Source organism: Mixophyes fleayi, chromosome 12 (genome assembly GCF_038048845.1).
Source record: "Mixophyes fleayi isolate aMixFle1 chromosome 12, aMixFle1.hap1, whole genome shotgun sequence".
Lineage (NCBI taxonomy): Eukaryota > Metazoa > Chordata > Amphibia > Anura > Limnodynastidae > Mixophyes > Mixophyes fleayi.
Genome location: NC_134413.1, coordinates 20,301,472 through 20,373,560, shown reverse-complemented (window position 1 = coordinate 20,373,560; position 72,089 = coordinate 20,301,472). Strand labels below are relative to the sequence as shown.

Below are 72,089 nucleotides of genomic sequence, written 5' to 3'. Positions count from 1 at the left end.
AGCACAATACATAAGACCTGAAAGCACCATTGTGGTGTGACGAAAATAAATGTGTAGACTGACAGCATTTTTATGAGAAAGCAAATAGATTAAAGAAGTAAAAAACTGCACATTCCTAAGTGAACAAATATTTGCAGACATGGTCCCACTCCACTTATGCAGGACATGAGCTTTTAAGTTCTACCTTCTAAACTGAAGGAGACTGATCAACACCCAAGAAGTATGTGAAATAGCCTTTATTCACCTAAAAACAACAAGTTGGTCCAAAGTGCTGCTCTAAAGCAATTATGTATTGCAAATGGATCATATGACCTTCAAATTTCTGCTCCCCCCATTGTGCAGTACTTGCCAACATTCCAAAACAGTTTCCAGGGTTGATTGGCTTTTAATCTGTTTACGGGAACACTGCAGACACGGGACTTAATACCTGCCAAACATGACATCATATACTCATCTTCAACACGTAATAATTAACGCATCTGGACAGATACAAATGAACACATCCAACAACTAAAGCAGAGTGGTACCAGGAAAAAGAATGCGCCTGGCAAGACTGTATATTATGCTACATATTCATTCACCTTGTAATCACCCTGTATTCATTGTGGAATAACTGAATGTGCTGAATATTGAGGTATGCTCAGTAGGTCAAGAATTTGGGTGTTTAATATTCAGTCTTTGACTGTCTAAGGGTTTGAATGTATTGTTTGTAGTCATATTTATCATGCTAATAAGTATATCATTGTAAAAGTGAAGAGTACATTTTTGAGAAACAATGGCATACAACATGCATAACACCAAACAAAGTGGAATAGGGCAGCACGGTGGCTAAGTGGTTAGCACTTCTGCCTCACAGCACTGGGGTCATGAGTTCAATTCCCGACCATGGCCTTATCTGTGTGGAGTTTGTATGTTCTCCCCGTGTTTGCATGGGTTTCCTCCGGGTGCTCCGCTTTCCTCCCACACTCCAAAAACATACTAGTAGGTTAATTGGCTGCTATTAAATTTACCTTAGTCTCTTTCAATGTGTGTGTGTATGTTAAGGATTTAGACTGTAAGTCCCAATGGGGCAGGGACTGATGTGAGTGAGTTCTCTGTGCAGCGCTGCGGAATTAGTGGCGCTATATAAATAGATGATACATTGTAATTTACTGTATGTAAAATAAAGGGACAATATCAGTTTCATTGGCAGAAAATTCCCCAAGGGAAGTGGCCAAGTCTGCTCTAATTTGTATAAGTGTTTTTTTTTACCTCTATCTGGAGTCAGAACAAGAAAACAAAAATCCTAATTGTGTAAATAAAGAATTTTTCATAATTTAACTTTATGAAAAAATCTGCTTTTACATTTTTAATGTTTTTACATTTTTTCCCCATATTTTGAATTTTTGCAAAAAGTGTAACTGGAATCCCAAGACCGGATATTTGTTTCACCTCACATAAGTGACTCGGCAAGCTGATAGAAAGTCTTCTATATTGCTATCTAATAACCTATAGACACCTATAGGAGGAGGGCTGGTTTATTGGGGCTGGCAAAGTATTTCATTTGTGGGGTAAGGGGTATCAGCGCTGATGGAGGTGAATGTGGGAAAAATATATGCTTCTAATCAGTGCTTAATTGGTGAAGAAATACTTTACAATAGGACAAACAAATTTCACAAAAGAACGTATGGTATAGATACGGTAATACAAGTATGCTACAACTGTGTTCTTGTGTGCTCCAACAAATATATAGATCTACTTATAATATTCTAATAAACTTCACTATAAAACATTGTGACTATATGGAATAATTTATTAAATATACATTTTAAATATATATATATATATATATAAATATATATATATATATATATATATATATATATATATATATATATATGTGTGTGTGTAATTTATGAGTGGAAGGTGGTGGATGTACAATCTGACAACATGTAATTTCTAGTATTGTATTATTGTTTGGGGAAGAAGGGACATTACACTATGAGCTACGCGTTTCGGAGTGGAAGCAAAAATGACACATTGAATTCTCTTGACATAGTAGAAGTGTCTTTGCTTTGTGACTAGTAAAAGGTCAGGTACAATTTCTTATTGCTGGAAATTACACCTATTATGAGCAGTACTATCCCGCTTGGCGCATCTCACATTCTGCATTTAATCCTAGTCGATCTCCTTTCTACACACCAAGACTTAGTCCGCCAGTTCTGTCCAATGCACAATACAAAGATTGGAGGCTGCAGGAGTGTCCGCGATATCAATATGATGTGAGGTATATGAGACATGACGCCACAATTACCATTTATATACACAAGAGCAATTTAAACCTACTTAGGATAGACATAAGGGACCTGATTCATTAAGGATCTTAAATGAAGAGGTATCTTATTTCAGTCTCCTGGACAAAACCATGTTACAATGCAAGGGGTGCAAACTAGTTTTCTGTTTTGCACATAAGTTAAATACTGACTGTTTTTTCGTGTAGCACACAAATACTTGATAGCTTATTTGTACACTGAAATTTAAAGTTGATATTTGTGTGCTACATGAAAAAACAGTCAGTATTTAACTTATGTGCAAAACAGAATACTAATTTGCACCCCTTGCATTGTAACATGGTTTTGTCCAGGAGACTGAAATAAGATACCTCTTCATTTAAGATCCTTAATGAATCGGGCCCAAGGATATCTGTAGAAAGAACTAAGGCTCAAATAGGGTTTCAGGTTAACATAGGTTAAAAAATCAGCAGACTAGATGGCCCAAACAGTTCTTATCTGCCGTCAAATTCTATGTTTCTATGTAACAATTGGAAAACAACAAAACGTGGGCAAAAAAGGAAACTGACAGTCAAGATAATGAAGGTACAACTACTACAATGGACTTTACTGACCCATATGACATATGACGAAACTTGATACTTGCCCGACATGTCCAGTAAATATGAAACTTAAGCAATGTTCTTAAAAGGACAGAAACATTACAGAAATAGGAAGGCTGATATTTTTCCCAAGAAAAGACACAGACATATATCATAAGCCACACAGATGGGCTTTTATTGTGTTGAAATCACTGACTAATCACTGCCCACTTGTCAAACAGGATACACATCAAGCTATAATTGAGCACAGGTCTGAAAACTACTGCACAGGAACCAATCAGATTCTAGTTATCAGATCTGAAGTGCAGCTTAGAAAATCAAAGCTAACATCTGATTGGTCGATGCCGGCACAGTTTTCCTGTGCACTAATTTTCATAAATACACCTATATGTGTCCGAAGTGTGGAATTTCTAAATTGTACAATTGATAGCAGGACAATGGGATGACAGAGAGGGATTGGGGTGGGGATAAGTATCTTCTGAACAGCACCTGTGCAGCACACTAGACCCCTTCCATTCAAATACCGGGGAGGGGAAAAAGCTTAGTATTAAACATAAGTGTGTTTGTGGAAAACTCTAATTGATTTCAGTAATAAAGGTAAGGACTGCACCTCAGCCAGCAAGCTGGTGTTCTTTACCAACAAGGCAGCGTGCTCGCTCTGCGCAGACTCGGCAGCAATTTTGTAGTTTAGCAACTGGTCTCTTGACCTCGAGTTATAAGAAATCTGAAAGAGAACAAAATTAAACGTAATGTCTCTGCAGCTTTAATAGCTAAATTGATGTTCGTGGAAGGCAATCACAAATATTTATTTCAATTTGATCAGAATATATTTTCTGTTATTTTAGATAACCCAGAGAAGGTGGTCATTGAATTTCTGAAGCCATGAACAGCGATATAATCACAAGTTTGTTTTACAACCATTATTATTAGTAATATTATTAGTAGTATTATTATTTATAAAGCAGAAATCATACAACGTACAAACTCGTAATTGAACCTATGACCTCAGCACTTCGAGGCAACAATTATCCACTGTGTCTCCTTAACACCCCAAGAAATACTACACTGAATATTTTTAAAAAAACTGAAAAGCACTGTGGGAGCTAGGCACTGGAGCTTTTTCGTCCAATCATTGTGCAAACAGCCGACATACGACCATTTGTTTGGATGTCGGCTCAGTGTGTATAATTATATAGGCAAACCGAGGGGGAGGGTTTTCTAGTGCCTGGAAAACCCCCTCCAACCCTGGGGCACTGTATAATTGAGGTGGCTAGACCCTGCCACTGCTTCACACGGCTCTGCTCGAAAAGAGAGAGCTGCCTGCACCTAACAGTAGTGCACGCAGCATTGCCCATGTATATTATGGGGATAGGTAGAGCTTGAGAGCAGCCAAGCACTCTCTAAAATTATAGCCCGTCCCCATGTGTGGTGGTCACACCCACTGGCGGAGTGGTGTGGAAACCCCCCTCTGCAAATCCTGCGTTTGCCTCTGAATTACACGATGGTCGAAAGTCGCCCCAAAGTGCCAATTGTCAGTTCATTTGGTTGGTGGGTCTGTTTAGTAATCTTGTTCCAATCATCTTACGATCATGTAGTGTGTATAAACTTACGATCGATCCACGACCAACTGCCGATAGTTCCTCGAGCTGCGACTCCTATGGGGGCATATGTAAATTTCTGATGTCTTTACCTTTCCCACGTGGTGCGGTGCCCGCACGTCACTCAATTGGTAATTAGGGGCTTATAACGGTAAAGCAATAGTAGCTGTCCAGTGCAGGGGCATATGAGAGGTTGAGTCTAGGTTGTTTCAGTGTGTATGAAATACAAATCTTTTAACACGACAATATGGCTGTGAAAAGTCCCTGCCCGGATGGTCCGTCTTTCCTTAATCGTTTAAAACGTGTGTAGTGTGTACGCATGAATCACCCGAGCGATCGGACATTCAGTCGTTAGTAAACTCGCTGTAGATCATACTTGCCAACTCTCCCTGAATATCAGGGAGACTCCCTGAAATAGGGGTGATCTCCCTCACTCCCTGAGAATTCTCCCTGATGCTGAGCCAGTACAAGACGTGGTTGGCTTCGCCATCTGTGGCATGATGACACAGTTCAGAAATTGTGTCCTATGTCCATGTATTGATGCCTATGGAGGTGGCCATTTTTATGGAGACCAAGATTTAATCAAAGACTGACTTCAGTAATGGAGACAGAAATGTAAAAGACACTTCAGTCTCTAGTATTAAAGTAATTCTGTCGTTTTCCAATAAGCATTGTCTAAGCGATTTCTTGTGTTTCCAAAGCACAAATAATTTATTTAGCAGATGCAAAAGTTTTAGCAATTCAATACATAATTATAATACAGTACAGTCGATATCAAAGATACATACATACTGCTGTGCCCGCCTGCGCTAGCTGCGCTCCGCTGGTACCAGCTACAGTACTTCACTCCAGAATACTGTGGTCAGAGAATGACTGAAGCCAGTGCCAGCAAAGCTGTATTATATACACTCAGTGTTACAGAGAAAACAATGCAGATGATGTGGCTTGCTTCTATTGGTCCAGGCTTCAGGAAGGTCTAGTGTACTGCAGGTCATAGGCCAGTTCAAACCAAAATATCCAAAGGTGGGGGTCATTTATCCAGGGGATGTGCTCCGACTTTCCTGCCAATAATCCAGTTTCAACTAGTCTATTTGCATTTTACAGTCTGTATCACTTTAAACATTTATTCCCTAACATCGCTAACTAGAGTATGCAATGTGCCATTCCTTCGGCAAATGAACCGGACAACTGCTGAGGAAAAGGGCATTAAAATGATACTAAACATGACATAGTTCCTGCAACCTGAACCTTAAATATCACTAAAGTGTACATATAACCTTAAAATATATATAACTATAACTTTAAATACCATCTGCTCATAAATCACTGGGGAATGGAACCATTATATGAAATATATAAATAACTAAATGTGAGAGTGCGAGTGTGTGCGTGCGTATTTTACCGTGTGATCGCGCCATGCCACATGTTACGTGGCATACTGATCGCAATTGCATGGTAAAACAATATTGACCAATATACTTTCGTTCATCCAATTATACGACTTCGACAGTTCCACCCTTTGATAGTATAACAAACTATCACCTTAAAGATTTTATATGCAGGATCTCAGTACCACATTTCATTGCTCTGTAATGTAAGTCCCCCTTGGTGTATGACCACGCTGTCTGTAGATCTAAACAGGTTACCATAAGAGAGAGTTTTAACTCGTCAAAACAATTTTTACTTTTACTATAGACCGTATACCTCTGGAGCTTGGAGATAACCTTTTGTATGCCCTTCAAGGGTACAACAAAACATGTAATACATTATTTGGAAGGGTACAGAGTACGATAGAACATGTATCAGTAATGGATACATGTTCTATCGTACTAGGATTGATAAACCAGTTACGCATAAATCTAACTTGTAGATAGCCTGTTTCAGTCTTTATAGATCTCATGAGTGCAAGCAAGAGTCCTCCAATATAAATAATTAATATAACAGGGTATTTACATACTTATAGCTTCTTTATAACAAGATTGAAAAAAAGCGTAACATTGCACCTGTGTTATAGTGAGGTGGGCTAGTAGACTAAGGGGGTTTTAAAATCCACCCTTTTCACAGGGGAAAAAACTGTGCTCCTGTTTAAAAGTAAAAAGTTTTCTCATTTTTCCATTTAATTGCATTTGGCTTTAGCATGGGGAGAAGTAGGCTTTTCATGTGCAAAGCCTCTATCCATTGATAAATCGTGGCTGAAATGAAAGCCTATTCTAGTGGTTCCCAAACTGTGCAGCTCCCTGGGGTACCACGGGATCTCACAGAGCCTGATTTATCAAGGCAGGGGACTACCTGGTAATTATTTTGGCTTAGGGGTGCCTTGAAAAAGTTATGGAGACCCTAAGGGTGCCTCAAACTTATAAAGTTTGGGACCCACTGGCTATTCAATTCATCGCATGCGATACCTTCTCTCACCAGTAGGTGAGTTCCGTAATCCTTTTATCCAGAATCAAATACACTCCGGGTAAGAGGTGTAGTTCTTAAAACTACTACAAGACGTTGTTATAGCCTCTCATGCTGAAAGGTTATATCTACATGGTTTTGGAGAACTGGAGGCATAGCTTGACATTTAAATGGCCCATGTTTGCAGATACGCTCCCTTTGCACAAAAGTATTATATCATTCAGCATAATTATTATTATTATTACCATTTATTTTTATAGCATAATAGCTTATAACATGGATATCTGACGCTTGGTGGGTTCATATACCACCCCGATTATTTATATGAAGGCCGGTGCACACACAACAACCACTAGGAAATGTGTATGTAGTGTTTTCCCTGCTAGGCTGGCACTCGTGAGATGAAAAATGATGGTCATGTTAAATTTAATTTGTATGATTAACTGGGTAGAAAATGCTATTTTTGTAATTCTGGAATCCACAGGAGTTGACTATTGGACATAGCGGTCCTGGACGGTTCAACCTTGAACAGTAGAAAGCTTAATATTTCACTTCTATTTTTTATTTCAATCCTTTATACATTACAAGAGCTCCCTCTAGTGATAACATTTTGAATATGCAGATTAAAATATATACTTTCAATCAACCTATTTTATCTTCCTGTGTGATTGGTTAAAACAGAAAACACTACCTATTTGGATAATTGGTGGTAGTGGATTACGTTTATACGTAATTTATTATGTGAATGTTTAGTTAAATTATTTAAAATCTGGTAGGAAAAAAAGTAATTCGTCACTATGACGAATATAGAAATAAAAATGTCATACGTGTAATCAGGACGATATGGTATTCACATGGAAATAGATGTTTTTCTATTTGTTTCATAAATGGTTCAACTTCTTGAGATAGGTTGCAGTATCTATGAAGAGGACAGTCTCTATAGCACAGTGCATTTATACGTGCTAAACTGCCTATGTTTTTATAGGTCCGTGTACACACACATCTATTCCACTCTCTCCACTGATCATGATCATAGTGCAACTGTGCATCTGATGTGTGACAACTTGGCGGATCTGAGAGTGGATTCCACCACTGATTTGAGACAGATCACTGAAATGAGATAAGCGCATTCCTTGTCGTACACATTTCCACTCAACAGAAGGATTTACATCATGGTTGCCAACCTTTAAAGACTGGCCTCCGGGATTTCTCGGAATAGAGGTGGGCGTGAGGGGGCGGGGCTCCACGAATCGCATAATTTTGGCCCTGCCCCCTGTGATGTAATGACGCAATTGCGTAATTTTAACAGGGGGTGGGCAGGCCAAAATGATGCGATTCCTGGAGAATCGCATCATGGAGGCTTCAAATCTGTGAAGTGGGAGATGCAGGAGAAGTCCGGGAGGCCTACCCGGAATTCGGGAGTCTCCCGGGCATTGCGGGAGAGTTGGCAAGTATGATTTACATATTACAGCTCAGAGCTAGTGGCCTTTGGGTCTCAGGGCAGTACCGTGGCTTAGTGGTTAGCACTTCTGCCTTACAGCGCTGGGGTCATGAGTTCAATTTCTGACCATGGACTTATCTGTGAGGAGTTTGTATGTTCTCACTGTGTTTGCGTGGGTTTCCTCCGAGTGCTCCGGTTTCCTCCCACACTCCAAAAACATACTGGTAAGTTAATTGGCTGCTAACAAATTGACCCTAATCTGTGTGTGTGTGTCTGTCTGTGTGTGCGTATGTTAGGGAATTTAGACTGTAAGCCCCAATGGGGCAGGACTGATGTGAGTGAGTTCTCTGTACAGCGCTGTGGAATTAGTGGTGTTATATAAGTAAATGGTGATGATGATGATAATGATCCTCTACTTTTAATGGGACCTTTTTTTGTGCCCTCATGTTGCCCTTTAGTGGAGCTCACTACCAGGTACACTTGTGTGTTTGATAAACAGTTCAGTACACTCACAATTGTCACGTGCAATAAAAACAATCCCACTATTCCCTAACGGTCATGAGTAATTTACACCAAGGAGATATATACTACATCTCCAACCTCATCTCTACCTACACTCCTCGCCGCCCCTTCTGCTCTGCCAATGACCTCTGCCTCACTACTGATCACTGATCACTTCTACCCATATCTGCCTCCAGGACTTTGCCCCGGGCTGCTCCCCAGCTGTAGAACGAGCTCCTACTCTCCGTCAGGTTAGCCTCAACCGTCAAAGGCTTCAAGCGTGCCCTTAAGACTCATTTCTTTATACAAGCCCACCAGCTTTCACGCCCTGTCAGTACCACCTTATTTGTGTCTCCCCATTTCCTTTAGGATGTAACCTCTCACGAGAGCTCTCTTTCCTTGTGTTCTCCTTCTAATATTCCATCACCCTCTGTACCTCTTGGCCTGCTTCCCTAGCCCTGTTTTCTTAAACTTAGACCTACTTCCCTCTGATTACTACCATCACTCTCGCTCACTGTCCATCATATAATTTGATCTGCATTACGGTGTTACCTGTATTTTTATTCATTGAGTGTGTCTGGTCTTTGTATTTTGTTCTTCATGTATCATGTTATTGTTGGTGTATAGGAATGCTAACGCTCCATCTCCAATTTTGGGTTGCCATACTTTCCCCGGTGGTCTAGGAGGAAAACAGGAAGTGAGGCAGGACTCCAATGTCCGATTTGCGCTACTGCATATGCCCAGATCTCCGAAACCGGAAGTTTGGCTTTTCGCCCCTCACTTATTTTCCAGACACTGAAGGGGACATTCACAGCTTAGAGAGCTTCGTGCCACAAATAATATAAGTCCCCCAAAAGCCATCATAACAGTCACCGGAGGCGCCCTACTGTCCCTGGCTATATTAGAGGAGTCTGTAACAATAAACTGAACGGCTGTGCTGTATATAATAGAACCAGCCTGCGTAGCTACATAAGAGCGCATCATCGCCAGCATATATACAAGTGTGTACTGCATATATCTGTAGTGCCTGATTGCTGCAACTGTGAGTAACTGCTGAATACTGCTGTACTACAAGCAACTGGGAGTACCTGCATTCATCTGGTGTTATCATCTTTAAATAAACAGCAACCTGTTTAAGTTAGAAAAGCGTTTGTCTTAACATCCACATTAACACCTCTGAACACCTTTAGTAACATCAGAAGGTATAAGTGTTAGGTGTTATGGGTCACTGCTTTCTCTATATGCCATGTACGGCGCTGCGGACCCTTTGTTGCGCCATATAAATAAAAGCACGGTGGCTAAGTGGTTAGCACTTCTGCCTCACAGCGCTGGGGTCATGAGTTCAATTCCCGACCATGTCCTTATCTGTGCGGAGTTTGTGAGTTCTCCCCGTGTTTGCGTGGGTTTCCTCGGGGTGCTCCGGTTTCCTCCCACACTCCAAAAACATACTAGTAGGTTAATTGGATGCTATCAAAATTGACCATAGTCTGTCTCTGTCGGTGTGTGTGTGTGTGTGTGTGTGTGTTAGGGAATTTAGACTGTAAGTTCCAATGGGGCAGGGACTGATGTGAATGAGTTCTCTGTACAGCGCTGCGGAATCAGTGGCGCTATATAAATAAATGGTGATGATGATGATGATGATGATAATAATATATTGCCTCTTGGGAATCAGCCTCTTCATATATCCACAGCTGAGGAATCCCAGGAACATTAATAGCCACTGACTGGTGGATCACTTGGTCTGGTACCAACCGACTGGCCCGTTCTCCTCTATACTCCACACTTCGAATGCTACAGACTTAAATCCAGGACAGACGTCCGGATCCGTCTCAAAATTATTATGTTGAAGTATGCAGCCTTTATCTGTTTCACTGAATCCCACCTTCTGTGACTACTGCACTTTTAGCTCTCTCCTTTTGTGCTTTTCATTCAATTTTACAGATGAATTCAGGGGCAAACGCAGGATTTATATAAGGGGGTTTCCACACCACGCCGCCAGTGGGCGTGACCAGCATGCATGGGGGCGTGGCTATAATATTAGACAGTGCTTGGCTGCTCTCCAACTCTTCCTATCCCCATAATATACATGGGCAATGCTGCGTGGACTACTGTTAGGTGCACGCAGTGCTCCCTTTTCAAGCAGAGCTGTGTGAAGTGGGGGCAGGGTCCAGCCACCTCAATTATACAGTGCCCCAGGTTTGGAGGGGGTTTTCCAGGCACTAGAAACTTCCCCCCCCCCCTCCATTTGCCTATGGAGTTCATGTCATTATTCACCTCACTGATTTGCCTTTTATTTTACTGTTCTGCATTTTATAATTGTGCTTGTTGCTGTTTATTCATCGCCACATTATTATTTACTTCAGTATTTGTTAGGTGGTAGGAGCGCTGACTAAGGACTGTTTACATTAATTTATATTATCCATTTGGTGATAACACAGAACGATCAGACAGGAAAGTTAGTCTACATGTTACCCTGCACGAACTATTTAGCTATCGTTGTGTATCTTGTACAGGCTTACCTTAGCTTCTCCCCGGCCATCAGACAGGTCATGGTAGTGTCTGGGAAATAGGAGAATCAATTAGTTACAAGCAGCAAAGTCTGGTTTAAAGATAATTATTAGGAAAGTTAATCTCAGGGATCCTAGTTTGTTTATACATCAGCAATGATTACTTTTTCATCTGTGTTTTTATAAAACTTGTATCTTTTAAATGTGCTAGAAGTTTCATTCCATTGCTCAGGGATATCAAATAGCACCGTCCTGCAGTAAATATCAGTGGGTTGTATTCAAGGGGGGAAAAAATAACTCTGGTTGGATGATGTAAATGTCTTAATGAAAAACACAGAAGACAGAAAGATAAAGCAATGTATTTAGTAAAATCTGCACTATGTGCTGTTCATCATCCAAATTCCTAATTATTATTATTATTATTATTATTATTATTATTATTATTATTATCGTAGATTTGTAAGGTGCCACAGTGCTCCTCAGCACTGTACAGTAGGGAAAACAGTACAGAAATAAAACAGAGACACACAAGGCAGACAAAATAAATTCTAGAACCAATGTTTAGGACTAAACAATGTTTTGTAATCAATGCTTAAAACATCGGTACAACCAATGTTTTCTTTCAATGTCCCATCCCACGAACGCCCAGCCTGTCTCAGGTACAGCAATCTGAAACAGCTGGCCGTGACTGGAGTTACCTTGGTCACTTACCCATGAATACACCTTTTCTGCCACCACAAAGGATTTACTATGCAGTCATTACATTCACCAAAACCACTTATTAATATTAGACACTAAAGTCACATACACATGTAGCATGAGCCTCATTTGGCTTCGTAAATTCACAGAATCATGGAGAATATGCTAGATTAAATGTATTTAATCCAAAAAATGTTTCCAAGGCTTAATTACAAAACAGTTAATAACAAGACATACAAAATAAGTTGCACAAATAAGTTTCAGAAATAACATAAGAAATAAAACCAGAGTCTAACTTACTAGTCTAAGACTTGGCATGAGAGGAGTACACTTTGGGAAAGATGGCACTCTTCAATCTAGATAGATCTCCTCAAAGAAATGAGTAGAGTAACAATTATTTGACATGCTAACCAGAAGAAATACCCTCTTATCCAACAAACAGAACAGCAGAAGTTCAAGGGACGCAGCCATCCAATCAGTGGCAATTGTTTGTTTAATTTTGCATGTTTCACCAGCAGAATTTGGCCTTAATTGTTCCCGGTCCTACACCGATCACATCACCCACCATGATGAATTTTCGTCATCCTTTCAATATTAATAAACTATATAACTTCACGACGTGTAACTGTACAAATACAGTACAGTAGCGAAACTCAAAGATTGTATCGCTGGAACCATGTAACTCTGTGAACTGCTCTGTTCCGCCGCAAAATCCAATTTGCAAGAAATGTTGCCACAATTTGGCTTATTTCTACTTGACTGCTTGTGGGTGTCAAATGCTACAACATAATTAGAAGATTGTACTCCAAATGATTCTGTCAATCACTGGTGAATAACAGAACCCTGGGTGTTCCTCGTGCCATGGGCCCCCAATCCATCTACTGTTTTGCGCCAAAACAGTCACTGGAACATTTATAATTGTTTATTTAGGATTCTGGACCACTTTTGATATTCAATTTTTATTGGAACATACAACATGCCTCTGACCCCAGTTTCATTGGCAGATAGGAATTCTAGGATAAGTATTCTTACTTAAAGGATAACACCACCCAAACAATAATCATGTTTTAAATATATTAATTACATCCTTTTTGCCTGGCTATACCACTCACATCATGGTCTCTGTGGTGGATACCAGCACTCAGCCAACTATGCTCTGCCTGCTGTCTAGCAGGAGCTGTTGTCTGTGTCCTCCTCCTTAACCTGGATGAGTAGAGAAACTCCAGGCACTGGAGCAAGGCATGATGGGACAGCTAGTTCTTTGAGGGAGAGCAGCCTCCAGAACCAGTTGATGAAGGCAGCTTGAAACACATGCCACCAAACCTCTCATTTAAAAACAAATAAAGACAAGTGGCGTCACTCCTGTCATACACGGAGACAGAAGCCTGGAAAACCTCATTTTAAAGGATCAAGGTAAGAAATAAAGACTGTATTCCAGTAGGCAATGAGAAAATATTTATTTTTTTTCATTTATATTGACCGTGGTTCTCTTTTCAAATATTTCAGTTACATACACCAGGATTGTCCTGAAAGAACAAATGGGACATATAGAAGTCTCAATTATTTCTGCATATTACATGCATGTACAATACGTGTTACTATGCAATCATGCAGCGTCGCATGTGACATAATTCCATGCGTACTTCACTTGTGTTCTGCTGTAAACGGCTGACCTGACAACCCATTTGCAATGTAATTGTTGTGGTCTCAAATTGCTGATGAAAGAAATCCCTGTGTTTGGAAAGTAGTGAAGTGTTTAACAAATACAACAGTTGTTGGCAAACACAAGTGGCTGAGCCGGTTAGACAGATTTCCTCTGCTCTGTCCCTGTGTTATCTTCTTACTCTGTTTCCAGCTAACAGAGCTTAGTTCATGGGTACACAGTCTTTTGGGACATGTGATTTTATTTTTCTCCCACACTCCAAAAACATACTGATAGGTTAATTGGCTGCTAACAAATTGACCCTAGTCTGTGTTAGAGAATTTAGACTGTAAGCCCCAATGGGGCAGGGACTGATGTGAATGAGTTCTCTGTACAGCGCTGCGGAATTAGTGGCGCTATATAAATAACTGATGATAATGATTACATATTTATATTGTTCACAAACAGGATAATGCAACATTAGCGTTTACTACTAACACTGCTGAGCCTCATCTCTAGTCTATCGACTGGTATAACTATGTACATTTATACATCTGGCGTAAATACTACTGTTTTTGAGCTGGACCCATCTTGAGATAAATACACACAGTTACGCTTGTTTTGCATGCGTCTTTTTCTAAGTAAATTTGCAGCCCAAATTTCCTCACATCGGACCCAATAATCTACATTTATAGCCAAATTGACAAAAATTAGGTTGAAAATAAACTATATTTTAGACCATTTTATAAACAGTGAACGCATGATGGTGTAGATTGGAAAATAGTTATTGTGATCTTTAAGCAAAAAAACTTAAGTTTCTTATTTTACATAAACATATTCATGAATACATCATTAAAACCTAGTCTATTGCAGTACAACTAACCACTGTGGTTATCAATTCCTCTGATAGCACAAATGTGAGGAATACGCTGCTATTATACATTGTGATTTCTTATGTACTTTTGATGTATGAGGAATGTACGTTTCTATCCCCCATTGTGCAGCCCTAAACTCTGTAAAAACTAATGAATGCATCTTTCTCTAACTCTTTTATAAAGTTTCTCATGGCTCTGTGTTATGCTAATGGACTCATGACCAAACTTGAAGACAAAATGATAGTTAACATTAACAAGTATCTTTCACATCTAAAGATATAGCTCAGATTTGTGGATAAACTTCTTGGGCCTGATGAATCAAGCACGGATACTGAGCGTAAGGTATGTTTATTTCAGAATGCACGTAATCCGGGTCTTCACATGCCCAAATTCACCAAGGAGTAGGTCTGAAGCTACGTGCGCTGATGAATTTGGGTGTAGGTCTGCTGTGCTCTACTACACAGAACGCTGCTGGATGCGTCCAATCCTTATGTGGATTATAAATTCGCAAAACGCACAGAAAAAAAATTCAATTAATGTAGACTGTTGTTGTTTTTTATATATATATATATATATATATATATATATATATATATATATATATATATATATATATTTATGAAATACATTTATTAGGATGATCTTAATGTCTACTGAACATAAAATACATTCCTGATTACATTCCTGATTGCAAACACATGTTATAGCATGCATACCAGACTCATCACTAGTGCTCAGGACTTTGACTAGCCCTGTAGCTGGAGCAACAGATATGGCAGAAAAACAAGTAAGTTTGAGATGCCCAAAGCTTGATTCGGATGTGGCTGCTTGTGCTCGAGTTTGGCACGCCCTTACTGTACATTGACCATACTTGACAACTCTCCCGGAATGACCGGGAGACTCCTGGATTCCGGGTAGGTCTCCCGTACTCCCGGGAGAGTATGGCAGCCTCCCACATCTGCCCACTTCCCACTTCCTAGTGAAGTGGGCAGATAAGATCCAAAATGCAGCAATTCTCATGGAATAGCCGCATTTGGCCCCGCCCCCCACTGTAAAATCACGCTGCGGGGGCAAAATGATGTAATTTACATAGCCCCGCCCCCGAAACAGCCACCTTCTCCAGGCAGCTCCTAGTCGCCGACGTGAGAAAGTTGGCAAGTACGACATTGACTAGGGGTGAAGGCCCCTTCCCAGCCTCGTTCCCTCTCAATAATCGTAAGCTGTAGTAAGTGTGCTTTGTTAACGAAAATTAATTGAACGTTGCTACGTTTAATTGCGTATGGTTTGGTTCTGGGCATGCTCAGATCAAATTTGCGCATGGCATTTACATTCTTTGATGAATCAGGCCCCTTGTATAGGTCTCTTATCACAGTGCCAATTATGAAAGGGTAAAATTTATTCCTGAATTTTATAACATTCAGTACTTTGATGTTTTTGATATTAAATTGATCGCACAGTTCAGGGGGCAAGATAAAAAATGCTTTAAAGCTATTTTCAAATTGCAAAAACATGTCCTTACAATACATTACTCGGTGTACAAATTTATTCATCCACCTGGTGTATACAGACCCACATTCTGATTCTGGATACTGCCCCTGTATAAGATTATGGGTCCCGCTGGTGGAAAGTACAAAAAGATCACTTCTATGTCCATCCTACCACTACCACTAACCTACAAATCACCCCTGGTCAGGACTGTGTTTATTATGTATCAATTTTTGTGTGTTTCAATATCTTTAATACATAAGTATTTGAAAGACTAAAAACACTCTTACCTGCTACAATTGTGGATGGTAAGAAAGCCAGCACATTGAAAGTATAGACTATCCCCTGAATATCAGCACCTCCTGAGCACCCATAGATAAACTAGCTGTTTTACTCCTCCTCTCTGCACCACAAAAATAAATCTTGTTTTTGCATTTGGGTTCTAGTCCAGGGGGTAAATGTATCAAGCTGCGAGTTTTCGGCAGGTTTGAAAAGCGAAGATGTTGCCCATAGCAACCAATCAGATTCTAGCTGTCATTTATTTAGTACATTCTACAAAATGACAGCTAGGAACTGATTGGTTGCTATAGGCAACATCTCCACTTTTTAAACCTGACAGAAACTCGCAGTTTGATACATTTACCCCCTGGTGTATCAGGGTGCCCAGCCTACATTTAGCCATACAGTCATTCTACAAAAGCCCAGTTCCTCCCGTCAGAAAAGGCTAAGGGGTATATTTACCAGGTCTTAATTAACCAACTATATTTCCCAGTAAACACTGCAGCCTGAATCATTAAGGTACTCAAAACGGACATATTGTGTGGCACATAATTTGGGCATACGCATGCCCGTATTTAACTAGAAGCGGATCTAAAGAAATGTCTCTTATTGAATACGGGTCTAGTTGTGCTCTGTTCTGACAGACACAATATATTGCAGGATATATACAATAAGTATGTGGAACATATTAGGAACATCATCTCCAGTCTGTCAAGGGTAATAAGAATCTTATCTGAAAGTGTGGGCCTGCAGTAAAAACGGTGTTTTGTGTTGTTACGTGCCCTTTTAAATGAATGTGCTTAATTTTGCGTGAACCGCATTAAGTTTACATATGAAAATGACAGCACCTGCAGGGTTATAGCATTTAATATATCCTAGTGGGATGAGCTAAGTGGACTTGGCCATTGGAAACTAAATGGTAAAAATATTTATTTTTTTGCAGGAAGAGATATTAAAATGTGTCAGGATAAGAAGGTGCATTTATCGTGGGAGGGGCTAGATTACGAGTGGAGCCGGTGTCTCAGGATTGGATGTGAGCATCATGTGATCAGTTTTCATCCTACATCAGAGCCATCTCTTCAGCCAGTTACATCCCCCAACTTTGTGATAAATGTTACAATGATACCCCCTGTCTGCTTTATTAAAACAAATATAGGAAAAAATACCTTGTGTTCTTCTGGGAGCCATCTGTATTTTTGGTATATAAATGTTTTTCGTCACTCTGAAAAAAATAGTAGAAATTGCACAGTTACTTTGGTTGAAAAAAGACAATACTCTATTAACTTCTCAAATTCTCCGCTCATTACAAATCACTATTATTACCACAGACTATGAGAGTATATAGTTAATAATTATGTTACTTCTCATATATTCACACTCCAACAGCAATGGGGAATAAAAATATTATTATGCTTAGTAAATATTAATAAGGTAATATACTACATGCAGCACAATCACATGTACACACGTATGGAGGAAATCTCCAGCGGTCACTGGTCACGCTAGCACTTTGTGCTGTAGAAGGATCAAGTCATGTATGGTGCCCAACACTGGATGAGAAGCTGGGGAAGGCGGGTAGGGGCGCCAGAGAGGGCGGGCACTTGAGAAAGGAACGTCTATGTACACCCTAGTCGCCCCTCCTCGAGAGCCCTCCCCTCCTCCTTGGACCCACCCCGTCCTTACCCCTCTCCTCCATTCCGTTTCTTACCTTAGAAGGTGGGAGGGGATGAGGGGGGGGGGGCGGAATCCTCCTCTACTCCTGTTAGATTGGGAGTGTGGCACTAGCACTGGTCTGCTCTATACCCATATCCCAGAGTACTCTCCCAGCTCCGTGTGGGGGGAGCTTCAGTGACATTAAAAACACTGAGTGAATAACGTTATGATGCTCATTCAGTGTTTTAGGTGCCCTCTAAATCATGGTGCCCTCCGTAACCTCCTAGGTTTGTCTAATGGTAGCTCTGCTCCTGTTCACAACTGCCCCTTCATATTAATGTCCTTGTTTAACAGACAAACACACTGTATGAGGTTTGAACTGGACATTTTACCTTTGAATTCCTTATTAAAGGGAGAGTGCCCTGTCTATAAGCAGGTGGTACTTTTTTATGCATTCTCACAATTTTCAATATGAGTCAATAGAAACTTCTAAACGGCTTGAACTATAAAATAGAAGAATGATCATACAAATTTGCTCAATGCTTGCTAGCTAATAACTTGCATAGCTTAGGCATTCAAATATTCTTATTTTATAGAACGAGAAGAGATAAACAGCAAATCACGTTATGTTTCAGTATATTATCTATTTAAATTGCACCAGTTACCTCACACGGTGGGCCTCATTTCTGAAGCACACTCGATGTGCACCGGAAAAGGGTTTGAGATTGTACTAGTGCACTTTCAGAAAGTAAAAGTACACCTAGGTGTGCGGAGAGGTGAAACATCTCCAGAGATTGTGCAAAATTGTAAATGTCACATCAATTATAACCTCCTACCGCCTTAGAACTACCATTAAGACTTTATAGTTGTTATTCTGAAATACTACTTGATTTAGTCTCCTTTAAGGCTTAAATTAATAAGGATTGTGAGGCCTGCTTAATTACATGTGGAACTTATGTGTGTATGAAGTGTTTTATTACATTGCTCAGCATACACCTAAAAATGATCCTTTCAGCTAAAGTCATACTTACTGGGGGTCCAGGAAAAATTCGGGAGCCTCCTGGACAACCTGGGAGTGTAGGAAACTATGGCTAAAGTCCAACATGCAGGCACAACACAGGTCCCATTAAAAGTATCAGACACGATCCCCAACACTGAGCTGGTGCGAAATTCTAGTCCTTTTGCAAAATGAAAATGGCTGTGTGCCCATCTGCACAGCAAGGATCATCCCTAAACTCTACCCTCTGCAGCCTTTATTTCGTTTAAATAATATTTGCTCCATAAAATGAAATCTAATCTTTGCACAGCTCCACAAAAGTAGGAGCATCGGTGCATCCACTCAGTACTTAGCAAACAACACCCAAACTCAATAACTCCCATTGTCCTTTGCTCCTCCATGAACGCCGCCATCTTGCTATGTAAACCCATGTGCTTCTGCCAAAGCTTATTCTGTCCTGCGCCTCATCCATTTTGCGCTTTAGAAACTAACTCCAGAAGAAGCAAGGAAGCCATTTTCTGGCTTTAGCCAGTTTTCATGAGAAAGGTGTCCATCAATTTGCTAGGGACTAGTGACATCATGGAGGCAATCTGTGATGTCACTACTTCCTAATGAATCGATGTTCATTGGTACGCCTCACAAAATGGCTGCCTCCTCTATATGCAAATGACAGGATCCGAATAACCACTCTTATCATCATGTTAGACGTATGAAGCAAATGGAAAATGTTCTACCACTGTCATGTTCATTATAGTAATGAAGACAAATCAGTGTCGGTGGAATTAATTTACAGGACGTGCAAAATGTGCAGCTCCCTACTTGCCAAATACTGTTTGCACCTATTTTTATGTGAATATGACAGATTTTATGTGAAGCTCTTGTCACAATGGCAGCAGCTGTAAGGGTGCAAAGTGTTGCAACTGCAGAGGAACTGGGTTGTTAATAACTAATTGCAGGCCTAGCTCACATGTAAAAATTAGATTGTTTAAACTGTAGGTTTGAAAAAGTGGAGATGTTGCCTATAGCAACCAATCAGATTCTAGTTTTCATTTGTTTAGTACAGTCTACAAAATGACAGCTAGAATCTGATTGGTTGCTATAGGCAACATCTACACTTTTTTAAACCCACAGTTTAGTAAATATACCCCCTGATCTCACCTCGTTCTCATCATTAATTTATGATATAATTGAGACTTAATTAAGCTACACTTTTAGAGAAAAATTAAAAAGTTTAAATTAATTAGGGAGTTGGTTATAAAGTGGTTCAGCAGCCTATTAGTAATATTATAATGGACAATAAAAAAAAATACAGATAGCCCAGTGACCCAGCCCAAAGTAGCCCACTATGGAACCGGTCCAGGGGCAGATGCCACCCAAGCCCAGCCTGCCCCTGATAACAGCACAGTCCAATTTGAATGTTGACTGAATATCCTATGTTAGTTCTAGAAACAATTATTGTTAGATCCAGTTATATTTATATATTTACGACATCTCATATACAGGATTATTTCATGCCCAGACAATTAACTCAAAGTTATCATTTTAAAAGTACAACAAATTTCGCAGAGATGTGCGATTTAGATAATCACAACTAGTGCCATATCAATAAACCAAAATATATATATACATACATAAGTAAGTTATAACTCAGTACCTCATGAAAAGTCTTGTGAGAATCTCCAAATTTCGCATGTGATCTGCTAGGAGATGAACTTCTTTCAAATAATCTGTCAATTATGTCGTCGTAGCTGTACTGATTGGAAACATCAGACATTTTGCCTGAAGATATTGGTCTTCAAATTAGATTTTTTTGGCTTAGGTTTGTGCTAACAAGATTGTCTTCTGTGATACACACAGGGCCACTATCTCGTTTGCAGATAATGATGGCTTCTGCAATGAAAGCATATAAGTTGCTATTAGGAAAAGAGAGGGCGTGTCATGTTTCTATGGGGAGCGAAACACAACCTGTCTTTATACCTAATTGTTGTAGTAACTTGTCACTATGTATATGATGATGGTATCACCGATATTCATTCACAAAATAAGAATCATTTACTACTGTGTATTAATCTTGTGCCCGTCCTCTGTAGTGCATGCTTGCTGCTATGAGATTATAAAGAGCAGGGACTGTTATTATGCAAGGTTATAACAGGACAGGTCTATATTTGTAACCGCAGTTATACTTGCCTACTTTTGTTTCAGGGTGAGTGTGCAAACAACACCTAGGTGCATGTTGTGCCCAACGGGCATGTCTAGCTCTATCCGTGGGTGTATCTAGTACCACCCAGGGGCATGTCTAGCTCCATCCATGGGTGTATCTAGTACCACCCAGGGGCATGTCTAGCTCCATCCGTGTGTGTGTCTAGTGCCACCCAGGGGCATGTCTAGATCTATCCGTGGGTGTATCTAGTGCCACCCAGGGGCATGTCTAGCTCTATCCGTGGGTGTATCTAGTACCACCCAGGGGCATGTCTAGCTCCATCCATGGGTGTATCTAGTGCCACCCAGGGGCATGTCTAGATCTATCCGTGGGTGTATCTAGTGCCACCCAGGGGCATGTCTAGCTCCATCCGTGTGTGTATCTAGTGCCACCCAGGGGCATGTCTAGCTCCATCCGTGTGTGTATCTAGTGCTACCCAGAGGCATGTCTAGCTCCACCCCTTCAGGACCTCCCAAAGAGGAGTTTTTACAAGTTGACAAATATGATATATCTGTGTGTGTGTTGAGGCCCCCTTACACTCCCCCCCCCCAACCATTCACGCCACCTTTTCCCACTTTCTCAGCCCCTCTCCCCTTTTTCTCTGTACCCAGTTTTTCACACTCCTCCCCCCTCTCTATTGTACTCCTTTCCGCTGCTCCACCCCCCCTTCCCCCTTACTTCCCTTCTCCCTCAAATCTTTCTCTATCAACTCCTTAAGTGGAGCAATGGCTGACCAGTGGCGCCCGCGTGCCACATGCTAATGAAATAATGACTGGCAAAAAGAATGGTAACATCTTTATTCACACCAAAAACAGCACGAGCAGGAGGAACAGATCACTAGAGCCTGGCACAAAATCCGGAGCCTTCTGCCCATCATGCAGGAAATCAGTATGAAAGAGTGCCCCACAATTACAGTCATGGCTAAAAGTTTCGAGAATGACACAAGTATTGGTTTTCACAAAGTTTGCTGCTTCAGTGTTTTTAGACCTTTTTGTCAGATGTTGCTATGGTACACTGAGGTAAAATAACAACACTTCATAAGTGTCAAAGGCTTTTATTGACAATTACATTAAGTTTATGCAAAAAGCCAATATTTGCAGTGTTGACCCTTGTTTTTGAAGACTTCTGCAATTCACCCTGGCATGCTGTCAATCAACTTCTGGGCCACATACTGACTGAGAGCCGCCCATTCTTGTCTAATCAATACTTGGAGTTTGTCAGAATTTGTGGGTTTTTGTTTGTCCACCCGCCTCTTGAGGATTGACCACAAGTTCTCAATGGGATTAAGGTCTGTGGAGTTTCCTGGCCATGGACCCATAATTTCGATGTTTTGATCCCTGAGCCACTTAGTTATCACTTTTGCCTTATGGCAAGGTGCTCCATCATGCTGGAAAAGGCATTGTTTGACACCAAACTCTTCTTGGATGGTTGGGAGAAGTTGCTCTTGGAGGAAGTTTTGGTACCATTCTTTATTCATGGCTGTGTTCTTAATAAAAAATTGTGAGTGAGCAGACTCCCTTATCTGAGAAGCAACCCCACACATGAATGGTCTCATGATGCTTTACTGTTGGCATGACACAGGACTGATGGTAGCGCTCACCTTTCCTTCTCCAGAAAAGCATTTTTCCAGATGCCACAACAATCTGAAAGGGGATACATAAAAGAAAATGACTATACCCCAGTCCTCAGCAGTCCAATCCCTGTATCTTTTGCAGAATATCAGTCTGTCCCTGATGTTTTTCCTGGAGAGAAGTGGCTTCTTTGCTGGCCTTCTTGACACCAGACCATCCTCCAAAAGTCTCTGGTTCACTGTGCGTGCAGATGCACTCACACCTGCCTTTTGCCATTTCTGAGCAAGCTCTGCACTGGTGGTGCCCTGATCCCGCAGCTGAATCAACTTTAGGAGACGGTCCTGGTGCTTGCTGGACGTTCTTGGGCGCCCTGAAGCCTTCTTCACAACTATTGAGCCTCTCTCCTTAAAGTTCTTGATGATCCGATAAATGGTTGATTTAGGTGCAATCTTATTAGCAGCAATATCCTTGCTTGTGAAGCCCTTTTTGTCCAATGCAATGATGACTGCGCATGTTTTCTTGTAGATAACCATGGTTAACAGAGGGAGAACAATGATTTCAAGCACCACCCTCCTTTTAAAGCTTCCAGTCTGTTATTCAGCATGACAGAGTGATCTCCAGCCTTGTCCTTGTCAACACTCTCACCTGTGTTAAGGAGAGAATCACTGACCTGATGTCAACTGGTCCTTTTGTGGCAGGGCTGAAATGCAGTGTAAATGTTTTTTTTCGGATAAAGTTCATTGTCATGGCAAAGAGGGACTTTGAAATTAATTGCAATTCGTCTGATCACTCTTCATGACATTCTGGAGTATGTGCAAACTGCCATCATAAAAACTGAGGCAGCAGACTTTGTGAAAAATAATATTTGTGTCATTCTCAAAATTATTGGCCATGACTGTACAATGTAGAGGAGGATATACAAAAAAAGGGGATAATATAGAGGTGGATATACAAAAAAAAAGGGGATAATATAGAGGTGGATATACAAAAAAAAGGGGATAATATAGAGGTGGATATACAAAAAAAAGGGATAAAATGTAGAGGAGTATGTTTTTACATAAAATGAACTCAGATCTCCTGAAGGGTTGTAATATACATTTCAGGCAGCCAAGCAGTGTGGTATTACATATATATGTAGACCTTATGCTGTAGCAGGACTGAAAATGAATGTGCTTAAACCCTAACCAAAGTTTTGTTCTGCCAAAGTCAGCTGCCTCTTCTGCCTACTGCTAAACTCACCCATTACTCAGCTGTCAGTCCATTGTTGTTTACCATAGTCTTGGTCATTTCCAAATTCCAATCCAAATCAGACCACACATTGTGGGTCAATTTAGTGCAATTTCCTCTTCAATATTGAACTGTATGTGGGCAACTTTGGGCTCTCATAATCAGTTATTGTAATTGTTGGCTAATTAGATGAAAAAGCGAAAAATATATGAGCTTTAATACTGAGAGTATCAAAAGAATACTTCTATGACAAATTAAACTGTCACATAACTTGTTGGAAGGGAAATGTCCAAATAATCACTTTGTCCCTGCTCTATTTTGCTACAAACTGCATGTAGGACTTCATATACTTGCATATATTGCATATATTTTAAAGGCATTGTTGTACTATTCGTTGAATAGTGCTTCCCACAGGCCAAATTAACAGAAATCATGTTGGAATGATTCAGATAGCAAGTAACTTGAATAATCTTTCAGATGCTGTAACGTCATAGTTTTATTAAGAAGAGACCTAGAAAACGTATTCTTTACCAAAACAGTTTTCCTCTATAATAAATATACTTTACTTATAAGTCAGTTTTATTTTTTCCTTAATGAGATGCAAACCATATTAGACCAGAAACACTCCAAGCCAGTCCTCAAGAGCTACTAACAGGTCATGTTTTAAGCATACTTGCCTACTCTCCCGGAATGTCGGTCTCACGGACTCCCAGGAGAGCTAGCAAGTCTCCCGCATCCTGCAATTACGGGGCTAAAATGACGCGATTCGCTGTGAATCGCTTCATTTTGGCCCCGCAAAAAAACGGCATATTTGTCGCCCTCTAGACACGCCCCTCTCCCGGATACAACTTGCCAAAATTAGGCAAGTATGGTTTTCAGGATTTCTTTCTCCGGAAACAGGTGGGGTACTTACTGACCCAGAAAAATAGATAAACTCAGCTGTGCATGATTAAAGAAATCCTGGAAAAGTGAACTGAGATTGGGGACCATATTAGGCTAGTAAAATCTTCAATAACAACAGCGCCACCACCATGCCTCAGGAGGACAACGAGAATAGTATATGACATTTTTGGACATGCAACAATTCATGTTCACCTGACTCTCTACTCTAATCATGGTTATATCATTCTGTTTATGTGGACTAATATGTTTTTAAAGTTGCTATTTGCAAGTAATATAAGGCAATAGTGCTTTTAGTATTAGATAGACTGTGTCAGCACAATGCTGCCATTAAATGTAGACACAGTTTTAGAAATGGTACAATAACAAGGTCAGTAAAAAGGGGGCAGGGGCCAAGTTAAGACTTTAAAGGCAGGGGTATAGTTTAACAGCAACTTATTAGGCCAAAGTGCAGGAACACTAAACACAACAACACAGGAACAAGTCAGAGGGTGGGAAAATTCAGGAACTAAGTACAATATAAACAATAATACACCAGTAGAGGGCAGCACTGTTCCAGGTGTAACATAAATTTATTACCAGTGTTATCTGGTTTTGTAGCCTGCAATTGTGAGCAGCAGATACATAATAAAATATACAGCTGCTTCCTAGTGGAAGGACAGCTGTCAATAACATTACTGATGTGTCAGTCAGGGCCATCTTAACAACATTATGGGCCCCCGGGCAAAGCAGTGCACCGGGGCCCCTAGATATGGATATAGATATAGATATATAGATGTATACAGATACAGAAATATTGTAGATATAGATATATAAAGATAGATAGATGTACTTGCTCAGTGACCCTTGAAGGTTTTTTTGCAGGTGTTTTTCTTTTGCAGGATTATTTATTCTCATTAAGAGCCGTGCCTATGGGGGCCCCTTGCCCGTGGGGCCCCTGGGCAGCTGCCCATCGTGCCCAATGCAAACGATGGCCCTGGTGTCAGTGGCTATGCAGTTGTGGAACTACAAATCTCAGCATGCCGGGTCAGATGCAGGCTTGGAAAGCTGAAATTCCACAGGTTACGTAGACCAGATCGTTGCTCCGGTGGATTGCTGGGACTTGTAGTTCCACAACATCTGCTGGTTATCTAAACCATGTCCACAATAACCACTATACTTCAGTAGCTGAGGTTTTATATCTCAGTGGATCAGTCTGCATTATGCAATATATCCCAGACATTATCCTTATGTGTTGTATGGACACTATTATATGTCTCTCCTGGGACTTGGTGTCATGTTATCACCAGCTGACAGCTTCAATGATGTCCAGGGGGCGGGGCTAACCTCTATATCTCCGCCTACACGCGGGGTGAGTACGCCCACAGCCCCGGCTCCGCATGCGCAGTAGGATCTGTCTGCCACCACGAGGGTCAGCAGCTCCCGCAGGGCTTTCTTCTCCTTCATCATCCGAGCGCTGTGGAGCCGTCTGTCCGTTCCCTCTGCAGTCAGCATGCCGGCCCAGGTCCTCAGCGGGAAGGTAGTGTCCGGGTGAGTGCAGTGTGTCAGGGTCCTGGCACTGGAGGGGGGTTATCGCCCCCCACGCGTGGGGTGTAGTGCCACAGAGTGTTGACACTTAAAGGGATGCCCGGCGGTGAAGGGGTTAATATCTTCCAAAGTGCTTTTTCTGCCCTAGTGCAGCTGTTATCTGCTTGTTTAACCTTCATTATGGGAATATGTTGATCTGTCTCTGGGTATCGTGAAAGTAAAGGTGGAATTAAGTCAAGCGTTGTTGTATAAGTACTACTGTAAGCCTTTGCAGGTATCTTATAACCCATACCACACCACAGGGCTAACTAGTCTTGGTTCTATGACAAAGGTAAAATATATGCTGGTATGTAAGTGGTTAACTGCTTTCTGATGTCTGCTAGTCAATTGTCCAGAGTGTCCTCCTTCCAAAGGTGCATTGTGACCTGGCAGGGGTTAAACCTCAGATTACCTTGTGATCTTGCTCTGTTAGAAGGTACTTGTATAATATTAGAATACTGGCCAGGGAAGGTAGTGAACTTTGCCTCCTGTTGCAGGGTGTTATAATGCTGGTTTATTCCACTGTTTAGCCTGTGAAATCAAAAGGCAAAGGAGCCAAGGTGTCATTAATCAGAAACTGGGATCCTCTGTGCTGATGTGTTTAAGAATAATAGCTAATAAATACTATTGGTAATAAAGCATGTTACAGATTAAAAGCCACTATTAAGTTTGTTTTATGACAGCTGGGAATAGTATAGTCCTTACTGACTGCTGCACTTCTAAGAGAAGACTTTAGAGCTTGGCAGGAAATTCTTAATTTTGGCCATCACATGAATACTAATTATACAGGGTTCCGTAATGTCATATGACTGTTGTTAACACTGCTGAGCTCTTTGTTATAGAGTGTACTTTAGTACAGAAAATGAGACTGTCCACTAGTGATTATGTTGGTTAGGACAGGGCTGCATGTGGCATGGCCATTGTCATGATGTGAGTAGTGATGGAAGCCAGTGGGAAATCCTAAAGAGTTAAATAGTGGAAAGAGCAGGACTTCCTATTAGAGTAATGATTTGAGGCTTCTGTCAAACTGATACATGATGTGTTAAATTCAGCTCTATGAAGCAAAGTCCATGCATCCAACTTAGGTGAAATGTACTTGGTATCAAACAGTAATTGGTTGTCACAAAAGTATTTAACTATATTTTTATTTTTGATTGTATGCACCAAAAAAATACTGCTGGGGACTAAACGTGGGGTATTTTTTTATTTTTTTTAAAAAAAAATTTTAAGACGCTCAAAGTGCACATCTTCCCTGACTACCAAATGACTTTTCCATTCTATATATATTGTCCACACCTGTGGCCTGCTTTAGCCAGCAGTACATAATCTGTATACTTGAATTTGGTGCCAGTGACATCAAAATACTCTGTTCTGCTGTGAATGTTTCCTTGCTCTGATTGGCTAAAGGCATATCCTGCTCAGTTTACAGCTGAAGTGGAGTAGAGGAACACTGAGGGGGAAAAAAGGTGTTCTGACCTCGCTAGCGCTGTAAAAAGCTGTCATGGCTTAATGAGGATACAAGCATATTTATTTGAGGCTATATGCCTCTGTCCAGCAACACACGCTGTCTAATTTATTGTGCCGGAAGGACCAGACTGTGCAAATTGGGCCATATGACTAGGTCAACAGAGGTCTGTTATGTTGGCTGCATACATAGACCAGTGTGATCATTGGTGTACCACAGTTCCCAGCCACCCTGATCTGTAGCTGTCTGCAATTGGATTTTGACCAGACCGCATCTTACTTTCTGACCCACATACAATGATTAATGTTTTCCTTGTTAATAATTCATTCAGCTCTTTCTCTTCTAGTATTAGTGTTAATTTGTTTGGATTTATTTACAGTAATTGTGTACTTTGAACATAACAAACTATCACTGACCTCACTGAATATAAGATTGCCTCTAACTCAGAAGCTGCTTCTGGTTAATCAGAACACTAGTGCGTATTTACTGTCCTTGGAGACTGACTTTAATCAATGAACGTACATTCCTATTACCACCAATTTATGTGCATTACAATATTTGGCTTCATAAGCCTCACTTCGCGAGAGCTTATTCTAAAAGTTGTTCTAAAAACATATTGCACTTTCACATGTATGAAGACACTTCTCAATGTCTTAAAATTCTATTTATTTGTTTCTTTTTTTAAATCTTTATTGAATCTCATTTTGTCAGTGGTTGGTACCATGTCGCTTGTACTTTACATAACTTGCTTGTTGCAGACTTGTCCGAGAGCGCCTGAAGAATGACGTTGCAGCTATGCGAGAGAAGCACGCTGGTTTCCGCCCTGGTCTGGCCATTTTGCAGGTTTTTGTATAGTATTTATTTTTTATGTATATATCTGGGCTGTCCAACAGGTGGTCTCTGGGCTTTGGTTATCACTCGAATGTGTTTCTGGCTTCCTGGCTCTGTAAAATCACAGCTTCATTCTAATGTTATGACAGTGTGATATATACACCCCCCAACCTTCCGTACTTGATTGGCTGTTTCTCCTTATGCAGTTCCTAGACTTTCGGTTTTGCTCATTTTAGATTTCTCACAGTGATTGTCCTTGATGTGCTCCCAGTTTGCTTGTGAAATCATCTTTGTTTCCATCATAGGTGGGAGACAGAGAGGATTCCAATCTGTACATCAGTATGAAGCTGAAAGCTGCTGCAGAGGTAATAAAGTTTTTGGGGTTTTTTTTTTTGTTGTTTTTTTTTGTCAGAGAACACTTGTTGAAAACCGTATGTTTGATAAGGTAAAAACTCTCCATTGGCTAATAAAGAATAATTTTGTTGTATGAGCTTTTTCATGTAGAGGTGGGTTAGATAGCCAGCATCTTCCTGCATTAGTGTTGCAGGTGTTTCACATCACCACACAATAGGCAGGGACCACAATAATGTGACTGAACGGTCAGAGTTGTATGTTTCGCCCATTACCCATCGTTACCTGCCTGGGTCACATGTGGCCCTACCCTTACTAACATAATAGCGGGAGTTGACAGGTCGATAGTTCTTGAAAGATTCTGAGCTGTTTTGCATATTCTGATACAATTGGCTAAAGAAACTGGGTACATAATGGACAAACCAAGCCCTGAATTGTGGATTACATTCAGTCACTGTGGATCGGGAGTGGAGATTATTTTATCCTGATTTTGAATGTTGGGTTTATGCAATAAGGTGGTCTGATCATATGCACCTTAAAAACATAATTGTCCTGTGTATGAGGTTCCTGTGGGGATACAGTTTGTTTCTTGCCAAGCATGTCATTGTGGCTTAAGACTAACACCACTTGTTCCAGAAGTTTGGTGTTCATTCGGGTGCAGCTTTGCTAACCTAAGCTCTACTTTGATGTTTCTTTTGGAGAGGAGAGTGGTTATCTCTGGGCTACCCTTCCATAAGACCCATACTAGCTTAGGCTACTTCTAATAGTCTTGAAGTTTAACACTTAGTGTAATGATCTTGTCCTCTGGGTCCCTGGAAGTAGCTTTAGAGTATTTTGTGATCTCTTGGAGCATGATATGGTCTGATGTTTGGGTGAATTTGCTGGGTTGCAGACTTCAGTGTTCTCCCATTGTAAAATAATCCTTCCCGCTTCAGAATGATGGATTTCAAGTTGCCTGGGAAAGACATTGTTGTAATCCATTCCAGACTGATGGGGAGCATGGTGGCTCAGTGGTTAGCAATTCTGCCTCACAGCACTGGGATCATGAGTTTGATTCCCGACCATGGCCTTATCTGTGGAGTTTGTATATTCTCCCCGTGTTTGCGTGGGTTTCCTCCAGGTGCTCTGGTTTCCTCCCGCAATCCAATAACATACTGGTAGATTAATTGGCTGCTATTAAATTGCCCTTACTTAGTCTCTGTCTGCATGTGTATGTATGATAGGGGATTTAGATTGTAAGCTCCAATGGGGCAGGGACTGATGTGAGTGATATACTCTGTTCAGTGCTGTGGAATTAGTGGCGCTATAGAAGTAAATGATGATTGACTTCAAAAGTTGCTTCTGGGATCATTGCAGATGTATTTTCCAGGGCACACAAACCTGAATGCTCTAGACCAGGGTTTCCCAAACCCAGTCCTCAGGGCCCCCTAACAGTGCAGAATTTCCGGATCACATGTGACATAATTAGGACCACCTGTGGATCTGTTACAATGTATCAGTCAGTAATGAATACACCTGTGCTCCAGCAAGGAGATATAGAAAACCTGCACTGTTGGGGAGCCCTGAGGACTGGGTTTGGGAAACCCTGCTCTAGACTTAAGTTTGAAAAGCTTAATATATAGAGGCTTTGGTTAGCCTCTATATATAGTGAATTTGATCAGCAGTACTGACAAATTACCTGCTTATAGATATAGAAGCAGTAAGGATGTACTTTCTCTTAGAGAAATGGTATATTTTTATGTTGGCTTATACGTTTTTTCTTTATTTTTTTGTCAATGGCCAAATCTGCTATGGGACAAATAAGCCATGAGCTTAGATTTATTAAGGCTTGGTAAGTAGTTTTCCTACAACCGTCTGCTGCTTTCAGCCACCTATAGAGCTATCCAAGCTTTGTAATAGTACAGGATGAGAGCCGGCAGCTGATTGGATGGATGTCTGTGGGCAGCTTTATTACTTTAATACTGCAGGACAAACACTTGAGGTCTATCAAGGTTATAGCATATTAAACTTCTGAATGAATAACCTTTGGCTCTTGCATCTAGATTGGTATTGATGCCAGCCATGTCAAGCTTCCAAAGAGTGCAAGTGAAGCAGAGGTGAGTGCAACCAACTGTACTGAAAGTAAATGAAGAATAACAATGGTTGCCAATATTTTTGTGTGCAACTTTAGAAAAGGCCAGAAAATTAAACTGCTGTGGACCAAATGTATTGTGCATATGTGTTGCATTTGTGTTTATTTTTATGCAGCCTACCAGCAAAAAAAGGGTGCAGTTTATTTAATAAAACAAATTGCAAAAAAATTCAAAAAGACTTTATAATTGCACCATAAACACAGGAATGTTAGGGGGACGTGGGAAACTATATATTACTATTCCATGTCTGATAAGAAACCAATTCCCACCTGGCCACAATTGATTGTGTCTTGTATTGCATGTATCTGTGTAGGTGCTGAGCAGAATTAAAGCTATTAACGAGAATCCCAACTTTCATGGATTGATTGTTCAGCTGCCTCTGGAATCGAATCACAAAATTGATACAGAAAAAGTCACCAATGCAGTGTCTCCTGCTAAAGACGTAGATGGGTGAGTTATCGTGTGATTACACGCTGCCTTTTTATTGTAGTTAGAACAGAAGTGCTAGATCCACAGAAACCAATCGGATGTCTAGATGGATCAGCCGTGTGAGTTAAAATGAAAGCATGTGTCTGATTGGATGATAATAGTGGCCACAAATTTGCTTTATTAAGATCCAGTCTCACCTACACTTGTCTATGCTCCAAACTTATTGATTCACTAGGGACACTGCCCTGTGCCTCGGATAACTAGTTGTTAATGAATTGATAAGATGCACTCAACAAATTGTTGGTTCAGTTAAAAAAAATAATAATTAATAATAATAAAAGAACTTCGCTGAGTAGATGTGTGCACAATTTAAGTTATTGCATTATTTTTTTTGTCCATTGTAGTGCTTGTGTATTTTTAATACATTAAAATGATAGGCATGGTATTTCAAGTACAACAGTAATTTGGGGTCTACTGTGTTGTGATCATGTTTGGCTCAAGGAGCCCTTAGGTAACTTGTTATACAGGGTCCTGACTTCCAATATTCTTTACAGTAGCAGACAAGCTATTGTTTTCATAGGCCATGCTTCCTCTCTACACCACCTGCTTAATATACTAAACATCTATTTATATAGCGCCACTAATTCCATAGCGCTGTACAGAGAACTCGCTAACCTCCGTCCCTAAACCATTGGAGCTTAGTCTAAATTCCCACACACACGGATCAGTTTGTTAGCAGCAAATTAACCAACTAATATGTTTTTAGAGTGATATACTGGACAAAACTGTTACCATAGCAAGTGAGTTTTTTTTTTTTTTTTTTTGTTTGTTTTTTTTAATTGACTAAATACACTTTGTATTTATTTTTTTTGTTTCGTGAAGATTAACAAGTATAAATGCTGGTAAACTGGCCAGAGGAGATATTGGTGACTGCTTTATACCCTGTACACCCAAAGGCTGCCTGGACCTCATCCGGCAAACAGGTGACTTTGTTTCTATTTTATTTTATTTTTTTTCTTCCTTATACAAGTTAATGTGACCTAAAGGTAGAGAATATTTAACTTGTGACTGTAGTTGAGTTATTGCCACCAGTCTGCAGTTCATTGACCTGTTGAGCACAGACATATGGTGATGTCTAAAAGGAGAAAACAAGAAGTTACAGAAACTTTATTTATTGTCTTACTCCCTGTATATTAACCACTATCTTCTGCTGTTTGAATCTTCAGGGGTGCAGATTGCCGGGAAAAGGGCAGTGGTTATTGGGCGTAGTAAGATTGTGGGTGCGCCTATGCATGACCTACTGTTGTGGAACCATGCCACAGTCACCACCTGTCACTCAAAGACTGAGCTACTCAGCGAAGAGGTGAGTCCCCAGCAGCCTTCCCGTACAACCAGCTACAAGATCCTCTTATGTCCGTGCAGTGTTGGTTCTCTAGCAGCTTAGAGAAAGATGGCTGCTTCTGTTGTGAAAGGGAGTATAATGTAAAGAGGACTACAAATGTATAAGGACAAGTAAACTTTAAATGATTACAACAGCTTAAAATTCTAGATGTGTGGTGTTTGATGTAGATTTGATAAAATGTGAAGATTCTACCTAAAGATCTTCCCAAAGGGCTCCAACAGTCAAGCTCTGTCTCCTTTGCAATTTCTTTATAATTCATCTTTGAATACAAATTTTCTTGTATAAAAGAGCTACAAAAAACATTCTCTCACATGAAAAAAGTTTCCAAGCGTTATCAAAGCTGAAGATGTTTAATAAAGTTTGTGATTGTGGGGGAAAACTATTTCTTCTGCACTGTAGACTTCCTGTTTAGTAATTCCACTGAAGGACTCTACAGGCAACCTCTGTCTAATATGGCTAACAAGTGTAATATCTGGCACTCTTACGTGGCAAATGTTAATAGTATTCTATACTTGTGAATGCTAGATGCTATTGTACCAGTCCTCTTAAATTTCGATTTTAATAATTTTTTGACATGTGGGTATGACAGGTTTACAATAAGTTTCCTCAGAGCACATTTTTTCCCATGGTAGTAATGTATTTCCTCTTCCCCCTCAGGTCAGCCGTGCAGACATTCTTGTGGTGGGCGCTGGTAAACCAGAGATGGTTAAGGGTGAATGGATCAAGCCTGGTGCTATTGTGATAGACTGTGGCATAAACTATATACCAGGTAAGGGACTAGTGACTGGAAAGTGTGATGGGAACAAATTTGGTTATGGCTTTTGGGTCAATAATGAATTCTTTATAAAGAACAGCAATCCTTGCCTCTTTTGTTCATGGCTCTGTCCTAGGCACCAATAGAAATGGAGGACTGGTTGGCTAGAAGACTTACATGCTAAAATGTAAACAAAAGCGTTTTTCATGGTTAAGGTGTAGTCTGCCTTCTAATTCCGGGTGTGGATTACATTGCAAGGTCATATCTTTTTATGAACCAAATAAAAGTTAATGTTCTAACCTCCGATGTTGCGTGTGCTGTCTCTTTTTCTGCACAGCTTTGTTTTGGTAAATTGTGTGGTAGGTAACGAGCTTTGCTGGTCCTGTCTGTAAAAGCTATTTGAGAACCTGTTGTCCAGTAACGCACGCTATAGGTCCTACTGCCTGTTGACCATTTGTTATGGACACAGCTGATGACACAGGCAAAGGTGAGTTTTTCTGGAAAATGTGGGATTCTAGTTTGATTAAATATGGTTGAAGATATTCTAGCTATTTAATCCTAGAAAGAATACATGCTGTAATTGTTCATATAGGAGGTCTGCACCCAAGTTGGCTGCTGTGAGTTGTAATGAGAATGATATTAAGAGAAGGCTTGTATGACTAGTAGAATGTGCAGTAAGTGGTTGTGTGTATTTGTATCTTAAATGCAGTCTTGGCTTTTTTTTTTTTTTTTTTTTGGTGTAATGGAAACATTTAACCATTTGAGTGTTACAGAACTTTTTTTATGAAGCTATTACAAGGTCTGCTTGCTGTGTCAGGATGGGCTTGTTCCACCCTGGTTGGGTTGTTGGTTCTACAGATGTCTTGAGGTTCCTCTTGTCAGTATCTTGGTGCTACTTTGGCCACCATACACTTACTGTGCCAACTGCACACCACCTTGGTTCCCCCAGTTGAAGAGTAGTTGCTGCCAGCACCTGGAACCACTTCTGGGTGCTGTGTGGAGCTGTTACAGCACCTTTCTGCTGGTTCCTCCTGGCCACTTATTCAGGACTGCTGGGCAGTAGACAGTGTTGACTTGGGACACTGGGTTGAACAATCCAGTTCAAAAATGTATTCGAACAATTGGTTCCTGGTACCACCTTAATGGCACTACTTCCCAAGTGGTGGTGATGGCAACCAAACCATTGTTTCAATGGGAACAAGACATCCTGGAAGATGTGTCAGTTGCCCACATAGTGGAAGTAGACTGTGTCTGAGTAGAACCTCGGATACCAATCGCTACGAATGGGTTTTGTATAAAATGATGACTCTGAATATACGGTCCAAACACGGACCTCTTGGGAACAGATATCACTTGCAGCATGTGGACAACAGGGCGGAAGTAGTGAGTAGATGCGCTCTCCAAAAGATGGGCGTTCAATCTTTGTGTGGGGCTGTTTTTGTTTGTTTTTTTTTCCCCCTTTCCCCCCCTTTTCTTTTGGCTATGGAGACCGTGGTTGGTGATAGTGATTCAATTGGCAGTAACACGGCCATGGTAAATCAATGTATGTATGACCTATCTTAAATCTAAGCAGATAACATTTTTATAGCTTGATATTATATAAATATATATAAAACTAATAAAATGTTGCCTGGTTAACTTAAATGGCTACACCAACTTTTGTTTTTGTTTTTTTTTTCTTCGAGCAGTGAACATTGAACAGGTTTTTCCAAGGTACGCTTGAGGGGGAGAAACCTGTTTAATATTAGTTTGTAAATGTTTCCGATGAATTTCCAACACTTACAGCTGATTCAATGACCGTTTTCATCTTCTCTGGTAAGAGCTGTGCTCTCTCCCGCAGTGTGTTCTGACCAGGTGATGGATTTTGTTTTAGTCTATCAAACCAGATCCGTCAATCTGTCCTTCACATTAGTCGCTTCCACATTGGAACGTGGTGTAAATTCCCCAACACTAGGATTATTTTTGGCAGTAGCCAATGAACCTACCAGTATGCTATTGTAGTATAGCAGGAAATTGGGGCACCAGGCCGAAACCTACGCAATTATGGGAGAACGTACAAACGAAACAGATAATGCCTTGGTCAGGAATCTAACTTGAGAAGTGGGCGCTGTGAGGCAGGACTGCTGTGCCACCCTGGAGTTTGTTGCTGTATGAGATCACTATGAAAAATATTCAATGTGACTCTTATAATACAGGCAGGCAGTAATAGATAGCTGGCTTGTTAAGTACATGTTGGTTACTATTTATTATGAAGTGTGTGTAAAGGTATGGATGGTTTCAAAAACAACGGCAACCAATTCTACTATTGTGGTCTTGTGTCTTGACGGTTTATTTTTATTTTTTTTCTTGGGGTACAATCTGGCCACTGACTGTATTATGTGTAACTGACACGACTTTCTGCCTAGATGCTACAAAAATCTCCGGGAAACGGGTTGTTGGGGATGTTGCCTATGAAGAAGCAAAGGAAAAAGCGTCTTATATCACTCCTGTTCCAGGCGGTGTAGGCCCCATGACTGTAGCCATGCTCATGGAGGTACGTGAATTAGATGTCCAAACATTAGTTGGTGTGAAATAATTGACACTAGATGTGCACACCAGTCTCACTTTCTGCTTCCAGAACACTGTTGAGAGTGCGAAACGTTCCCTTGGTAAATACCAGCCACACAAATGGGATATAGAGTACACCAAGCTTCAGTTGCAGTCACCAGTGCCCAGGTAAATGTTTTTTGAAGACTTTATGTTCTGCTCTCATTTCATTCAACAGCAGCCTAGAATAATTTACTAAATTAATCATATTTCACTTCCAGTCTCTGTTCAGCGAGTAACATACCATGAAGGCTTCGGTGATCACAGCGCCCCCTAGAGTCTTACTGTCAGACTGCTCAGCAGGGGTTGTGGAATAAAAAAAAATTCTGTTATGGAATTTATCCAATGATTATGACCTATAATCTGTTTGTTTCTTTTTATAGGTAGCACTGGTGTTTTAAAATCAACTGTTGCTCCAAGAATTCTGTTACTTGCAACTATATTTAGTCAGATGAATCATGTTCACTTTCTGTATTACTATAGTTGTAGGTCCTCATAGTTAAATTGTTGTGATATCACTGGTTGGTGATGGTTCTTATATTTATTTATTTTTTTCTCTCTGTAAAAACTGTGTATTCTATTGTTAGTTGATGTTCTCATGTTGGGAATTTGCTGGAAGTCGAGGGATCAATCAAATATTTGTAAATAAAATTGGAAAAGAAGTTTGCGCTGAATGCACAGTGTTCATTACTCCATCGTTGTCCTGTTTTGTGTGCATATTATGACCAGTGTTCTCTGTGTGGCGTCTGTAGTTTGTTTCTTCCTGCTTTGCCTTTCCATGCGGTCGGTCATATTTTCAGACTCTTGCACCATTTGGGGTTACTGACCTGCCTTCTGCTACCAATACTAGCCACACATCATTAATGTGTCGGGGCTCCTGCTGAGGGTAGGTAAATACACTGGAGAACACTTTTTTTTTTTTTTTTTTTATATAGCAATAAAAAAAAAGATACCTTTTTTAGTACTAGCATTCACGTTTCTTACAGTATACTAAAGTAATACACAAAGTGAACATTTACTGCCACGACAACCTATAGTTTTCAGAAAAAGTGATCATGTCTTAAATGACACGTGCAATTTGCAACAATGGTGGTAGGAAATTGCTGCTTATAATAAGGAAAATAACTATAAAGATTAAAAAGTAAATGTTTCTGTAAATAAAAACAGTGTAGACAGCGCTGTTTACCCTCTTCATACACAGGATTATTTTACTACAAAAATGAATTCTAATCTTCTATAATTTGTGCACCTCCTCAGCATAAACAATGTTTCCTGCTCCAGTGTTTGCAGCGTTCTGCAACTTACAATAATAACATAGCATTTTTTGCCCATTTAAGTTAGAGGCATCTCTAACTAGTGCAGCTTGACATCACCAGCCCATGTACCCAGTTTTTGCCACTTGTCTTGCATAGCACACAATGGCTTTAGAGCATCAATGAGAACTTTAAAAATGTATCTAATACCGCAAAACCAAATTCCTGTCTCGTTTCTAAAAATTAAACCTGCCCCCAAAAATATGAGATGACCCCGCAAAGAAGAAAGAACCATGTCAACAGAGCATTTCTAAACAGCCAATCACAAGTGGTTTGCTAGTGCTGGAAGCTGTAGTCATTGGCCACTATTCGCACCTGCCCTTAACCACCTGTACATAATATGGCTTTACCAGGTGTATGTGTCTGGCTCATGGTCTGCGTGTGTGTAACTACCCACACCCTCCGGTACTGTACTCTGCCTATGTTAGACCACCCGTTCCCTCTACCAGCTCACAAGCAACAGGATGGTATAAGTGCCAGACTTGCATGCTTCTGCTTTCCGGCCAGGAGCAGAGTGATTTTATGTTATGCAAATTGATATAGGAGTTTAAGGCCTGCTGTTTTGTCCCTTGCAGTGACATTGAGATCTCTCGTTCTTGTGTGCCTAAGACTATATCCCGGATGGCGGAGGAGATCGGTCTGCTGTCAGAAGAGGTGGAACTGTACGGTCAGACGAAAGCCAAAATCCTGCTCTCTACTATCAAACGGCTGCAGGGGCAACCAGATGGGAAATACGTTGTTGTGACTGGGTATCTGCGTTTCTGTTCCAGCTGTAGCCATAAAATAATAGTGGATTTAGTACCTGTTATAAAATAGGATGTGGTCAGTTTGTCTGAATAGAGATTTGCTTTGCTGTACATGTATAATTTCAGCTTGCAAACAGAACTCTGCATAATTGATCATTAAAGTGGGAAAAGGCAGGTATGCACTAAGATAACTCTAAAATAATGCAAACATAACGTTCATAGTACACTTCATTCCCCTGTGGATATCTGGTATAGGACCTAGGTCAGAAAACTTCAGACATCTATGTTATAGGTTTGAGTTTCCCTCTTTTATGCAAATACCCCCAAAAACTTTTACAAAAAAAAAAAAATCTGTGTACACTACAATTGTGGCTGTTGGAAGATGCTATAATGCTGTCACCAACTTCAGTAATATGCACAAAATGACCCTAATTATGTGCAATAATCATATTGGAAATTGATAGTGTGAGCAGACATGTCTGCTAATCCAAACAGGACCCAGAGATCCGGCTGCTTGACACAGAACATCTGACTGTCCTACAGCTTGTCCACTTGTGACTTTATTTAGCTTTGATTTATGGCATTTGAAGACCGGATGTAGGCTTGTATCCTATGTGGTTGGCTTAATTTGCAGCTGGTCCCATGACAGGTTTTAAATTGGCCACCTATGCTCGTGACCAATTGCACTTTAAAAAAAATCATCAGTTTAGCTGCATTCGAACCATCATATCAGGATATGGGGTAATTTACCATTGTGTAGTAATATTCACCTCAATGATCTGTTAGTGTTTGATAGGGTTGCTCAATATTCCTGCAGTCATGCACATTAATGAGCTACACTGTGACCTATAGCACATTGAGGAAAAAATACAGTGTATTAGACATGGTCAACTGATTATTACCCTACAGGCAGAACCTACTCAATGTATGTTAGTACAATTAGATTTTAAAACCTCAAAACATTACAGACTAATTTGTGGGCTGAGTATTCCGCATATTAATTAGGAGCCCATGCTATTATCCGGGCACTGCCTGACATATCCATGCAGTGCAGGTTCCTATGAATATTGGTTCGGATGCACAGTCTTACAAGCATCTACCAACGCTGGAGCCTTTATCGGTGTACATCAGGAATATACATCATATTCTGTCTTCAGCCAAGGCCAGAACACATGGTATTACAGGACATCATACCCCTGCGTGCCCACAAAGCATCAGTCTGACCACCATCGCCATGTCCTATCCCACCACATCTCCAATCATAACTGAATCACTGTCAGGAGAATACAGGGCTCACAATATAGCTGCCTCAAGTAAGTTCACATTAAGACTATAATGTAGATGATAACCTGACCCATGTAGGAGACCTCACTTACTTTCTGTGCAAATCAGCCTGGTATTAATAAACTGATCAACAGGCTTGTTTTATATTAATGCGCCTCTGTTTTATTCTTGTACTAGACCAGTGTCCCAGTTGCACAATGCTTAGTGTAAAGGGCGATCATATCATCGCTGAGTAACAAGGAAAACTTGAACTTACTTCAGAGTTCCAAAACTAATTATTCAAAGCTCCCAACGTTTACTCTTCACTTCACTTAGACAGCAGGAGGGGGTCTGTATAAGTAGATCGGGTCTGTGCCACCACACAATTAGTGCGGCCATTAACTGATCCACCTTCAGGACAAAAGGATAAAAAATGAAGCATCCCCCTTGTTACTAGCGCCTCTCTACAACCAAATACATTCTAGTTTTCCGTCTCATTCATTGTACATACACGAATTTACTCATTCCACTTCAATGTCACTCACTGGCTAACTCTACTTATATATTTTATCAGGTCAGACTTAAATATTTATCCAAGGTTCTTTGTAGTTTTCCAGGAATAGATGTAAAGTGCACCATCATCTATACCACAGCGGCAGCCATTTTGTATGCTGCACCAATATTCATGAGAATACAGCCTATCCGTTAAATAGAGTCTAGACTTTCCGAGGCACGAGGCACTTAAGTATTTACCGCTGCCTCTCTGGCCCTCTCATGCCTCAGGGATACCTCCGATGAATATTGGTTCAGCTCACAGAGTGTGTGGACAGTAGATATACTTATCGTAGAATTTGGCCTGTATTATCTCTTTCCCTCTTATTTACTATTGTTTGTTTAATATTGCAGTATAACGCCCACTCCCCTGGGTGAGGGGAAGAGCACTACCACTATCGGCTTGGTGCAGGCTCTGGGAGCCCACTTGAACCTCAATGTGTTCGCCTGCGTGAGACAACCATCTCAAGGACCCACGTTTGGAATCAAAGGTCAGTTGATAGAGGGCAAATTCAGAAGCAAAGCAAACTGTCTTCTAGGGTCAAACTACCTGCAGCGTACATTCTACATACCTGTGTATAACATGAATGGTTGTGGCTAGAATAACCTGTAGCCATTTTGGATCATTAGAAAGCAGCACAGAGTGATTCAGGTGAAGTTAGTCACCTGTGCACTTGTGTGATTATATTAGTGAGGACAGGGCTAGAAGTGACAGGGGCAGTTTCATAATCGGAGGAGGGCAACGGGAAGCTACAGCTCCTGACAAACTGATCCTGGAAGATTGTTTTATCAATGTTATTTAAATAGATGGACAACTTCATACATTCGACTTTTCAGAAAGAAAGTGAACTTTTCAAGACAGCAAAACTCTGATGTAATATTTAAACACACACACACCAAGAAGTCTGTAATGCTTTATATAATGTTAGATGAGAACTTATAAAAGACATATAAGGTGATTCTCTACTTGGAGAGATTGCTTGTCAACCCCCAAAACATTCCAAGCAAAAGTCGTAGCGACAAATGGTCTAGTGTTCAAGTGATGGAAAATCATTATGATTTCTTCCTCCACCCCCTCCCCCTCTCCCTGTTGGAGTCCCTCAGGGCTCTGTTCTTGGCCCTTTACTCTTTTCGCTCTATACTTCCTCCCTTGGAGCTCTCATCTCTTCGTTCGGTCTTCAGTATCACCTATATGCTGACGATATTCAACTCTACTTCTCTTCTCCTGATCTTTCCTCCTCCCTCCTCTCTCGTGTAACTGACTGCCTCTCAGCCATCTCCTCCTGGATGTCTTCACGCTTTCTTAAAATTAACATCTCCAAAACTGAACTCATTGTCTTTTCCCCACCCAGACGCCCTTGCCACTATGACCTCTCTATAACTGTTAACAACTCCACTATCTCCTCTGTCACCCAACTCCGCTGCCTAGGAGTCACTCTTGACTCCTCTCTCTCTTTTGCCCCCCACATTCAATCCCTTGCCCAAGCCTGTCGCTTCCAACTCCGTAACATTGCCCGCATCCGTCCCTTCCTCTCTCAAGATGCCACCAAAACTGTCATCCATGCTCTCATCATCTCCCGTCTCGACTACTGCAACCTCCTCCTTACTGGCCTCCCCCACTCCCGTCTCTCCCCCCTCCGCTCTATACTCAATGCGGCTGCAAGACTCATCTTCCTCTCACGCCGCTCCTCCTCTGCCTCCCCTCTCTGTCTTGCCTTACACTGGCTCCCCTTCCCCTACAGAATCCTTTTCAAACTCCTCACCACCACCTACAAGGCTCTCTCCCACTCTACTGCCCCTTACATCTCTAACCTCCTCTCCATCCACACTCCCGCCCGCTCCCTGCGCTCAGCCAATGATCGCCGCCTCTCCTCCACTCTGATTACCTCTTCCCACTCTAGAGTACAAGACTTCCCCCGAGCTGCCCCCCTGCACTGGAACGACCTCCCTCGCTCCATCCGTCTCTCACCCAATCTGTGCTCCTTCAAGCGGGCACTTAAAACTCACCTGTTCCTTAAGGCCTACCAACCATCCACTTAACCTCTCACCTCTTCTGTTTCTCACTGGCTCCTTTTTCTCTCCCCTTTGCTTCACTGGCTCCCTCTTGTGCCTGATTTTGTCTACCCTCCCTTAGGATGTAAGCTCGTATGAGCAGGGCCCCTCTCCCCTCCTGTCTCCAGACCTGTTCTTCCGCTCCGTCTTTACAGTATTTGCCTGCCTGGAGTTTCTGAAGTGCTGGTACTTTGTGTTTATTGTTCTGTATTGTTTTACCCTGTATAGTCTACTGTTTGTACCATGTACGGCGCTGCGGATACCTTGTGGCGCCTAACAAATAAACGATAATAATAATTTTAATTGTATTAAGTGTAATAATGTCATAGGGGATTCTACGAATGTTCAACAGGTATCTAGGGAGTATATTGAGGCAAGGACACATTCATAAATACAGATCTGCAAAGTACTATGGGGAGAATGATTAATGCTGACTGTTTTTTCATGTAGCACACATACTTGATAGCTTATTTGTACACTGACATTTTAAGTCAGTATTTAACTTATGTGCAAAACAGAATACTAATTTGCACCCCTTGCATTGTAACATGATTTTGTCCAGGAGACTGAAATAAGAAGTTTCTCAAGTTAAGATCCTTAATGAATCAGGCCCCTGGTCCCGTGTTCAGCTGATATTATACACAAATCACTTACAATCCTCTTACATGTTTCTTATTGCACTGTTTGTAGGAGGTGCAGCAGGAGGAGGATATTCTCAGGTCATCCCGATGGAAGAGGTAAATCTAACTGAGTTTTCCAGAATGAAATTACAATTTGTGCTGCGCTATCTTTAATATAAATCCCGCAGTTCCTCTATTCTTAAACTATATAATTGCTGGGTAAAGCTAATATTGTTACCAGTTCTATTCCTGGATATTATATACTATCTCGTTTTGATATCATTAGTTATAATTAGAAGTGACACTATGGGGAACATTTTAAGCTAATTTCACCTTCTAAAAAGATATTTGGCACAGTCACCCAACCCCCCACCCCACCATACATTATTTTATTTCTATTATTATGTTTAAAAGCTCCAGCATCAATAGGTATCATGCTGAGAATTGGAAATTAATTTTCTGCATTAAGGGAACACTGGATTATATTCCACACCTAGGAAACTAACACCTACCCTCCCCAATAACCCCCCTACTCCTCCAAAAGCTTTGTCCAGTGGTCTCCTTAGTAGGTGGGCCACGGACATTGGAGCATTCTTTCTTTTTTTCCATTCACTTATTGAAGTGATTGGAGGGAGGGAGGGGAGTAGGGACATGACTCATCTATGTCCTGGCATCATCTGAGGGTCAACTGGATCCCCCAGCTGCTGAGGATGGAATGGTCATCACTGCAGCTCCTGCAGTATTTGAACTATCCCGCTGTGATGCAGGAACGATGGCTAGGGATCCGGTAATCTCTGTGAAGGCCAGGACTCACAGGAGGTGTGAAGACAAGTTCTTCTAGTCGAACCCAAGATACATGATGGTCCATCTAAGGAGTACAAGGCCATTTGGATGCTGACCATGTGGCATGGAATCTTAGCTGCCAGAAGGCTTGCAAGTAGTAGCCGCCAATGTCCTTCCAGGACACCAGGAGAAACCTTCAGGCTGGCCACAGCATCTGATCACAGCCTGCCACGTTGGTCCCTCGCAGGTCTCCAGCTTGCCACCGATTCCTGTTTCCGGCCACCCAGTCTCTGTCCTTCCCTTTTCAGGGAAGGTCTTGTTCAGGCCACAGCTGGAAAGGAGTGCTTTTCCTCCATTAAATAGACCTAAACAAGCAAGATTTTGCGGAAGAACTTTCATCTCGTGGGCGGAAAGCAGTCTTGGGTCTCAGAAACCCAGCTCCTCGGAGGCATTGCAGTTCAAGAAGAAGTCGTCTGGCTTCAAAGAGAATGAACGCCAAGTCCATTGACACCAGCCAGTCATCCAGCATAACTGTTCCAGCTCTACCCTCCAAACCAAGTCTTCCTGTCCTCAAACACCTGATTCACAGGAAATGCAGGTTCTTCTGAACACTGTGCTCATCCAGATCACAAGAGGTTTCTAATCTAATAGGTTCTAGCCAAGAGCCCAAGAGGAACCAGTAGATTCCTTGTCTGGAATCTAAAAGTCTGTGCATCATTAAAGTGAATGTGTTATGCCGTTTCCATGAAACATCAGAGCGATTCCACAGTCACAAAATGGAATAAACAGAATTAGTTACTATATTAACATAGATAATTCAATGTTTAAAACATGAGCCCAAAGTGAGCATTCAAAAAAAAATATTTTGATTTGCTGTTAATTTAACAGTCCCCGACTGATTGTGGGGGAGGTGATATATTCCAGTGTTGGTCAACCAAAACTAAACATAGACAAGAATCTAGCATTCAATTTTGACAAAAGATGTGTGACCCAAGACTCTAGTTACGATTGGTAGTATAATGCATTTTGGCTTTTGTGTTTAGTTCACTTAAGGGTGTAGCTTCTTAATGGTGTGTCAGTAGGAGATTGGCTCCACACCGCTCAGATGTAGCCTGATATCTTCAGGGAACCCCCCCAGTGCACTGGGGGTGGGAGATTCATTTTTTTTTTTTTAATACTTTATTTATAAAGGAAACAGGTGAGAACACAAACAAGAAGCAATAGCAGACAAATACCTATATTATTTCCTTCTATATAGGGGAAAGGAAGACTGAGGGAAAATGGGGAGCAGTAGGGGAGGTTGGGTAGAGAGGAGGGGGTGATTGTGGACAGGTACAAAGCATTTGGGAGATTCATCTTTTAAAATATTTTTTGTAGCAATCAAGTGCATTCAGTCTAAGGAAACCTAATATCAGATTGGTTGCTACAGGTTACAAAACAAGTTCTATTTGCACCATCTTCGTAAAATTAAGCTTTTATTCTTGGTGGGTGGTAGGTGCTGCAGTAATTGTGTTTGGTGAAGCTGGTCTTACAAAAAACAACTCCATGAACTCTTTCACAGAGACTTAAATGATCATTGTGGGTTTTAATCCAGTGTACGTACTGTGCTTTAGTGAACATTGCCGCCCACTGCCTGAAAAGTCTCCAGTTTTCTTTCTTGAAACCCTTAGACCTTGCTCTAGAGTCTAGACATAAGGGATTTGTAAATATTCCTGCACTGTATCCTGATAATTAATATTACTAACTGTATCAGCCATATGTATTGAACTTATGTTGTGCATATTTTAGAAAGTGCTGGTTAAACAAAATCTTACAGATCCTCTGCTCCGTAATGTTTTGACCGCAGAGTAATGTCACTGAGCCTGAGTTCTAAGAAATAGATGCCAAGGTTCATGGATAACAGTGCAAATTATGTAAACCGTGTTTGATAACGCATCAGCGTACATGAGACTTCACTTATTTTGCTGACTGTTATTACATTTTTTATTTAAGGCCACTACAAGTAAATACTTTATTTTTTTATTGGTTTATGGAAGTGTGGACTTGAGTTGTTGTAATCACATCATAAAATTGTCACATGAGGAAAACAAGGGAAAAAAAAGTTGCCTGCACGAGACAGTCCTCATACCCAGATGTGTTTTCATTTTCAATAACTGTTAAGCGTTCAGTTACGTCAGTCGTGTGACTTGAGTGGGTGGGTCCTGTTTCTTGAGTACATAAATGACAGGAGAGCTCAAAAAATACTTCTTGCCATGAGTCACCTAAAACCATCTCTCCCTAGGCAACAATCTTAGGGCTAAATATCATTAGTATTGAAATTCAAGAATAGTTAACCCCAGGGCTGGTAAGTTGGCATCTTACCATGTTGGATTTGGTCTTTCAAGCCATCAGTTTACCATAGATTCATATTATACAGTGATTTTCATAGTATTATTTCTGTAGCATAATACAGACAATCTGGCTTATCGTTAAAATACAGTTGTCGGCTTTGTACAGTGGAGACAGCAGGTTCCTGGGCAGCCAATGGGATCACTAGGAGCCACTGACATCACTAGTGAATTTGTAGTCTGCATTCTGATGAATATTGGTAGGAACGAGCGACATAACAGAGGCTGCACTTTGGGATAATGCTTATAAGACTTGAATTGATAATCTGCATTCTTTAACTGAAAGATATTTACCTGTTGTTGTTTGAATGTCTTTGTGCATTTCCTACACATTTAAAGGGTCTGTTTACTTCTAGTTTAATCTCCACCTCACTGGGGACATCCACGCCATCACTGCTGCTAACAACCTGGTGGCTGCTGCTATCGACGCGCGTATCTTCCATGAACTGACACAATCTGACAAGGTGAGAAATCGTTTGTTAGAAATCCCCCCATTGCAAAACCCCACATTTGGGGCCTGAATCATTAAGGAAAATAAGTTTAAAAAAAAAGAGTAGGTTTACTCCTGGACAAAACCATGTTACAATGCAAGGGGTACATATTAGTTTATTATTTTGCACATAAGTTAAATACTGACTGTTTTTTCATGTAGTGCACAAATACTTGGTAGCTTTATGTTTACAATGACGTTAAAAGTTGGTCTAGGACATGCTGTACCCCAGCTATAAATCTGTCCCCACATTTTAAAGTTGCCTCCCCCTCCAATGCAACATGGTTTTGCCAAGGTGCAAAGTTACTCATTTTTTGGCTTTACTTTCCTTAATGAATCGGGCCCTTTATGTGTATGTATGTATCTGTGTGACATTATCTTTACAATGTAAAATCCACCTGAACAGCAGTTCTAATGGAATCTGATCATTCTTTAGGCCCTTTACAGCCGCCTTGTCCCTTCCAACAACGGAGTGCGCACATTTTCAGATATTCAGATTCGAAGACTTAAGGTGAGATCTGTGTCCTACTGATTAGTTTAGGCCTTCTCCTAGATACAGTAACCTATACCTAGACCTGTCAGCGGTTTAATGATCCATGTTTGCTGTACAGGATTTTATAAACATGCTCTGATTTCAGTATTTATGCTGCTTCTATTTCTGAATAGTTTGTTTTGCCATTTTCCCTCTCTAGGAACCTGTTTTTTGGCATAGTCTCATGTTATTCAATATGCTCTTATTTTCTAATAATAACTCATTGGATTACTAATGGAATGTTTTATTGCGCTGAAAATTAATGAAGAATGTTTTAGAATAGTATCCCAATCATTTGAGAGATTAAAAGTATTCCTTAGGGGGGTGTCCTTGTCAGGGTGTCGGGGATGTGATTGCTCCCTGGACATTTAAAGTACAATTGGTTTCTCACACCTTATACACACACTGTTCTGTGTAGATATTTCTTAAATCTGTAGTGTGATTCGTATGAACCTGGTACTTGGGTATATATATAGGAAAGAGAAAAGCAATAAAGTTGCATTTGTCAGGGGCGCTACTAGGAGATATGTAATACATGACTCATTAAACTTCAGTTCTTTAATTATCACGTTACAATATCATAAAAAGTATAAAATAACAAAATATACTCTTATCTGCTTGTGTGCACCCTGCTGGGGGTTGTCAACGTCCCTCCCCTGTCAACTTCTCATTTGCACGAGTGGGAAATTGATGGAGTGGCCTTGACCAACTGGTCATAACGTGAACAAGCCACAGCAGAGAAGAGGACAGGTGATCTGCTGCTCGGGCCATTAGACACTATGAGGAACCCTCTGAGGTCCACAAAAGTTGTTGTCCTTAGGGTAGATCATTATTTATTTCTCTTGCATCCTATCTGGGGGACACTGCTACCATGGGTTGTATGAGGGGAGTGTGGAGTCGGACACTTTATGGATGTAGAAGTGTTACACCCCAGAAGAAATCAGTGATGTATAGTTTGTGCAGTCTGTTAAAGCCTGGCCAGTAGTAAACATGTGCATCAGGTGCTCCACTATAGCAACACCAGGAAAAGATCAGCCAATGCTTTACTCTGTTAATACATATGAGGTAGTAGTCCCTTTAACTGAGTCTGCATGTCGATGCTGTCTTCTAGTGTTACTGAATTTGTAGCGTTCCTAAAAGGCTGCTAACGGTCGCCATGCCGCCGGGATGCTAGCGGTCGCCATGCCGCCGGGCTGCACTGGACTTTTTTTCGTGAGTTCCAGCACTTCTTCCCTTAGATGCTCGTTTGACAATAATTGCCACTTCTTCCTGTCTAGAACATTATTAATATTATTTACAAAATCAGTTGCAAATAATCCAGACATAAATGTCCATCCTGTGCAACTCTTTTTAACAATAGGAAGGCCGGAGCAGATTTTCTGAGTCCATAGTACTCCCAAAATAGCACTCAAAAGGGCAGCAATGTGAACCTTGCTTGCGTGTCTCAGCGTGATGGAAAGGTAGGGGGTGTATGCTTTTCAGTTTTCAGAACACATCCAGCTCCTATGCACTCCCGTAAACTGCAGCCAGTTTATGTAGAGAAATGATGTTCTGTTTTGGAAGGGTATCCATAGCAACATTTAAGAATGCTTATTTTTTTTCCCCCATATAAGGGTATTACTTAGTACTTAATGTAAACTACCAATACCTAGCGATGACTAAGTGTGTTACATAACAGTTGGTTGTATAAGTTAAAAGGTAAAAAACGGTAAGGTACAGAAGCCAATCTTTTTATATGTAAAAACAACCTCCCCGTCTGCTTCACTGCAGTCAGGTAAAGGAATGGGTCAGGTTTCTCTACGTATAAAGTGGATACGTGCAATGTAGCTTCAGTTACCCAAAATATATATTAAAGCTTCAGATTGAGACTTTTTATACACTGGGGAGGGCACAAGCAATTGGGCGGGGGGGCCCTGGCTTGGCGCAATTTTAACCGTTAGAGCAAAGCAATATTTAATTAATGTAGATTTTATAGTTCACATGTTCTGAGGCTTTCAACAAACTTTATGTAGAGATTAACAGAAGGTTCACTGTGCAGCTGATGGAATCCTAATGTAGGCTGGGATACCAGTTATTCAAGTTTCAATTTGAAATAAAGTATTTGAGATCGGTCTGGTGATGTGATGCATCTTTATCAAGAATCTCTGTCTTCTGAGACAGGCAAAATTCATAATTGTGTTTTTAGAGGAATTGAAGATTCTGAAGCGATTTTAGCTCTCTACTTAATTACAAAATGCAAATTTAGAGTTCTATGAGGGACGTGGCCTAACCCAGCTCTAACATGCAGTGTGGAAAGGGATCTGGTCAGTATGTGTGTGTGCAGAATGTAAGAACAGGCAGTGTTTGCCCTGCATGCAGAAAATGTTTACATTTGCACCCCTTGCAGTACAAAATGATTTGCCCAATTGCAAATGCTGCACCCTGGCAAAATTTGCACCTAACTGAAAACCATCTCCGTAGTGCTTAGTGCAGCTATTGCATGCATGCTTGTAATATATTATGTGAATTGTAGATCACCTGATTCATTAAGGAACTTAACTTAAGAAACTTCTTATTTCAGTCTCCTGAACAAAACCATATTACAATGCAAGGGGTGGAATTAGTATTCTGTTTTGCACATAAGTTAAATACTGCCTGTTTTTTCATGTAGCACACAAATACTTGATAGCTTATTTGTACACTGAAATTTAAAGTTGAGATTTGTGTGCTACATACTAATTTGCACCCCTTGCATTGTAACATGGTTTTGTCCAGGAGACTAAAATAAGAAGTTTCTTAAGTTAAGATCCTTAATGAATCGGGCCCGGAATCATCATTTTAGCAGGAACATAGAAGTATTAATAGTTCACTTTATTTGCAATATTTTTCATAGTAATTACATTTAGAGACCTGTGAATAAATTTTAGCTGCATAACATTAGTCACGCGTTTATTTTTCAGTAAATGAGAATTAACACATTTCTATAAATAGCATTTCCTATTAAATTAGTCAAGTTGTTGTGTGTTGCATCGATAGTCCTTGCTTTGTGTGAGACAAAGTGTACTGGCTGGGTCTTATTGCTAATCTAATCAGGTAAACAGAATTATTTCAATGTTCCGGTGTAATTTCATTTACACAGAGACTGGGCATCGAGAAAACAGCACCTGCCGATTTAACTGAAGAAGAAATCACCAAGTTTGTAAGACTGGATATCGACCCGGACACTATCACTTGGCAGAGAGGTATGCAGACAAGGGCTACCGAGCCATAGTCCAATAAATGTAACTTTTTCAGTGCTAAAAACTCTTCGTTATATTCTTTGAAGGCAGCCATGTTTTTCTTTTAGCTACAGTCACAGTTACACAGACGATAGGAAGCTCCTCCATTTCTCATTGAGTTAGCACTTTCTCCTGCATGCCGTAAAGGTTTCACTGCTATATTCATTTGCATCACATCCAACCCTCCATGCGTTAAGAATTTACTTTATTTTCAGTCATCTGTTTAGAGGAGAAGAGGAGGAGGGGGGGGGGGGGGGAGAGGCAGAAAAATCAACAAAGAACCATACACTCGCTCACTAAAAGGTCATTATTTAAAGATAGAACAAGGACATTTTCAGTTTCCATGTTGTGGTAATATTATCATCAACCATTCATTATTTTTTTTTCTCTAAAGCTACAATTGCATTTGTTTTCCTAGAACGTCATTAAATCTATCCTCGGTATCCTAAGATCTGTCGTGGAAGTGGGGGTGTATACAGTGGTACCGTCACTTCTCCTACGGACTTCATTGTAAACCTCAAATTCCATTCACTTACATTCCCGTTACATTTTTTTATATATATATATATATATATATATATATATATATATATATATATATATAATATATATAATCACAAACGGCTAGCTTTTATATATTTCAGTGTTTCGTTGAACATATAAGCCAATACTTAATTATTAACGTCACTTTACATGGGGTTGGACAAATCTTTGTGGCCTGGGACTGCCCCAGAAAATTAGGGCCACTAAGATTTGAGCCCTGATAATATTCCTGTTTTTTAGTATTTACCAGCTGTACAGTGCAGTTCTCTTATTTTGTATGCAAGATGCAATTGTAACTCTGTTATTATGCTTTGGGACATGCTTGTATGTGTTTGTTTAGCAACATTGTATCTCTAGAAATTATTTACAGATATCGGCAACTATGCAAATACCATTTCCATGGTGACCTAATAGCTGGAGGAAAGGGTGGGGGTTACCACATGATGATGGGGTGTGACTGCACTCTAAGCCATTTGCTCCAGGCTCTTCTATTACCATGGCCAGAGTGTGGCCTGTCTGGAGCTATGGGCCTGATTCATTAAGGATCTTAAATGAAGAGGATCCTTATTTCAGTCTCCTGGACAAAACCATGTTACAATGCAAGGGGTGCAAATGAGTGTTCTGTTTTGCACATAAGTTAAATACTGACTGTTTTTTCATGTAACACACAAATATCAACTTTAAATGTCAGTGTACAAATAAGCTATCAAGTATTTGTGTGTTACATGAAAAAACAGTCAATATTTAACTTATGTGCAAAACAGAACACTCATTTGCACCCCTTGCATTGTAACATGGTTTTGTCCAGGAGACTGAAATAAGGATCCTCTTCATTTAAGATCTTTAATGAATCAGGCCCTATGTTCTTAGACTCTTCTATTGCATGAAGTTCTGAGGCTGTCGCTAGGAGCAGCAATGTAGCTACAAGTACTGTCCCTGATTGTGGGCGCTGTGCACCATCTTTACAGTGCCTTTAAGCTGATTGGACATTCACTGCAGATGGAGGAGTGGTCTACGTGAATAGTTGGACAGAGTTTGAGTCCAAACTAAATAATGTATTTTCAGAGAATTTTCTATGTGCACTAACTTTCTACAAGCCATATAAAACACCTGCCTAATACCTATGTATGTAGGGCACTGCAAAATAAAATATTTTAGCACTATTCGCATAAGTTGGGCATGGCTGGGTATTAAGATTAAGGCTGTAGAATATGTAATTAAGTATAATTTGGGAAATAATATGCTTGTTAGGTATGGTATGTTATATCTGTATACTGTGCAGTGTATTTATGTGGATAGATATTTATTTAGAAGAAATATAGATTCATACATAGATGTATTTTTTTTTTCTTTAAATAGCAAGTTAATTACCTTTTTAAGCATGTATCAGATCATTAACTCCTAAAAAGCTCCCTGTTTGGCAAACAAAAATGGCTGCCAGACACAGTCAGTCTGCTACATAGACACAGGTTCACAGCTCCCAACATGTCATGAGATGGCACAGGAGGGAGAAGAAGGATGTCACAGTGCAGACAGAGCTCAGGAGGGACATTCCAAAGCCTCTCTGCTCACTACATCATGTGACTGTGGTTGCCATGGTAGCACTAGACCTCATTAATAGCAGCCTGAATGAGAGAAATAGGGGGAAATGGAAAATACCAGCATTCTTCTTACAGCCTGCCACAGTCATTTATGTTTGGAAAAACACACCTGATTTTTTTTCATGCTATTGCTGCTTTAAGTAAGGTGAAACATGAGCAGCCACCTTTTGTTAATACACATAATATCAATCTCCTGATCTAAATGACCACTACTTTTTACTATGCGACTTAACTATATTGAGTTAAAAGGGTTAAACCATATCTTCAATGAAACAAATTGGAAAGTCCGTGCAGTTTTTATTGTGGATTTTGTGAGCATACAACAAAAGATTTCTGCTTTTTTTCATGTGAAACAAACTGCATTGTTTACACGTGACTGCGCCCAGCTTGTTTTTGGGGTTTTGTCTCTTTTTCAGTAGGACTTCCCGCAGTACAAGGCATAGAGTGAGCAGTTACTACTGACACAGAGTGAATGGCCGTTGCCAGTTAGTGATTACATTCTGTATGAAATCACTGGGGTGGCAAACAGATGGCAGATCTGGCTTTGTCGTTTTGTTATTTTACGCAGAGAGCTGGATTTCTGTCAATCCGGATTATAAATAGCAGAAGCAGGAGGTTAGTTAGGAAAGAAACACATTTCTGATCTGCGTGCTGCGAGAAGACAAATTATACCGATAACGAGCGATTGTCGGCTTCTGATGAATATTTTATCGTTATTCAGTTCTTGAACACCGTACTGATACCTGCCCACAGATCTGACGCTCCGTGGGTTACCAAAATTACAGGCTTTGGATAAACATCCATCTAATATGATTCATTTATGTGAAACAAAACATTGACATGGCTATTTGTGTACTAATTGTGCATAGTACACAGATTTGTACTTTTCAACATAATAAGGGAAACACTAAACATAAAATACTGCCTTATATCACAGTAACCTTCACAAAAGTATTAGGAACTTATCAGAATTAAAGATATTTAAGATAATAGATTATATATATTAAGTTATAAGAGTGGGATGGTGTCTATATTGTTTATGTACACCAGACTTCATGGTGTAGATTTACTAAACATTCTAAAAAGAAAAGGTGGAGAGGTTGCCCATAGCAACCAATCAGATTCTAGCTATCATTTATCTTGTACATTCTAGGAAATGATGGCTAGAATCTGATTGGTTGCTATGGGCAACATCTCCACTTTTTCTTTTTAGACTTTGATACATCTACCCCCAAAGAAACCGTAAAAGTAAAACAGTAGCTTTTATTCCAATTAATAGCACATATACATATAATATCTAACATTCTAACATGCAAAGTTCTCTAATAATTTCGGAAGTTTATATATATTGGTGAATATTACAAGATGTCATTTCAGATTTGGTCAACGGAGATGGTTTTCACTGACTGACTGTTGGGTTTTATTATTAAATCAGTGATGGAGTAGTATTAATACAGGCTACTGAAGTGGTTGGCACGTTCTCAGCAGTGAGCCACATTTTAAAACCATGAAATCTTATTGTGATTTAAAATGAATATGAAGTACTGTATTGCAGTCTGCTGGAGCAGCTGAAATAAACCTCATTTGCTTTGGTTTTCCTTTAAATGTTCGCACTAGCTTAATTAAACTGGCAAGAGAGTGATTTCTCCAACATAATCGTACATAATATAGCAGCAATCAATAGTAACAAATCAGCTTTGGCTCATTAAAGCTGTATAGACTCCACAGAAAATTACTGCAAATGCGATCTCTAATGATTTTACCAGCCACTTAAAGTCCCAATGAGCATGCCGATTGTGTACACACCTAGACGATTTACCTTCAGATCTGTGCTCTTCAACTCCTGACCATCTGCTGAAAAGATCGTGACTCTGCACACTATAGATATCTGCCTACCCTGCTGAGAGTGTACACTTTTACATTTCCCAATATGGTTCCATCGTTTATAGAAATTTTTAGTTTGTGTATAAAATCAAATCAAACGATACGATGTGCTTTGGTACGATAAAACATGATCATGGGAGCGTACACACTATCATGTTTATCATGTGATTGGCATGATAGTTGGCTGAAAAACCTGTAGTGTGTGTGCCCAGCTTAAGAGTTTAGACTAATTATTTCTAAAGCCTGATTGGTCACGTTTGCTCTATCGCCCTTTGGAAATAACTAAATATAGTATTTTATGAATGTGATGTGAAGAATGGACCAATGCCTAATATATGTTTTGTTTCCTCCTAGTAATGGACACAAATGATCGGTTCTTACGGAAAATTACAATCGGCCAATCACCGACTGAGAAGGGATTTACTAGAACGGTAATTTGAAGTGTTGGCTAAGACAGGGTTTCCCAAACCCAGTCCTCAGGGCTCCCCAACAGTGCAGGTTTTCTGGATCACATGTGACATAATTAGGACCACCTGTGGATCTGTTACAATGTGTCAGTCAGTAATGAATACACCTGTGCTCCAGCAAGAAGATATGGAAAACCTGCAATGTTGGGGAGCCCTGAGGACTGGGTTTGGGAAACCCTGGGCTAAGACATAACTAGGTTCATAGGTCAGCACATCCACCTGTACATGGTACTGGGTTACTAAAATTGGCTATTTCCAATAGGATGTTTTGCACATCTGGCAATCGGGAGACCAAAAACAGACTCTTTGAGACCACGTTCGGTTTCTTGACTCACAGGTTCGAAATCTCTAACTAGTGAGCAGAGCTTGGGCCTGTATGAGTGTGCTTTCAGGATAATATAGTCCTCTAAGAACAGATTGCACCTGAGCCTAGCCTGGGGTGTGTGACCCCAATCACACAATGCATGTTGATGAAGCGCACATTTTAACACAAAGTAATTATGAAGTATTTTATTTTCTAGCTGCAGCACAGAATTCACATTGCTGTGGACACCCCTGGTCACAGAGACAGGAATGTGTCCTAGTTAAGCATTTCACACCTATTTATAGCAAGTTCAAAGAAATAGAATTGGCTGATGCATTGGTATATATGTCAAAAAGGATTTTGCCTTAAAAGGAATGTTCATCTTTGCTTGTACACATATATCCACAGCTTCAGGCAAGACAAGAATGCTAATCCTAGGCCAGGCCTGGCCTGGCCAACCTGTGGCTCCCCAGGTGTTATGAAACTACAAGCCCCAGCATGCTTTGCCAATAGATTGTAAGCTGATAGCTGGCAGGTCATGCTGGGACTTGTAGTCTTACAACACCTGGAGAGCCACAGGTTGGCCAGGCCTGTCCTAGGCCATAGGAATCAGTTATTTAGTTTTTACCTGAGAAGTAGCTCTAAACAAGAGAAAACTTGTGTTTAATTTGTATCTTCAAGGTTTCTTCCTATTTAATAAAAATGTACATCAATATTAAGATGGTAGTGACTGTGTCAATACTGCGCTAATCAGGTTGAGAGTTGTCCTCATCATCATGCATCCATCAACACAGCAGTGCATGGAAGCTGGTACCTTGGGCCCTTCCCAAAAGGAACAGGGCTCCATTTCTCCACCTCCCCGGAGCAAGATGGCCCCTTAGGTGGCAAGGGTCTGTAGGTCCACCCTAACTCCAAGGCCAGAGTTGGGCTGAATTTGCCAAAATTAGACAGAGGCTTTCCTCGGGGATGGAAGAGAGACCAACAGACGTGGTGATTGACAAGAGTCCATTGCCCCCCAAACGTGAAAACACAGACAACTACATTATTAATATTATTTATTTATTCATAAGGTGCCGCAGATTCCGTAGCACTGGATACAGTAAACAAGTCACAAATAGATGAGGTCACACAGAGAAGTAGCACAGACGAGTGTGATGGGTAAAATAGTTAGGAGGTGATAGGAATATGGAAATCTGTCTTGCCAACATAACCAGATCAGTCAGAATGTTTGCCCTATGTAAATGTTCTGCGCATACACTTTGCCAAGATACTCCCCATTCAGTTAATTTATATGTCAGACACGTAGTGCAGAGCTAGTCATGCCCTCCCCGTGATGCCTTTTTTTATAACTTATTTCTGTGAATGACCACAAGCACAGTCATCTTGGTCACAACATATGGCATCTTCATTGCAAAGGGATTGCATTTTTTGTTGTTGTTGAACTGCAATACTTTGTTCTAGCCAGTAGGAGTCACTGTTATTAATCGTTATATACACCTTTATACCTATGAGTAAAGCTCCTTACAGACAGCAGTAGTACTACCTGGTTATAGAAAAGACAACTCTGAGTGAGGATTATTTACATTGTTGTGTAATATTTCTTCCTGTCACGCAGGCCCAGTTTGACATCTCTGTAGCAAGTGAAATCATGGCTGTCCTCGCTCTCACGGATAGTCTAAATGACATGAGGGTACGGCTAGGAAAAATGGTGGTGGCTACCAGCAAACATGGGGATCCTGTCACTACAGAAGACTTGGTAAGACTGCGTGGCACATGAACGTTACTGACTTGCTGTGTGCTGTATTGGCATTGCCCTAACTGGCCGCCACACTACACACACAGTGTGGGTTAGTGGATCTTTGGGGATAGTGTTGGTTACTGCTCAAAGAGAGCTGTAACAAGAACTGGTACATACAGCACCCAAAGTGTAAGATGTTCTACTCTTACCTGCAGCATTTACGTTATGACAGGAGGAGGGGTACCCAGCCCAGCCCCCCTCACCACCCTGGCTCCACTAAATTTGAGCTGCGGTATTTATCTTTATTCTGCTGTCCAAATTAACATACAGGACCCCTGTTCCTGGGGTCTAGCTCCACCTCACAAATTAGTTCCTGTGGGATGGTAGCCAGACCCTGGAGAAGCAGACTTTCTGCTGCCACCTCTAAAGCCATCAGGGCTCCAGTGTGGCACATGGTGATTAATTTGAATCCATGAGGTGCAGTTGGAATCCCCTCCGGTGATGCTGCGATTACCCCCGGGGCTAAAGTACCAGCTGTCACTGCCACAGCCCCTTAGCTTGTCCACCACGGCAGGGGGCATTCTGGCACCACAGCACTTCGATTGCCTTGAATGGGAATTGAAAACATCCTTAACTTTGATCACACTTAAATCCCTGCCTGCAATACAATTCAGGATAACAAGACTGACGAATGAGCCGCGTGTTTCTGTTTCCCCAGGGAGTAAGTGGCGCACTGGCCGTCTTGATGAAAGATGCTATAAAGCCCAATTTGATGCAGACATTGGAGGTAAGTACCGTCCCATGTATCAGGTCTGCGGTCTGTCCTGTTGTGTCCATGGCTCTTGTAGTATTATAATTGTGACTATTTTATGTTTCACAGGGAAATCCAGTCTTTGTTCACGCTGGACCCTTTGCTAACATTGCACACGGCAATTCCTCTATTCTGGCTGATAAAATTGCACTAAAACTGGTCGGCTCAGAAGGATTTGTAGGTAAGTAGCTTCTTCCTGGCAACAGGCCGAATGGACCATTTAACTAAGGGCTCATAACCCCATTTATGTCATATTGCCTTGCAGTGACTGAGGCTGGCTTTGGGGCAGACATTGGAATGGAGAAGTTTTTCAATATCAAGTGCAGAAACTCTGGTTTGCGCCCTCATGTGGTTGTTCTGGTAGCTACAGTGCGTGCACTAAAGATGCACGGCGGAGGTCCAACGGTGAGTGTTGCAGGTTACGTTGAAAAGGATTCTAATGCTTTAGAGCAAACACTTGATTAAAGTGGAGCTCAGCTGCTCATCACATTAAGGGTAAAAAATGGTTATTAAAGTTACTTTTATACAAAATTTAGTTGCAGACACATTTTTTTCACTGCACAGAGGTTTCTAAGCTTCTGGAACGGGGTTCTGTACAGCTTAACATTCCAGGCAGTTTAGGCTTTCAGTAAACGCAAATGTGCTGTTTCCCATAGCAACCAATAAGAGCATAACTTCTTCCATTGTCTAGTTTTAAGTTACAGTACTCTTTATGCTCATTGCACAGTGTTATTAAATGAACCCCAATATATACTTCTATCCATTGCTTATTTGTCCACATGCACAAACAATGTTGTTACTTTTGCAAAATTGCAAAGAATATAAATACGATTTAAAATGCCCCTTTTTTTTTTTAATCTGCAGTTGACTGATTTATTATTATTGTCTCGCTCTATAGAAATCCACAAATCTCTCACTTTATGACACATAAACCAATCAGTTTGTTAATGTGCTACGTAGTAGATTCAGTAAATCACGATGCGGAAACTAGATTTCAATGAAAGTTTTTTTAGTAAAATATACAAGAAAGGTTCTGATTGGTTGTTGTTAAGGCTTAAGTCATGAACGTGCTGGCAGATACTGAATATATTTGACATTACAATGTGTTTTTCTTCTCTCCAGGTGACTGCTGGGGTGCCTTTACCAAAGGAGTATACTGAAGAGGTGAGGCTATAAATAGATGTCTCTATTGGTCTCCATTCATGCTGTCTGTATAAATAGACCAGCGAGGGGTTTAGTCATTTGCTCATGTGCCGTTCTGAATGGCATTCCAGCTGCTCTGTTTTGTTTGCAGTGAAAACGAGCTTTATTCAAATCAATTTTATGTGCGTGAGTGAAGTATGAATCATTCCATAATGGCCCTTGTTTTCTTCATCTGATCTACGCTTAAAATCACCCGTGCCGTCTTTCTGGGGTATTGAAGAGTCAATCTACGATAGACCTCTCTGGGCCACAAAACTAACACAAGTTAGTGAGCCTGCTATCCTATGTGAATCTCGCCATCATTAGATATCTCCAGAGCAGGACAGTTAGGGGCCGATACAGCCGAGAGATGCCATAGTAGCCATATGCGTTGTGTTTATGCTCAAACATGACAATTACAGCAATGAAAACTCTATAGGGGGAATTCACTTGGCCTCGATGTCCAGCTGTTCACCTTCCCGGCCAATTAGGTCCAGAAATCTCTGCTCATTTTCTCTCACAGCTCTACGGGACGCGAGGAAAATTAGCAGACATTTTAGTAAAAATTCTGATGCGATGTTTCTCCGCGGAATGTTCCGGAGAGATCGCGTCACCTCGCGCCAAGATGAATTCCACTCTTTTAGATGTGAGAAAAAAATATTGAATGTCAGTACCTGCTCATGCTCTTAAAATGCACTTCCACTGTTGGGTGGTGATTTAAGTATTTTTTGTGCTATTCTATTGATATTACACCTCTAAAAACACTGTGCACTCTGGACACCGTGATAAAAGTTGTTGTTGTCTCTGAGCTCTTGTTGTTTACTCATCAAGTGTCCTTCACAGACAGCTGGAATGTGATAGCAACAGGCCTTGCAATAAACATAGATTAACGTGCGTCTACTGAAGTAAAGGCCTCTTATTTTTACTGGGACATGAAAAGAATTTCTTTAAATCATAATTGTAATTTTTGAGACTTTGGATTGTCGGATTTATAGCACCTGTAAAACTTAGACACTTTCGAATGTGTGAAGGAAACTTCAGTGATGCACTCTGGCCCTGCTGGAATCAAGCACTTCTGCTTTTTTTTATAATGTACTTGTCTACACAGAGTGCACACATAGGGACAGATTCAATTCGGTGAGAGGTGCCGCTGAACCAGAGGCGTCTGTTGGGGGCTATTACACTAAGAAATGTTTGTTTCTGCCCACCTCTATGGGACGTGAGGAAAAATTACCAGAAATTTCTGTAAAACCTCTGGAATATTCCCCCGAGACACATCACGTCAGAGACACCGCGTCACCTCACACCAGATTTAATCCGCGCCATAGAGTGCTTCATTCCTCAGTCACTAGGTCCAGGTGAATTGACAGACTGTGTACTCACTCCCTCATCAATTGTGATGTGACATTCTGCTGAGGCCTACACACAGCTCGGACCCTACTTAATTTCATCATGGATTCCAAGCACAGCAGGGTAGAGGGTCCAGGGAGAAGACCCCCTTAATTTGAGTAAGGGGCTTTAGCAGTTACTTCTAAAAGTATGGATAAAAAAAGTTATATTTTATTGTCAATGTATTTACAGCTTCTCTGACTCCTGGTGGGGGGTTCATTTCAGCCCAAGGTCCCATAGGAGCCTTTCGAGTTGCGTCTCCGCAGGATGCTCAGTAGCTAAAACATCCCTGACATTCAGCGTTGTTTTGGGTACCAAAATACCCGGACGTGTGTGCAGCCGTACGCCACACAAGGCTATTACAGGACCTCCCCTCTAGAGTTGACTAATTCACATTTATACGGTTGTACATGAAAAGACAACGTCCAGTGAACGAGCAGGTGACAAACTTGATCTGTGTTGGCACATTTCTGTCCTTAGAATTTGGAGCTGTTGGAGAAAGGCTGCAGCAATCTCAATAAACAGATTGAGAACGCCACTATGTTCGGTGTTCCCGTGGTGGTCGCTGTTAATGCTTTCAAGTAAGGAGTACTGGGGGTTTGGTCTTGTCCTTTCATTGTAGTTTTGTCATCAATGTTCCAGGATTATTTGTTAGTTTAGATTGTGCTGAGAAAATAAACTTTATCTGTATATTTTACGTATATAATTTATGTGCTGCTTATCCTCATCACAAAGAAATGTGAAAAATCTCCATAACATGTGTCACCAGCGCCCCCTAGATAATCATTACAGTAAAAAAAAAATAGAACAAGACATTTCACTATTAAATGGCCTTCTTTTACTTTGTAATGAAGATCCACAATAAGTGCATAATGACACTTTAAGATGTTGAACGTCTCACTACAATGTCACTTTATACAGTTAATACATATATAGCGCTCATGTCTAAATATTTTCTTGGTAGACAAGTAAATAATCTGACATTGGATAGTTTGACCATTAGGTGGCGCTGTTCTATTGCTTTTTTGGATCGTATTAGTACATTAGCAGCGCGACACCTATTCTAGCACCTATTGTCGTTAGAAAAAAGTGAAACAAAATTGGGTATACAGACTATACTGTTCTTGCCTGTATCACTCTATGATTACTTGAAATACAGGAATGGGATCTATTATCTGGTAACCCACTATTCAGAAAATTCCAAAAATAAATTGTAAATTATAGATGGGGTGTATTTTTGTGATTCTTACGGATGTCCCATTACCCACAGGACTGACACTCAGGGCGAGCTGGAATTGGTCTGCCGTCTCGCTAAGGAAGCTGGCGCGTTTGATGCCGTGAAGTGCAGCCACTGGGCAGAAGGCGGGAAGGGAGCGGTGGCTCTTGGCCAGGCCGTGCAGACTGCGTCCCAAGCTCCCAGCAACTTTAAGTTCCTCTACAATGTGGAGGTAACCTGAACCCTTGTTATTACGTATACCCTCTGATCATTGCAAGAGGCTTAATAGGACAGGTAGTTTCAGAAGAAAATCACATTGTGTTTTTCTTTCTCTACGTAGCTGCCCATTGCTGATAAGATCAGGATAATTGCCCAACAAATATATGGAGCCGATGACATTGAGTTGCTCCCAGAGGCTCAGAAGAAAGCTGAATTATACACTAAACAGGTGAGTTGGCGCACGATATTGTGTGAAGCAAGGGGGCGTGCTCATAACTTTGCTTCATAAGAATTGTCAATATATAAAGAATACATTTATATTCATATACTTACTAATACTAATATTATATCTACTTTTACTTTAAATGGGTAGCCTATGAATTTGTTGCCTACTGGTCTATTTCTCCTTTACTTTTATGGTTTTTGACTAGATTAGCACCCCACAATTTTGTGGTTATGTTTCTCCCAAAATACTGTATATTTTAGTGACAGTTTCCCACTATTTTATTGTTAATTTAATTATAAAGAATAAAGTGCTTTGCCATTGAATAGCATGTAAAGCCACTATTTGACCCTAATTTATATCAAAGGTTAGCTATTACTGGGCTGAATAATATACCTGAAATAACTTTACTCTTTATACTTAACTAAATAGGTCCCCCGTTATCTATTTCACATCTGCGTAGTAGGTTGGCACATTAGAAAGAAATTGTTTCCCTGACACGGCAGACATAGAGTGACTGACAGCTTGACAAACTTACACTATGTGGATTAGTCATACACAGAGGCAGCGATGTAAGAGCAGCTTAAAAACCTACATCAGATCCTAATAGGGCAGTGTTCTAAAGATGTGAGGGGGGCTTCTGTATTGGAGAGCATAGGTAATACCTTACTTTTTAATAAAGTACTGTGACATTTCAGTGAAAACTGACCAGACCAGGCTGCGTTTGCAGACTTGGATACAGCAATTACACACTGTAATAGCATCATATTTAGTAAAATGGTCATTGGTTGTGATTACATGCAAATGTGAGTACTGGAGTGCAGAGAAAAAATAATCCCTGTCTAAATTATATTTTAAATTCACTTGTAATGGACCAGAATTGCAATTTTTGCTGGTCCTTTGATCTGGTTGTATTGTCTATATTTAAGAGACCTAGTCATCAAAATAATTTTATGTTTAAATATATATGCATGCTCTTGGAGTCATTAATATGTATGCTTTTAATTTGTATCTGCACATTTGACCATAATTCTGCAAATGTGGCCATTTATGATAACTATTCTATAGGTACCTTAGTTGAAAAGTTGATGTTTCCTATAGCAACCTATTAGATTCTGTTCTTTTTTTTGGGGGGGGGATAAACATCAGATCTGTTGCTATGGGCAACACCACCTTTTCTACATAGTGACCTGTAGAACTGTTATCAGAAATGTTCCCCAATGTATTGAATTCTGTATGGAAATTGTCTATAGGACTCTGGGCTTCCATAATAATTTGTCGCGCATTAAAAACCTTTTCCTTAAGGATAAAAAAAAATTAATATTCCCACTTTGTAGCGTGACATTTGCTGGTTGCAAAGATGCAGACATATAATGATCACTCAATGTCCTGAAGGCTCTGACCTTGGAAATGAAGCCAAAGTTCCGGAATGTCACAGTGGCATTGAGAACGGAAGCATTGAACATGATGTGCAGTATTTTATCTGTAGGAAAATGAGATATTGGTTGTTTGGTTGGTTTTTGTGTGTTTTATAAAACCTTGCTGCGGATAACAATGGTTTGTTTTCCAATAACACTGGTATAAATTATTCTCACGGTCATGTATTTGCCAGGGGAATAGCCAGGTCTTCAATACTAGTGCATAAGGCAGTCAACTGGTACAGTATTGAATAGTATATGGTGCAGTGAGTTATTTTTATTTTCCCACCAGTTAACAATTATCAGTTAATTATAGTATGTGTGTGTTGACAATCCCACTGGCATATCCAACGATCTAGACCAGTGGATCCCAAACTTTCTGAGTTCGAGGCACCCGTAGGGTCTTAATAATTTTTTCAAGGCTACCCTAAGCCAAAATAATTACCAAGTAGTCCCCCGATTTGCTTACCACCGGCCCTGGCCGTGGCATCCCTGTCAGATTGCCGTGGCACACAGTTTGGGAACCACTGATCTAGACTATGCTTCTTCTGACATGAGATTAGGCTGTGTAACTAAGACTGTACTCTGTTTTTTTCTATATAGGGATTTGCAAATCTACCAATCTGCATGGCTAAGACCCATCTGTCCTTGTCTCATAACCCGGAGCTGAAAGGTGCCCCGAAAGGCTTTGTGCTGCCCATCCGTGACATAAGGGCCAGTGTCGGGGCTGGATTTCTATACCCACTAGTAGGAACGGTAAGAGTCCAGTTCTGGCAAGAATGTCTGTAGGATTTTGTTTTTCTCAGATGCTCTAATGCAGAGCTCGACAAATACAGGTTGCGGTGTCACTTTGTGACTCAGAAAGGCACCATGGCAACCGGAGGAACCCTTCTGTGCGGTCAAAGGCTGGTATAGCGTGCGGGCACATAGGTGGTAATGAGTAACAGAACAGGCTGGTGTTTGTGTAAGCAACTTGTTTTACACTTAACAATAGTTTTTCTTTTTACTTTATTATTCTCAAAGTACTTTTACCAAGTAAATCCTTAAGATCATTTTCCTATATAACGAAATGCCACTTCATAGCCTGTAAATGTTACTGTCATTGCTATTATTATACTGGCTGGTAACTAAATGTTTAACTAGACCACAGTTCTACGAATGTGCTGTGACCATTGGTCCATAAAAGTAGTCCACGTGCCATTGCGAAGATTTTTTTTTCTTTTGTTCGATTTTTTTTTTTTTTATATCGTATAAAAATGTGTGTTTATTGTGAATAACTTTGTTTGAGCAAGACCTTTGGTTCCGTTAAGACTTTGGTTTAATTATTAATAAATATACAACAGTATGATGAATCCGTTCGTTTCTTACAGATGAGCACCATGCCCGGGCTCCCGACTAGGCCCTGCTTTTACGACATTGATCTGGATCCCGTGACGGAACAAGTGAACGGACTGTTCTGAGTTACAGGTAATGAGATTGTAGCCCTGGAATGTTTTTAGAGCCTTAAAATACACGTCGTGGTTTCTGTCTAAATTAAATAAAAGGAAGAACTACATGATGTATTGCATGGTACAATTGTGATTGCCGCCTGACCCTATCGGCAGATTCTGGGTTATATCTTAAGACGGCCATATACGTGCAGATTTGGCAACTTCCGTACCCCCTAAAACCTAACCCCCCCCCCCAGATCTCAAAATCCTTGCTCGGGTGCCCTGAGTTTAGTCAGGTGTCTATTAACTGACCCGTGTCTCTTATCCTCCAACTTTTAGGTTGTGACACTGGATGACCTACTTCCAAGCCGTGGACAAGTTGCGACTGACATTCTCCTATAGAATCTTTTTACTTCGTCATTTTATAAAAAGTGTTTTAATTGTTTTTCTTGCCCACGGGCAATACATATCTGTCAGATGAGAAAACAAAGACTGGACTATTTTACATAATATATTTGTGTGTGTTTTTGTTTTCTTTTTTTTAGAATGTTGTTAATGGTGTTTTTGGGGGTTTTTTTTGTTTTTTAATCCAGTGTGTTTTTATTGGTTTTTAAATTAGAAGTACACACAAAAATAAACTAAACAAGCAGTCAAAACAGCAACTGCTAACAAACAAACAAGCATCACAATAATATATGGAAGACAACGCAGTATAACCACAATGTATAGCAGAGACTGTTCAGATGGAACCGAAAGGGACAAGACATAGACAGCAGCGTGGCTGATACAAAGATGCATTAAAGGTCAAGTATATGTATGATATTGAGAAATTTGTCTGAAAAACCCAAAGAGTCACACAAAACAACATTAGCGTTTAAACCAGTATAGTCAGAAAAGCAAGCAAAGCAGTAAAAACAATGACGGCAATAACAACAGCAACAATGTTAGTGTTCTTCTACTTTTTAACAGATTGTCAAGGTTATATCGTCATTTGCATTCTGCATGGCTGGAATACATTTCTTCTGGTCCCAGGTAGTTGTGGCCTTCTGTGACCTCTGCGACCGGATGCACCTCTCTCTGATTGTCAATTAATAATCAGAATAATCAGGATGAAGCTGCCTCTCTGTCACTGTTGGATTATCACCTGACAATCACATTCAGCATGTGACATGAACGCTGGTACTAGCACAAGAGTAGTTCTAGCCTCAGGATATTTCCTGCTGATTGCACCTAAATGGTGTAACTGGGCTCTCTAGCCAGTCAGTGGGTGAGCGCCGCTAGACGTGACATAGTGTCTTATCACTGCATCAGTGCACACACATCATGCTGAAGGCTGGCAACAGAGCAGAACGGTCTTTAACCAAGGAAAATACTGGTGTTTGGTCCAGTACACATTTATACTAATGTGACACAAATATGTATACTAATATATTAGTATTAATATTATAACAAGTTTGTGTTTTAATCAGACAGCAGTGGGTATAGTTGTAGGATGTAATGTTTTCGTGCAGCACATGGTGTAAGTGTAAATATATTAAGGATGGTCTAATTTTGCAACCTGTCCTTGGACCCCCCTCAGACATGTTACGTGGTATTGGTTATTGGTATAGAAGGAGTCGTTGCAACGCTACTGGGTTTTCTAATAACCAAAAATACAGAGAAAAAGATTTCAAACTGTTATCCTAAAGATAACAATCTATTCCATTCAGGCCTTGGATGCAAACTAGATTGTCAGTTTGTCTTTTCTGATTGGGATTTACATTCAGTTTTGTCTGGTTGTGGTTTAGATGCATCAGTGATATCATCATATTATGGGATGGCATCCAAGATCCATTTTTGACCTTTGTTGATAGTCTCAACCAAAATGTGATGAATGCCAGACTTGCCTCAGACAATAAGGTGAAGATTGAAAAGACGTCTAAACTTCATCAGCTGCTGCTAATCCGAATACGGGAATCAGCTGTACCGTGGACGATTGACACTGAACTCTTTGGAGAAAACTGCAGTCTATCATCTTATACAAGTAACTGCTCCGTGAACATCAATTACTACTTGACTGTAAGTTCATTTCTTATAGCCTGCAACTTGAAAAATCTCATTTAGCGTGTGAAGAATACGACTACTATTTGAAGTCAGTAGTTGCTTAAATGTCCAGTCAAGTCTTCTGTATTTTATCTGATTCTTTATTATTTTGATGTATTTTTTGTGAATGGAATAGATTGTTATCTTTAGGATAACAGTTTAAAATCTTTTTCTCTGTATTTTTGGTTATTAGAAAACCCAGTAGTGCTGCAACGACTCCTTCTATACCAGTATATATTTAATCTATTTACAACTTGTGTGCAGCTGTAATTAGGAGTCGTTATCTGCTGCAATTGGCATTCCAGTGCTGAGTGTGGATCTAGATTTTGTCTAAATGTTACGTGGTATGTCCCATCGTGTGCAGTTCTACAAGATCTTCAGTTGTCTTTATGATCACCAGGCAATATTGAAACAGGAGCACCCTTGTTTGAAAGAGAGGATACCCCCCTCTATAAGGAGCGTGCCCCTGTGTATTTTGGAGTTATTTTGGAGTTAGGGAGGTGAGATCAGAGGGGTATTTTTGTTTTTGTTTGTTTTTTATTACAGCCCCCACCCTCTGCTATCTATCTTAATGCAATTTACTGTCTGCTGATCAAAAGTGATGAAGATTGGATAAGGGTGGTGGGGCTCAGATTTCACCCCCACCCTGGCTCCAAAATAAAAAGGGGTTACCTTATTTTAAAGAGGGTTCCCCTTTTTCCAATTAAGGTGACCCTCTCTTTTAGCTTTAAGAATTTTTCATTGATCAAACTAAAAATTAACAAATGGGGGGGGCTCTTTTACACCTGTTACCGTTCCACCATGTTGCAGAAACAAAAAAAGGGGGCTCCTTTGGTTGAAAAAGGGGAGGTTTTTTTTTGTTTGCTTTTTTGCCCCTTATTATTTCTTGTCTGGGGATCAATCGTGATCACCAAACATACAACCCAGAATATTTTTATAAATACAGGGGGGAGCTGTTTATAAATAAAATTTCTTTCTTACCCTCCAATATGTGAAACATACTTGGGCCTCCACATTTGAAAGAGTAAAGAGCACTTTTAAAACAAGGTAAATAAAATTATTAGGTGCATATATGTACTCCAGACACCCCTATATGGGGTACATATAGGGGTACAAATGGGGTACAATTCAGAAAGGAAAGCAAATACCTTTTTTTTTTTTTTTTTTTTTTTTTTAAACAATTTGCTCATTTTAATTTAGTAAATAAATTACATGTCCCTCTACTGCGCCACCTACTGGTAACTATTGTGTATTCCAGGCCTGGGTTATAAAGGTTATTTGCCTTACATTTGACGCAATAGTTTGTCTAGTTTCCTAGCGGTATTTCTGTGGCCTGTACAACACAGTCCTCTCATGTTTGGTGAGGGGGGGGGGGGAATAACACATAAAAGTCATAGTACCATAGGAGGTACCAGGAAAACAAATCTAAAAAAGACAACTGCAACACCATTCTATTCTAGAGACCTGCACCACTATGTGGTAGATACTGTGCAGATTAGTCTGTGCAAAAGTCTTATGAAAAACACAAGGACTGATATTGATGTTGGCACTGGTGGTGAAAAATAGCATAGCAGTGAATGGGTTAATAATTTTATGGATTTCGATCAGGCTTCACAGTCATTTTCGGGCATATTTGGGCCAGTCGCCCAGTATTGGCTGTGATATCCCATAGCCAAGCAGAATTACACAATGATGATCTCTGTTTCAGACAAAACAAATTACTTCCTTGCCAATCATTTACACTATAAAACAACAACTCTGACCTCTCACACTGCACCATGTCTGATTTACTGGCTGATCACTGTATGGATATAAAGCCCTGAGATGTTGCAGATTCCCGTCCTCCCCTTTAATATGCAGAGTGTGTAGTCTTGATTGATTTGGCACACTGGAGAAATGGTTCACTTTGATCAGTACAGTAGTGTCATGGGCGGACAACTGAGTAAGTAATGGAACCTCAAAGGAATAGAAATCCGCATTCTGTATTGTGCCCGAAGAAAACATTTTTTTGCTACATAATATGTCTCACGTGGGGACTGCACGTTAATAATCAACACGCTTGTTTACTAGTTAAATGCAGACGAAACAATATTGCATACATGGCAGTGCTCATTGATGTTAGAGGTTACACAATGTGATTATTAGTTCAGAAATGTTTCCTAGCTTACATGAATGACCATATTATTTATATCATTTTATACACACCATTACAGCCTGAAAATACATTTGAGTGTTGTTCTGTTGTAAAATATCCATGGTGCAATAGGACATAGGAAAAACATTTTTCATGATAATTTGGCCACTAAGTGGCACTGTTCTGTTGATGTCTATACATTTTTTATTGTCAGGGCAAAAATTAAAGCAGCTTCTTTACTCTTACTAATGAAATATTTCAAAGGGGAACTAAAGTCAAAAAATATGTTGATATGGTGGTCCTGATTAATCTTTGGACGTCCATCCATTTGCATGCTGAACCTGGCATGAAAGACTTTGTATGCTCCGAAACGGGCCTTACACCAATGAACGCAGTTCCATGATATTCATATCCAAACGCAAATTACACAACTGCCTACAAGTCGAATGACGGAACAGGGGACAGGAGAGGCGGATGAACGTAGGCGATGTACAGTGAGGGCCTGGTAGCATGGAATTGGACTATGCAAGCCCTGGGTCTCCCTTACATACGTGTTATTTAGTCTTATCCTTTGCACCAGCTGAAGGGCCGGTGTAAGTGCTGACTGATAGTGATGACTGTATCATCTTTATGTATGGATGCCACTACATAAAGAACATGTGTATACAAGTAAGGGATCATATAAAAACGGATTGTATGTAGTGGACACATTAAGAACATCCTTATTTATGTATTTAATATGAAAAAAAAAAAAATTTTAAACAATATTTTTATTTAGAATTGTAGTATAAATTATATAGTATAATTTATTTTATAAAAAAAAATGTTTTTGCATGCTGATGAGACTTCATATTGCACACATGTGCGTGTGTGTATCCTGTGTCGTGTTCCAGTGGCAGAACTACCCTTGGTGCATCGGGCCCATGGAGATAATGGGGCCTGCTGCATGGTAACTAGCGAGCTGTGGGCTTCGGTTCCCTCCTCCCCGCTTCCCTGCACCAGGGCCCATGGAGATAATGGGGCCCGTTGCACGGGAACTAGCGAGCTGTGGCCCCCGGTTCCCGCTTCCCTGCAGCGGGGCCCACAGCTCGCTAGTTCCGTCTCTGCCGTTTTCTTTCTGTCTGCATACGGCAAGTGACGTCTAGGCAGAGTGCACTTACATCCAAATTCAAATGGAAACGTTTGTTGAGATCCACTTGGTTTTGAATATGGTCAGAAATACCCTCAAATTTCATACTTTTTTTTAAACGCAAGTTGCGTGCAGGGTCTGTCCAAACCTGAATCAGGCCCAGTATGTAAAATATGTTTTAGTTCTGTCTTGTCTGTTAAATGTGCCTTGGTTCTCCTCTCTTCAATCGTCGATGAAGCTGATGTTTTGGAGTCAGTGGGCTGTGTCTCCACCTTTTGCTGTGTCTCACTCCCAGCACACAACGTAACAGCATGAGCTATACAGCACTACCTCTCTCATTCAATGCACACTTCACACTGATGTGGGCTGTAGAATTACAGCAGAGAACACCGTACACTGCAGAAGATGAAAGCCCCCCGTCTTTAGAAGCAATCGTTCTCTGTTTTATTTTCATTCATGCAGCTGTTTTCCATGCAAAAGATTTTTCAGTGTTAATGTCCATACAGTCCTCGTCATGCAGTTACCTCCCTTTCTTTACGTGTCTAGAGTCTAATAAGGAATATACAACCTCTAGTAATATTGATCCTATTTGTGAAGTCAGTGGGGAATTACCGAGTAGCGACAATGAGTTACATTTAGTAATACTGGAAGGGCAAAAAGGCTTCTAAGTAAATATACTGCCAAAGGTAAATCAATTTGAAATCATTTATTTAACATTATATAACAATAAAATCCAATATTAAAAAAATAAGGAATCAATCAACCTATAAAGTTCGAGCTCAAATGATATTCGATGAAGTTTGTATCAAAAGAATGACTAAAGTTCTCGTATGAAAATCGATCATGGACATAAAAAAAAATCATAAAGTTAATGGCTGCCAGTATATTATTGGAATAGTACTTCTTTTATTTAAAGTTTTTAATGACTGTAAAAGGACACTATAGATATTGGATCCCACATTTGTTATAAAGATGAATCCGAAACTAAAATACAAGTCCCTCTTTGTATTGTTAAATACCCACCGGCCACTTGTGACAGCGAGACTAATGCCTGTGTTACTAGCAAAAGGAGATGGCGGTATCTGGTGTCACTCTCCTCGTTATGAGATAGATTTGCTCAGGCAGTCTGTATTTACTGGTAGTGTGACAGATAACCCTTCCAGATAAAAGGCAATCCTATCAATTGTGAGGTCCTTATCAGTCGCATTTAACTTGCGCGTCAATTCATAAAGCCAGCGTATGTCATATGACTCCAGAGCACAAAAGGAAAGTCCTTAATAGGCTCCTGACACATTTCGCCACATTCAAATGTCAGATATTTAACATTACAAAGAGGTACTTGCATTTTATTGTCCATACTCCATGATCAAGGCAATTCAATGTTTTGGGTTTTTTTTAAGTGAAAACGATGTGTAGAGAGGTCACCAACTTCTTCTGCCTCATGACTTGGTCCAGGAAGTGGGCTACTTGTGGGGAATTTATTCACTTGTCATCATCGTTTATTTATTTAGCGCCACTAATTCCGCAGCGCTGTACAGAGAACTCGCTCACATCAGTCCCTGCCCCAATGGAGCTTACAGTCTAAATTCCCTAACATACACACAGGCAGACTAGGGTCAATTTTGATAGTAGCCAACCAGTATATTTTTGGCGTGTGGGAGGGAACCCACGCAAGTACAGGGAGAACATACAAACTCCAAACAGATAGGGCCATGTTCAGGAATTGAACTCATGACCTCAGTGCTGTAAGGCAGAAGTGCTAACCACTTAGCCACCGTGCTGCATCCAGAGATTAAGTCCCAGAGGGGGGTTCTAGATTTTATTTCAACATCTTCTTGGTCACCAAAAAGGATAAATCTATCCAGTCTCTCAATGTTATTTTGTCATCCAAACACTTCAAGATTATATGAAAGTTCCTTAAACCTGTTATTGATGTCCCCATGAGATTGCATAGCATCTAT

General features: G+C 40.4%; 1 protein-coding gene across 1 annotated transcript; it reads left to right on the top strand.

Annotated features, from left to right (window-relative positions):
- Window positions 1-26,225: 26,225 nt before the first annotated feature.
- MTHFD1 (methylenetetrahydrofolate dehydrogenase, cyclohydrolase and formyltetrahydrofolate synthetase 1) lies at window positions 26,226-65,293 on the top strand. Its single transcript, XM_075192958.1, has 28 exons — window positions 26,226-26,377; window positions 28,637-28,721; window positions 29,015-29,074; window positions 31,103-31,156; window positions 31,506-31,642; window positions 32,504-32,604; window positions 32,848-32,984; window positions 33,681-33,792; window positions 36,183-36,310; window positions 36,395-36,492; window positions 38,252-38,425; window positions 40,592-40,728; window positions 42,980-43,026; window positions 46,436-46,543; window positions 47,006-47,080; window positions 50,220-50,322; window positions 54,741-54,817; window positions 56,773-56,913; window positions 57,614-57,682; window positions 57,776-57,887; window positions 57,972-58,111; window positions 58,829-58,870; window positions 60,758-60,858; window positions 61,548-61,725; window positions 61,834-61,941; window positions 63,957-64,109; window positions 64,724-64,820; window positions 65,123-65,293. Exons 1-27 carry the CDS (start codon window positions 26,340-26,342, stop codon window positions 64,811-64,813), a joined length of 2,805 nt encoding a protein of 934 aa, XP_075049059.1. The 5' UTR covers window positions 26,226-26,339; the 3' UTR covers window positions 64,814-64,820; window positions 65,123-65,293.
- The last annotated feature ends 6,796 nt before the right edge of the window (window positions 65,294-72,089 follow it).

What these genes read in the sequence shown, in the direction of transcription:
- MTHFD1 (XM_075192958.1), top strand. Translation starts at nt 26,340, where the DNA reads ATGCCGGCCCAGGTCCTCAGCGGGAAGGTAGTGTCCGG. An exon ending in TGGCATAAACTATATACCAG is followed by an intron (nt 33,793 to 36,182) that starts GTAAGGGACTAG and finishes CTTTCTGCCTAG; the next exon opens with ATGCTACAAAAATCTCCGGG. An exon ending in AGGTCATCCCGATGGAAGAG is followed by an intron (nt 43,027 to 46,435) that starts GTAAATCTAACT and finishes GTTTACTTCTAG; the next exon opens with TTTAATCTCCACCTCACTGG.